This window comes from Saccopteryx leptura, chromosome 9 (assembly GCF_036850995.1).
Source record: "Saccopteryx leptura isolate mSacLep1 chromosome 9, mSacLep1_pri_phased_curated, whole genome shotgun sequence".
In the NCBI taxonomy this organism is placed as follows: domain Eukaryota; kingdom Metazoa; phylum Chordata; class Mammalia; order Chiroptera; family Emballonuridae; genus Saccopteryx; species Saccopteryx leptura.
In genome coordinates this window covers 70,662,738-70,734,014 of record NC_089511.1, presented here as the reverse complement: position 1 = coordinate 70,734,014, position 71,277 = coordinate 70,662,738, and the positions used below count along the sequence as shown (strand labels likewise).

At 48.8% G+C, this 71,277-nt stretch overlaps 1 protein-coding gene, 1 long non-coding RNA gene and 1 pseudogene across 2 annotated transcripts; 1 reads left to right on the top strand and 2 right to left on the bottom strand.

The window, feature by feature from the left end:
- The window catches only part of LOC136381081 (spliceosome-associated protein CWC15 homolog), a 9,969-nt pseudogene extending 8,299 nt beyond the window's left edge, over nucleotides 1–1,670 (top strand).
- Nucleotides 1,671–22,313: 20,643 nt separating this feature from the next.
- On the bottom strand, nucleotides 22,314–48,986 carry LOC136380831 (uncharacterized). The gene is made up of 3 exons (XR_010746994.1): nucleotides 48,913–48,986; nucleotides 46,710–47,128; nucleotides 22,314–22,760 (listed from the first exon to the last, which is right to left on the bottom strand). It is a non-coding gene; the product is annotated as an uncharacterized lncRNA (long non-coding RNA).
- Nucleotides 48,987–51,513: 2,527 nt separating this feature from the next.
- Nucleotides 51,514–54,273, bottom strand: FAM241B (family with sequence similarity 241 member B). The gene is made up of 3 exons (XM_066348795.1): nucleotides 54,227–54,273; nucleotides 52,868–53,015; nucleotides 51,514–52,162 (listed from the first exon to the last, which is right to left on the bottom strand). The coding sequence occupies exons 2-3, from the start codon at nucleotides 52,958–52,960 to the stop codon at nucleotides 51,893–51,895; spliced, it is 363 nt and encodes a 120-aa protein (XP_066204892.1). The 5' UTR covers nucleotides 52,961–53,015; nucleotides 54,227–54,273; the 3' UTR covers nucleotides 51,514–51,892.
- Between the last annotated feature and the right edge of the window lie 17,004 nt (nucleotides 54,274–71,277).

The window sequence follows — 71,277 nt, the reverse complement described above, 5'->3', positions numbered from 1 at the left end:
GAGGCTTGAAGGACCAGTGGGATTAGGAACTGTGGAGACTGGGAAAGAGGGAGCATCTGGCTCTGCAGGGGATGACAGGCAACAGGGGCAGAGGCAGGTCAGAGGGCAGGCCACTGGCCAGAGGGCTGGAAGTGCCCCTCCCTCTTCGTGCTGGACGAGGATGATGAAGAGGCAAGGGTGTTCGGGAAGGGAGAGACCCTGTCAGGAATCAGCTTCAGGAACCTGGAATCGTGCACAATCAACAGAAGCAAGGAGGCAGCGAGCCTGGAAGCAGGAACAGCATGTGCGCTCGGGGTTCTGGCAGGAGACAGTGCAACTCCCGGAGCTCAGTCAATGGATGAATGAACAAGCCCATTGCCAGTGGAGGGGAGAATGGGGCCAGTGAGAGATGGGAAGGCCCCAGTAATGGGAGCAGTGGGAAGCCTTTATCATCATTGACCTGCCAGGCGAGGGCAGGCAGTTCCATCATTAGACCCTGTGAGATCAGGACATGCAGACCTTTGGGGATTACCAACAGGACATGGCCCAGATGGGGCAAGAAGAATCCCCATTACATCTCCTGGGGCTTTCCATGGGCAGTAGGCAGAGCTTCCGGCAGGAAAGTCCGCATGGAAGAGACTGCGGAGGTCAGTTTCTAGTGACATGGAGCAGGACAGAGAAGGATGGAGAGAGGATGGGGTGGGAATGAGGAGATGAAGAGAGAAGGCTCGCCAGCCCAGACCAGATGTAGAAGTTGTGTGATAATTTTGGAAAGAAACATTGAGAGACTGACCCAGAGCAACTGCAGAGGAAAAGGAAGTGTTGGAGGCAGACGTGGGGAGCTTAGGAAAGTAAGGCTGGCAGATTTGGCAGGGAGTCATCTGCAAGGGCAAAGGAGAGTTTGCATACCTGCTGAGTTCCAGGTGACCGTGTAGCAGACCTTCCGTGCTAATTTAAAAAAATTTTTTTAAACCCGAGAGTTGTAATGGTGTCTGTGTGCTCTCCCGAGGCTGCTGAATCAGACCCAGGCCAGCCATAAAAGGTGACAACAGCAGCTCAGCCAGCTTCTGAACCTGTGAGAGGCGGGAGAGCAAAAGGAGGGGACTTGAGCCAACTCTCAAAGCAAGATCCTGGAGGAGAGCTACCCTCTCGTTTAAGGACAAAATAGAGCCCACTCGCAATGTCCTTGGAGAATTTCCCAACTGGGAAACAGCTCTTCAGGAGAGAGTTGGAAGAAAGAGAGCTGCCGCAGCAGAAAAGAATAGAAATCGTCCCACCCAAGAACACGCCACCTCTTCAGGGTCAGGGGAGCCTCGTTAGACCCGATTCTGGCCGCCAACCTTGATGTAGATAGTCCTCCAGCGGGTGAGGGAGGTGAAGATTTTGCAGCTCTTCCTGCAGAACAGGGAAAATTTTTAAAAGAAAGAGCCAAAGAGCAGGCCAGAAAGGAACAAAATCAGAAGCTGAAGAAGAAAGGCTTCATATGGAAAACACTGTGAGTGGAAGCCCTATGCTTAGCCTCACTGGCCCATCCCAGCCTCGGGCCAACTACTTCAAAGTTTAAAAGGTGAGAAGATGATGCTGTTTTCAAGAACTGTGCAAAAGAGGACCAGAAGAATGACAAAAGATTTGTCAATGATACTCTGCAATCTGAATTTCACAAAACGGCAATGGAAAAATATATTAAATAGTACAGTGTTGTATGCTTAAAGACTGTAAAATGTGAATGATCTTCTGACTTTATTTTGTTTAGTCACACCCCCCCCCCCCATCGGGCCCCCATTTAAATTATGTTTAGGCTACTTTAATTTTAAGTTCCAAATTATCTTTTCCTTGATTGGTCCCTTACTTGATAAGGACTTAGGAATTGATTTAATCCACTTTCAGCCTCTGTTTCCAGTCATGTTTTCTTTTTAATGTGGGAAAAGGAATCTGCTCGTAGTAACTATTTTTAATAATCTAAATAACCAAATCAGTGTCCCCCAGCTTTGTTATTGAAATGTATGCAGTTTATAAAATATTGAATATTAAAACACACACACACACACACTCACACACACACACACACGCACTCACACACACACGCACTCACACACATGCACTCACACACACACACGCACTCACACACATGCACACACACACACGCACTCACACACATGCACACACACACACACACTCACACACACACACGCACTCACACACACACGCACTCACACACACACACACACACACGCACACGCACTCACACACACAAGGATCTGTTCTGGCATGTTTTTCATGAAAAACTTGAGCTTGACCTCTGTGGTGAATGCCGTGCTGGTGGTTGTCACGGAAGGGCCAGGGCAGCAAGCTCCCTCCCTGTTGTGGTCACCAGTGCCCCAGCACATTCCCCTGTGCCTGGCTGTCTGGGAGGAATTGCTTTCCCCTTTCTACAGAAGGAACAGAGGCCCAAGGAGTTCCAGTGGTTTTAAGGAAGGTCACAAAGCAAAACGGTAGCAGAGCCAAAACCAGAAGCCACCCTCATCCCCCTGCTGGCACAGCTGGTGTGTTATGAAAGGCGGCAGCCCGGCCCAGTCCAGCTGGGGTCCCAGGGGACTCACCTCCTCCCCCCTGCCTGGGACGGGCCTTATCCCCTTCACACTCACCCTTTCCTTCTCCAGTGCCTGTTCTGCCAGCACCTCAAGATGAATTTATCTTCGCCTTGGAAAGGACGCAGGAATGAACCAGGGATGGTGCCTCGCCAGGCAACCCCGAAGGAAGCCCCGCTGAGCTTCCGCAGCCAGGTCCGTCTGAGGTGACCGGGGCAGTTGATTGCAGCGACGGATTGTGAGAGAAATGATACCAGTCAAGGCCTTGTAGAGCAGTTCCATTATCCTGCCACAGATTTTTGGCAATTCCTCAAGTCTGGCTTGTTTTATGTCTAATTACATATCGCCGTACATATTCCTCGTATGTTATGTTTCACATAATAAATACATGGAAAATCTTTCTCTTTTTCCATTAGCCCCTGCCCAGAAATGAACCGCTTTCTGAAGTGTGCTTACGCAATAAAGAAGCAGTTGTTACAGACACCGTGACACTTCATAACTGAACTTTATGGGCCCCCATTGCTCTGATTCCAGGGGCTTGAAAGAGGGACCTGGGTTTCCTGCATGTTGTTTCTTACTCTGAGAGCAAAGGGTGCTTGTCAGGAGCAACGTCCTGAGTGGCTGCAAAGCTAGCCAGCTCCTCGGTCTGGGAGACAAAGGGGCTGTCGGGCTGGTGGAGGTGACATGCTGACTCCTGCGGGTGAGGGCTGGCTGCAAAAGCTTGCCTGTAGCGGTGGTGCTAACAGAATGCCAGGGTCCTGTGAGCATTGACCATTTGTATGTGCCTCATCCAGCAATCAATCTGTGCATGTTCATGAAGCACATCTACGTGCCCAGATCTATTTCAGATGCCGAGTAGGGAAGGAAACAGGTAGATGTAGGAGAGGAGAATACCAAAGAGTAGTAGAGGTGCCGAGATAGCTCCTAATGGAGTTATGAGAGCAGGATTTGGAACTGGATGGCCTGTGTTCAAGGCCAGGCTCTGCTACTTACCAGCTGTGGAATGTTTGACATCACTGAGAACCTCTCTGAACCTGTTTACATATCCATCAAGTGAGAATGCCATGCTACAGGCTCATGGGATTGTTGTGAAAATTAAATGAGATAATCCAAGTCAAGAAGTTCTGTGTGCCCTGGCTCAGAGTGTGTGCTCAGATATTGCTCATTATCAGTATTAGCATTATTCCCACACCATCTACTATGGGGCTGGGCACTGGCAGGTTGGGAATACAAAGGATATATAAGACATGGCCCCGAAATTCAGTTCTAAGGGATCAGGACCCAGACCCAGAAAACTACAGTACTGTCATGTACCACACTGCAACATTTCGGTCAATGACAGACTTCACTTATGACAGTGGTCCCATAAGGTTATACTGGAGCTTAAAAATTCCTATTGCCTTATAGACCTTATAAGCTTGTAGTCCAATGCATTACTCACAGCTATTAACATAGAATAAGGATATAAAGAAATATTTTTTACAGCTGTACAATGTGTTTTTATTTTAATTTAAATATTATCACAAAAGAGTCAAAAAGTTAAAAGCAATGTAAGAGTTTAAAAAGTAAAAAGTTTACAGTAAACTAAGGTTAAATTAGTACTGAAGAAAGAAAAATAATAAATATATTTAGTGTAGCCTATGTGCGCAGTGTATACAGTCCACAGTGTGCACAGCTATGTCCTCCGCCTTCCCATTCGCTCACTGCTCACTCGCTGGCCTGCCTGGAGCGGCCTCCAGTCCTGCAAGCTCCATTTATGGTAAGTGTCCTATACAGCTGTACAGTTTTTTATCTTTTATACCATGTTTTTACTGTACCTTTTCTATGTTTACATATACAAATTCTTACCCTTGTGTTACAATTGCCTGTAGTATTCAATACAGCTACAAGCTATATAGGCCCAGGAGCAGCAGGCTATATCCCCAAGCCCAGGCGTGTAGGAGGCTATCCCATCTTGGTTTGTGCAGGTGCACTCTGATGTTTGCACAGTGATGAAGTCACTTAACCACTCAGAATACACCCTCGTCCTTAAGGGTGGCACGACTTTCTCAACTAAAGCTTCCCAGTGCAGAGGAGCAGGCTGCTACGTGGTCAGGGACAGGAAAAGGGGCAGACGTGTGGCCACCTTCGGACCTAGCCCACTTGACCATGTGATGAGAATGTGCACTGGAGGCAGAGGGAGGTCAGGCTGGGAAGACACTCCAAACTGAACAGCCATTCCTACTTAGGGCCCAATAGCCCTGATGTCACACCTGATACTATGACCCAATGAATGTTCCATGTTCCAAGAGGACAAGGACCTTGTCTGCCATGTTCAAACATTAGCAGGCACATCACAGATGTTCAAAAATTATGTAATGAGTGCAGGAATTAGTGGCAATCAGATCGTGTACTGACCGGTGCCTTCTGCCCCCCCTCATGTCCACTCATCTCCTGGCTCCGTCTTACTCTCTGCCCAGGAGGCTAGTGGACATGAACCCCTGAAGGGGCTCCCCATCCCTTTGGTTGTCCTTAGGTTTTGTAAAAAAAATATAGATAGATAGATAGATAGATAGATAGATAGATAGATAGATAGATGATAGACAGATAGATACACACACACACATACATACGTACTGTATATGGAGTCAGCGCTGCCATCCCAGAAGAACTGCCTTGCACGTCTTATGCCTCAAACCTTTGGAATGTTAAAACAGGGCAAAATAACCTTTGGGCTAGTCCTAAAGCAACACTGTGTCTCAAAAATAGTTTGCAAGGATAACGATAAAACTGACATTATGACTACAGAACTGATTACTAGACTGAAAATTTAAAAAACATTCTCTCTTGAGAAATATAGATTGGTAGTTACAAAATAGTCATGGGATGTAAAGTATAGCATAGAAAATACAGTCAATAATAACCTAATAACTATGTATCAGTTATTACAGGTGGTGCCAGGTGGGTACTGAAAATATTGGGGGAACACTTTGTAAAGTATATGATTATCTAACCATTATGCTGTACACCTGTAACTAATATAAAATAATATTAAATGTACAGTGTAATTGAAAAACATTTTAAAGCATTCTTTAGAATTAGCATCAGTATATTAGCTTTTCTGCATCAATAAAAATGCCTTCTTTCTACTGATGTAATTTGTTCCCTGTCTCTTTCTCATGAAGACCCTTTGCCTTTGTCTCTTAATTGGAACAAACACTATTTGTGTTTCTACCAGGAATGAGCACTTCCTGAATAGCTGTTTTTTAAATCTCAGATAAATGCTTGTTTCCGCCCACTTTGAAAGGCCTTTATTTTTGGGTTAACGGTTTGGACATGGGAAACCCAGGAAGGAAACTGGAAAGAGGGAGGAGAATGAGATCCAGGACCTGGCTCTCTCCCTACAGAATCTCCTCTGCTGGCCAGGACCCCACACAGAAGTCCCTCTGGGGGCAGGATCCATTGCGTACACGCGACCTCTCCTGGGAGTTGGCTGCCTCTCCCTCCTGGAAAACCAGTCTGGGGATGGTAACCCCAGTTACTACCCCAGGTTTCTGTACCACCCATTATGGACCCCTCCACCCTAGCCACTCTCTGTAAACATCCCTTTGGAAATTAAGCCTCAAATTATCCTAATAATTTATCCTAATTATCCTAATTTGAGTGTGCTGTTTGTTGCTTTTTTGAGACTCTAGTTGACACATTCTCCAATTTCAAATTTCTTGTGACCAAATTCTAACAGTACTGTCCCTTTCATCTCAATTCTGGGAGTCCGGTAGAAGACGTAGACGTCTGATGGACACTTTGACCAGTCAGAACCTCCCTGTTTCAACCTTTTTCCCTACTCCACAAATACTGTAGAAAAGGAGAGGACTCCAAGCAAATGTAGAACCTGCAAGAGAATTCAAAAGAGCAAAAGCACTCAGCAAGGCTAATTGTGAATCTCTTCTTCCTTTCTCCTTTGTTTCACTGGTCGCCTCGTCGGCAGCCCCTTCCCCCACGTGGCAGCAGAAATCAACGGGCACAAAACAATAGATCTGAAAGGAACCTAGTGACCATCTAGACCCATACCTCCTTCACCACCGCCTCTCCTGACATCTCCACCGCACAACCTCTACCGTCCACCACAACCACCATCACCATACTCAACACTGCACCACCTCCACCGCAACCATTATGCCCAAACTAATACCACCACCATCCTTACCAGCACCATCACCAGCACCACCAGCTGAACACCAAACACCACCATTGTGTAAAAAGAAAGAACGACAGCCAGAAAGACGATATTTGCAAGATAGAACACGTCAGGGGCTTAAATGGAACCAGAGCTCAACTCTTAACTTGCGTTCAGTCTCAAGTAACAGTGATTTCAACCACAGTTTGTGAAATGTCAAAGACAAGAAGGTCTGCAGAAGGACAACATGATGTTGAAAGATAACAGTTGTCTCACACTGATTTTTTTAGAGCAGTTTAAGGTTCAAAGCAGAACTGAGCATAAGAGATAGAGAGCTCCCATATACCTCTGCCCCCACATGAGCACACCACCCCCACTTATCAACATCCTGACCCACAGTCATACATTTGTTATGACTGATAAACCTACTGACACGTCGTTATAGCCCAGAGCCCACAGTTTACGTGAGGGTTCCCTGATGGCGTGGTATACTCTATGGGTTTTGACAGATGTATAATGACATGCATCACCATTATGTATACAAAATAGTTAGTTCACTGCCTTAAAAATCTGTGCTTCACCATTCACGGTCCCCCCCCCCCCCCAACCACTGAAAACTACTGACCTTCTTACTGTCTCCATAGTTTTGCCTTTTCCAGAATGTCTTATAGTTGAAATTATATAGTATAGTTGCCTTTTCAGATTGGTTTCTTTCACTAGAAATTTGCATTTAAGTTTTCTCCATGTCTTTTCACAGGCTGACAATGCATTTCTTTTTAGTGCTGAATAACATTCCACTTGGTGGATGTGTCCAGGTGAATCCCTGTGCCAGTGGTGGCCGAATCTTAATCTCAGACAGCCCAAATTTCACACCTTTTCCCAGAGGACACCTGAGTTCTCATGGGTAGGAGTGGGGTTGTCATTAGACACAAGGGTTCAAGTGAGACCTCACTGTCATAAGTCCACTTGGTCACCATGAAGGTTTCCTGTGGTCCTGTCTGCATGATCCCTTCAAGGTGGCCCCAGTCCCCTTCCACTTACTTCTTCTGGACTGCAGTTGCGCCAAGGACCCGTCTGCTGCCTCCACAGCCTAACGGAGCAGGAGAACTCACAGTGGGGCTACTTAAGGCTGTGACCTTGTCATGCTGCAAACCCTTTTATTTCTCTGGGCCTTGCTGCCTTCCCAAGGTCCTCCCCAGCAGGGAGGTACGAGTTCCCTCTGCTCCCGGGTCCCAGATCTCAAGGAGCACATGGCCTTTTTCCAGGACCTGGCTGTGACTTCCAGGACCTGGCTGTGTCTTCTCCTGGACCCTCTTACGACCTCTTCCTCCCTCCAGGGAGACTTTTCCAGTTGGGGTGGTGTTCTTTTTCCAGGACCTGGCTGTATCTTCCAGGACCTGGCTGTGTCTTCCAGGACCTGGCTGTGTCTTCTCCTGGACCCTCTTACAACCTCTTCCTCCCTCCAGGGAGACTTTTCCCATTGGGGTGGTGTTCTTACTCAGCATGCTTTTCCTCCTAACTCTGCTGCCTTTGCGTTCCCCTACAGTCAAGACTTCACACACCAAAGTCAGGAAGAGACGCCCCCTTTTTCCCTTTGCCCATTCTGTCAGTCACATCCTCCCCGAGGCGGTGAGCACAGTGGAGCCTTGCCCCTGGAATGGCAGCAGGGTGAGAAAGGAAGGAAATACAGTAGAGAAAATAGTAATTGATTTTTTTAAAAATGTTACGTGGTAGATGATATCTCATTCACCCATACCACGACGCTGTGGCATAAATACTGTCATTATGCTCACTCTACAGATGAGGAAACCAAGTTCAGAAAGTGTAAACAATGTGTGCAAGGTCTGAGTAAGGGGCAGTGTTGTCCTTTGAACCTTTGCACTTGACCTAGCCAGTGCCCCTAACCCTGATGCTGCACTTCCTGCCTGCCCTCTCTCACCAGCCTCCGCTGAGCTTCCTGGGCAGTGTGTGGGCAGGAGGAACAGGGTCCATTGGATGTCAGGGTCTCCCCAACTCTTGCTGACTCTTGCAGGTCCTGGAGAGGCCCCAGGGTCATGCCATGTTCAGAGCCCCTCCTGCAGGCATAGACATACCATTTTTCTTCAAGAGCAGATATCTGACCTGACTGAGACTCCCTGCCTCATATATTGGCCAGTAATCAATAAAACAAATATTACTATGAGCCCCCTAACAACCTAGTGAGAAAGCTCTTCCGAGGTTTCCTCTGACGGAGGTTAAGTTCTGTGCCAGAGGTCGCAGGCAGGCGGGCTCCCGGTAGGAGTTCTGTTCACTACCCCAGCAGAGCCCGCAGCCAGAGTCCAGGGTGCTCTGTCTTCCACTGTGAGCACAGGGCCATCAGGATATCAACGCCAGGCCTGGCCACGTACTAGAAAGGCCTCCCTGAGGCTGGGGGATTAGATAAGGAGTCACCATGCAGAAGTGGGGGGTAAGAATCCCACCCAGCCCCCATGACACAGAATTTTTTCCATCCCGGCTAGGCTTGGTGACCTGCCCTGCCACAGCTCCAAGCTCACGATCTTCACCCCAGCCTGCATTCTGGCTGGGCAGGCAGATAAACAGTAGAGGGCACAAACACAGACCACTGGATCCACTTACCTGAGGCCCCAGCAGAGCCTCATGTGGAAGGAATGGGGTTCTGGTACAAAGAACATTTGTCTATGTCCAGGCAGCCTGGCAGCTCAGGTGTGACATGTGCACACACAGCAGGGCTCTGCAGGTCTTTATATAAACCAAACACTGCAGACTGGGAGCTGGTGTTCTTTCGGAGAGAGCAGGACTGAAGCTTGTCTCTGATAAGCGAGGACTTTCTGCTGAGATCCCAGATGCTTATAAACAGGTTCAAAGGAAGACACTTCCAGACACCGATGAGAACAAAGAGATTTTAAACACTCTGACCCAATAATAAAAAAAAAAAGCTCAGTTTACTTCTGCTGATATTTTGAAGATGCTGCTGACAGCCATTCTCTATTCTTGATGGCAGGTTCTTCAAAGACTCTCCAGGGTCTGGTTTGAATATAGCATTCAATACATTTTCTTTCTGCAGGACAATCCCTAATTCAGATTAGCCTTTTCTTCTGTTAGTCAATCAATAAATATTCCTGGAATCCCTCCAAATGGCCAAGCAGGCTAGCCCGCTTGGCAGAGGTGTGCTGTCCTACACACCCCCACGCAGTGCCCAGGGGCCCACTTCTCAGAGGCAGGCTAGCCCGCTTGGCAGAGGTGTGCTGTCCTACACACCCCCACGCAGTGCCCAGGGGCCCACTTCTCAGAGGCAGGCTAGCCCGCTTGGCAGAGGTGTGTCGTCCTACACACCCCCACGCAGTGCCCCAGGGGCCCACTTCTCAGAGGGTTCCCACCAGTCACTGCTGAAAATTCACATGTGTTTACTGAAGCCTACAGCTTCTACCTTCTACAGACCCCATCAAGCTCCAGAATCCCAACCCTCCAGCCAAGAGAGGCAGCTAGGAGAGCTGGCTAAGGGGTTCTTGAAAGCAGGATGTGCATGGGGGGCTGACATCGAGGTGGCAGTGCACCCCTCGGTCCTGGGCCGAGCCCCTGACGAGGCCCAGGTCACCACCTCCCCTGGGCCTTTGGACAACCTTCCACCCATCCCTCTCCCTTGACCAGCCCACTCCTTTGCCGTGGCCACTCTCTCATCTAAAGTACCCCCGCACTGCCCAGCTCCAGCACTGTCAGCCATCTGGCAAGGCCAGAGGCAAGCTGGAGTTGTCTTCCTCAAGGGCCGGCCTCCACTCCCCAAGGCTCTCTGTGGGCCTTCAGACCCAGCTTTGGGCATCTGGAAGAGCTGGCCTCAGGGTGGGGCCACGTTCATTTGAGGAATTAGGGGGATCCACAGGAGTGGACTCAGGGACTGTGGTCAGGGAAGTGGCTGACTGCTACCCAAGACCCTAGAACAGCTGCTGCCAAGTCCCCTGGCCTGAAGCATGCTGGGGTCTCTCCGAGCCTTAGCTTCCTGGCCCATAAATGAGATGAAGTCTGAACAGCGGGGCAGACCAGGTGGTAGAGCTACACACGCCTGGATTTAAACCCCAGCTCTGAGCTGTGAATTTGGGTAAGTACCTTAACCTATCAGAACTGCAGATGCATCATCTGTAGAGGGAAAGAGATAATAGTACTCACTTTCTGTGGCTGTTGACAGGGCTGCAGGAAATGTACATAAAGTACCTGGCATGGAGCAGGGCTTAGCAAAGGAGACTCCTCACCATTACCTCAAGGCCTGTTCTGAGGTTTACACCCAGCGAGATCGTGTGAACGTGTGCGCAGCGGCCTGCTGAAATACAGTGTGCGAGTGGTAGCAATTACCACTTACCGCTGTGTCCCCTCCCTGGGCCTCCTCCCTTCCTTCTCTCTGTCTAGTTTATTTTTTCTTCTCTGCCTTAACTTCCTCCAGCCCTCTCTTCCTCCAGTCTCTTCCACCTCCTTTCCCATCTCCTCCCCTCCCCAGAGCCTTCAGAGCCAACATCCGACCCCAGCTGCGTCTTCTCTCATCTCCCCTCACTCAGAGCCCAAGGTGGCTCACGTTGTCCCTCGTGTCCAAACTCAGCAGCAGCACCGCCTCTAGTTCTCTGTTTGACCTCACATCGCTCTTTCGCTCTTCAAGGAGAGCCCTCCCCGGTGAGCAGCTCTCCTCTCCACCCGCTCCTCCCCACAGTCTCCTTCCCATCTTCACTCACACCACCACCCCCAGCTCCTGGCTGCTAGTTGTTTCTCTCAACAGATACAATCCCGCCCATCTTTCATGACCCAACTCAATTCAATTTCTGAGACAACAAATATGTTGCTCCACAGCTTCTCTGTGGCAGGGGCTTTTAAAAGGGTTCTCTCCTTGGAAACAACAATTTTCTAAGCTGTGTGACCTTAGGAAACTTACCTACCTTCTATGAGCTTACCTCATAAGGTGGTTGTGAAGATTAATTTAAAATAGCAGTTTGTAAGTTTTCAAGTGCATAGAAATGATCAGTAAACAGTAACAGCTTTTGTTACCCTGGTTCTTAGGTACGTGAGAGGGAGCCGTGCAGACAGCTGGGAGTGTCCGGCTTTCCCTGGGCATTCATTCAGTGACCCTTGTTAAAGTCAGTATCCTCTCACTCTCCAAGTGCCTGGCCAGGTTTCCAAAGCTTCGCGTCACAGTATGCTTGGAGATCTGGTCATTCATCACTCATTTATAATCATCCCACTGGGCAGGAAGTTGTGCTAGGCATGGGGCAGGGGTGACAGGTGAGACGGGTACAGCCAAAACAGGTTCACTGGAGGAGTGGAAAGCAGGTGATAAGGACCCAGGTCTCCATGCTGGCCTGGAACACAGGGGCACCCCTGGTGGACGGGGCACCACCCCAGATTTATCGACCAGGCCTCCCCTGTCCACCCCAGGCCCTTTCTCTTCTCCAGCTCCTTCTCTCTCCCCTGGCTTCCCTGCCACCCTGGCCTCCCTCTATCTGGCTAACAAGGACAGCTCGGTCCTGGCTCAGTCTTTGCACAAGACCTTGTGTGCTTCCCCCTTCTGTCCAGGACACACTCGCCGGCCCACACCTCTCTGAGAGTGGGAGAACTCCTCCGAGAGCAGCCTCTGTCTGTCCTTGGTGGATGCGCTACTTTCTTTTAGGATGTTACAAAACAAGCTCAGGCTGGATTAGAATCCAGCTCTCTTATCTCTCAGCTAACCATGAGCAAGCGGCAGCCCCTCGGGACGCCATATCTGGCCTGCACCAAGAAGCACCACGGCCCTGACCGGTTGGCTCAGCGGTAGAGCGTCGGCCTAGCGTGCGGAGGACCCGGGTTCGATTCCCGGCCAGGGCACACAGGAGAAGCGCCCATTTGCTTCTCCACCCCTCCGCCGCGCTTTCCTCTCTGTCTCTCTCTTCCCCTCCCGCAGCCAAGGCTCCATTGGAGCAAAGATGGCCTGGGCGCTGGGGATGGCTCTGTGGCCTCTGCCCCAGGCGCTAGAGTGGCTCTGGTCGCAACATGGCGACGCCCAGGATGGGCAGAGCATCGCCCCCTGGTGGGCAGAGCGTCGCCTCATGGTGGGCGTGCGGGGTGGATCCCGGTCAGGCGCATGCGGGAGTCTGTCTGACTATCTCTCCCTGTTTCCAGCTTCAGAAAAATGCAAAAAAAAAAAAAAAGAAGCACCACGACTGCACCCAGCACATGCCTGAGGCCTGAACACCGTGGCTGCCAGCAAGAGGCAGGAGCACACGCCTCCCAGAGGCCAGGAAGGTAGGTGGAAGCCAAACAGCTTCAGGCACCTGGCAGGAGCTCCCCAGCATCTCCGACTCTCCCGCCCCACACCCCTCCTGTTAAAAGGATAATCCTGCTCCCTGCAGGCCGCCCCTCTGCTCCCCTCAATTAAATTACTCTGGTAAAGCCCCTTGGAGCTAAGTGCTCTATAAACAGAAGGCACTTCTATTAGATCCAGGCTGGGGGAGCTGCGAGAGGCTGGACGGGGGACGCGGGTTCCGGGGGAGCTGCGAGAGGCTGGACAGGGGACGCGGGTTCCGGGGGAGCTGCGCCAGCTGAACCTGAACGAGGCTCCTTGTGGCCCAGGTGCTATTAGTCACAACTGCTGGCTGCTGCCAGCTGCTCGGAGTTACGAGGAACCAGGGAGGGCAGCGCTGGTGGGTTTCAAGCTTGTCAAGTGCTTTGGACTATTTGTCTGGTATTTGTGGTTGGAATAAGCCCAGGGCACGTTCACCGGAGCCACTTTTAAAATTTATTTTTCTCCTCATGTGAATTTAAGGGTTGGGGGGTCTGGTGTTTCTCACTTAGTTGCACTTGTTTGCAGTCTGTTCTCAGAGATCCTCGCTGTTGACCTTGAGGAGGAACTGAGATGTGTCGGACTCAACTAAAAGGCTCCACGTGGTGGAGCTGGACCCTAGTGCCAGGCACTGACTGCTCTCAGGACCACCCCTTTCCCCGCCTCTCTGGGATAGCCTCTCTCTGGGACACAGCCCTGGGGCCCTGGGAGAAGGACGGAAGCTAGTCATTTGACCCACCTCGTGTTCAGTTCAGGTAAACACCCACACCAGGAGACCCTGCCAGCTGATCGTGACCCACTGGTAGATCTGTCTGCCCCAGCGGATCTCTCTGTTTTTCCTCTAGCTGATCACCACCACTGCAGCCACACCCCACCCCAGGCCACCTCATCACTGCTGTCGACCTCTCCCCACTCCACACCCCCCACCACCCCCTCCAGCTCCGACTCTCACCTCCCTCCCCCGCCACCCCCTCCAGCTCCGACCCTCACCTCCCTCCTCCATCACTCCCTCCAGCTCCGACTCTCACCTCCCTCCCCCGCCACCCCCTCCAGCTCCGACCCTCACCTCCCTCCCCCACCACCCCCTCCAGCTCCGACCCTCACCTCCCTCCTCCATCACTCCCTCCAGCTCCAACCCTCACCTCCCTCCCCCACCACCCCCTCCAGCTCCGACCCTCACCTCCCTCCCCCACCACCCCTCCAGCTCCGACCCTCACCTCCCTCCTCCATCACTCCAGCTCCGACCCTCACCTCCCTCCCCCACCACCCCCTCCAGCTCCGACCCTCACCTCCCTCCCCCGCCACCCCCTCCAGCTCCGACTCTCACCTCCCTCCCCCACCACCCCCTCCAGCTCCGACCCTCACCTCCCTCCCCCACCACCCCCTCCAGCTCCGACCCTCACCTCCCTCCTCCATCACCCCCTCCAGCTCCGACCCTCACCTCCCTCCCCCACCACCCCCTCCAGCTCCGACCCTCACCTCCCTCCCCCACCACCCCCTCCAGCTCCGACCCTCACCTCCCTCCCCCACCACCCCCTCCAGCTCCGACCCTCACCTCCCTCCCCCGCCACCCCCTCCAGCTCCGACCCTCACCTCCCTCCCCCGCCACCCCCTCCAGCTCCGACCCTCACCTCCCTCCCCCGCCACCCCCTCCAGCTCCGACCCTCACCTCCCTCCCCCGCCACCCCCTCCAGCTCCGACCCTCACCTCCCTCCCCCGCCACCCCCTCCAGCTCCGACCCTCACCTCCCTCCCCCACCACCCCCTCCAGCTCCGACCCTCACCTCCCTCCTCCATCACCCCCTCCAGCTCCGACCCTCACCTCCCTCCCCCGCCACCCCTCCACAGGAACACTGAGATGAAGATGCGGTCCAAAGGAGCCCCTTGCCAGGAAATCTTCAAGGAAGAGTGAAACCAGGGATTACAACCTATGAGCAGAGACTCTCTAAGAAACTGAGTCTGAATAGGCTCTGCGCAGGGCGCTAGGGTGTAACAGGCTGTGGAGGAGATGGATTCTGCGTCTTCTACTTCACGTCTCCCACAGCCCGAAGGCTGGCAACGCTGGCCTGATTGATCTCTGAACACTCACTCTAAATGCATCTGGCTTTCAGGTAGCCCTTTGCCGTCCAAGAGGAAGAGCTGTGGAATTATTTATGGTAGCCCAGAAGGACGTTCCCTGTCTGCAAGAAGTTCATAGTATCTTGGAAGAGACAGTAAAAAATAACCACAGGAATAAGTATAAAATTGAATGAAAGAAAAGTCAGAGGAGCAGTGGGAGGCAGGGAGGAGGGGGAGGTCTGACCTCACTGGACGTCTGAGAGGCGTTTCTGGGGAAGTGACGGAACCACTTGTCAGAGGCCTGTCAATAACATGCCACAAGGAAGAAGGCTCCTGCACAGCCTCCAGACATCACACTCATCAGGTTTCTTATGATTAACCCACTTAGCCTTCCTATGCCTCAATTTCTTCATCTGTAAAATGGGCCTGCCTGAAGCAAGGCAGTGAAGTCCTTTGTGAGCAGGGAGCGCAGGGGAGGAAAGGTTTCTGGGGTCTGAAGGCAGCAGATAAAGGCCAGGATGAGTTTCTTTCAGAAAATCCACCCCCAGACCTGCCAATCTCACTCAGTGACATCTGTGACTGAGAAGTGACCTAAGTCAAGGGGTAAGGCAATGCCTGGAGGATCTGGGGAGGGAGGGAAGAAGGGGTTTGTTCCTGTCTTGGGAGGGACTTGTCCAACTCTCCTCCAGGGTGCAGATGACTGGCCACTGCATGGTGGGTGTGCCTGGGAGACCGAGGGGCCCAGACAGAGGGCAGGAAGGCGAGAGCTAGGATCGGCAGCAGAGGAGCCGGCCAGGTGGTATGGCCCGTGGGCCCCTGGACCTGGCCCCAAGTTAAATATAACCAGGTCCATTGTTTCCTCAGTAATTGTATTTTGCAGTTTTCCCTCTTGAGAGACAGCCTAAATGAGGAACTGGCCAAGTCAGGGGCCGCCTGGAAGTTCTAAGAACACAATTGTTTTTGTGATGAAAATTAAATTGTATATTTTTTAAGTTTAAAAAAGCAAACAGTCCAAGGTCATACATTGGCCCCGTGCCTGCTGGAATCCAGGCTTGTTTGCTATTATTTTTCCTCAAGGTGCCTGAGTCTGGGGGCCCAGAAGCCAGGGTCAGCTGGGGGCCACGGCTGAGAAACACACCCAGTGGGACATTCAGATCCTTAAGCAACAGCTCACCCTGGCCAGCCAATGCCCTGACAGCTTGCAGGACCAAGGCAAGCTCAGAGGACAACCTCCGTGGCTGTGTCCAGCTCAGAGGTCCGATGCAGGGACACCGTCTCACTGCCTCGCCTCAAGGGAAGCCACCTGGCCCAGAAACAAGGCTTGCTGGCCCGGGGTGACCTGGCCTTGGTGGAGGGGAGGGGCCGCCCCTCAGGGTGCAGGTTCCAGAGCTCCCCTCCCCCTCAGTGGCAGTGCCGTGGGATAGACCCCTCCGCGCATGAGCACGTGCCCTGGGCTCCTCCTGCTGCGTTTCTTTCTCTGCAACCCTGACTCTCTGTTCTTCCTCTTTTTGTTTCTGTAGCTTTCTCGTCTCCCTCGTACTCTCTGTTCCTGTTTCTGTTTTATTCTTGCTCTCTCTCTCTCTGTTTCTATCTCTCCTATTTTTGCTCCTCAGAAAATCTCTGTTAAATTAAAGAGGCTTAATCCCATTTGACAGATGGGTATTGCTAAGAGCTTGGGGTCATGCGGTGGCAGAGTCAGGCCAAGAATCCAGACCTTGGGTGTCCTGAGAGTTGAGTGCTCCACCTCCCCTCCAAAGTGGATTGGCTTGAAAGCGGCTGCAGAGACCCCCTCCTGGGTCCCCATGCCCACTCCACCCCTCCCCTAGATCTCCATGGCCCCCTTCCATTCTCACTGTCCTGGGGGTGGGGGGAAGGACCCACTCTCCCTCTGCTCCCAACACCCTCTGTCGCTCCTCAGCAGGAGGGGGTGCCGCTGATGTGCTTATCCTCTCACCTCCCTCCGACAGTCCTGGCGGCCTCCCCCACCTCAGCACCCAGGGGAGAATAGCTTAGTGGTCAGACCCGCAGGCTTACGAGGCTGAGTTCCCAGCAACCACAGGTATGTGCTTTTGGCAGAAATGGCTCCACCAGCCCCCGCTCACCCAGGCCTACTTTCACAGGGAGAGAAGGAGAGAGGACACTGGGTGGGAGGGTCCCAGACACCCATTCAGGCTTATAACGGGGCAGTCCTCTTTGTGTCAGCTGAGCAACTAGAGCCTAGAGGGGGTGGTTGGGGAGGCCCTGCTGTTAGCCAGGAAGCTGAAGACAAATTCTCTGCGTAGAGGAATAGGCATGTAAATAACAGTGGCAAACCCTTCTAAGCAATTTACCTATCAGTTATTTCATCCCCACAATGAGCCTATTATTATCCCCATTTTACAGATGAGGAAACCAAAGAGGTTAAACGATTTGCCAGGATCCCAGGATGCAGCCCAGGCTGGCTCTGGAGGCTGTGCTCCTGGACACTCCCTCAAGCCAGCTCCTCAACAGTCTGAGGACTAGACCAAGGACTTTCCAGTGCCGGGACAGCACGGACAGGGGTGGCTTTCCAGGTGTGCAACGGCAGTCACACTGGGTCCCGCGCTAGCTTTAATGCTCTGAAATTGCACTCTTGAAACGGTGAATAATATTTTCTTTTAAAGGGCCCTGCCTTTCATTTTGCAATGGGCTCCGCCAATCATGTAGCAGGTCCTGGGATTGGCAGCCATGCCAGTCAAGGTCATTCTCTCAGGGAAAGCTGGTTGCTTAGCTCTGTCTGCCCCTCCTCTTCTCCCTGTTCACTTTGCTTGTCTTTCTCTAGCTCCCTCTGTGTGTCTACTGGGGGCCGCTTGAGCGCTCTAAGCCTGTGTCTTTCTTGGAACAATGCCAATATAAGAAACCCCAAACTCCCCATTCCCCTGCCCAGCCAGAAGCTGATCCTTGAATGAATCACTGTGGACAGAGGGAAGAAATGTCCTGATTGACTGGAGCTGGCCCCACGTGAACGGCCGGGAGTGAGAGTTGGCAGTGAGGGAGGAACTGCTCTCAAAGGACAGTCAGGGGGGAAGAGCACACGCTGGTCAGGCCATCATGACGGCCAGCGTCACCCTCTGAGCCTCACTGACTCTGCAGAGGGACCGCCCCCGCCTCAAAGGACAGTCAGGGGGGAAGAGCACACGCTGGTCAGGCCATCATGACGGCCAGCGTCACCCTCTGAGCCTCACTGACTCTGCAGGGGGACCGCCCCCGCCTCTCCGGGCACAAAGCTCTTCCCACATACCTCTACTGCAGCATGGCATATGCACCCATCTGGACCCCATACGGGCATGAGCTTTGCCGAGGGGACCACATCTCATTCGCTTGCGTGTCCCAGCATGCCATCAGGGACCCGGAACGGTCACCGCTTAGCATTCATTTGCTGGATTAAGGTTTAAATCAGATGGCTCCAGAAAAAACACTTTGGATCATTCTGGATCACATGCTTTAAGATCCATATCAAGTGTCAACTGCTCTGGGAGCAAGGGCCTATGTCATTTAGGACTCCGTGTTGGAAGTGACAACAACAAAAGCCGTCTTAAATGGATTAAATGAAAAAAGAATGTACTGTTCACATAGGTGTTAAGTTCAGAAGTAGACTGTGTCTCAGGGCTAGTTTGACCCAGTGGCTCAAATATGTCACCAAGGACCTAGTTTTTTTGTATCATGTCTCTGCCTTTCACACTATCCTTATTCTAAGACCAACTTCCTTGCAGTCTCAAGCTGGCTTCTAGAACCTCCCCCAACTACATACTTATCTTTCCTATCCAGAAAGGGAGTAAGCAAGCATCTCAGCAATCCAAGTAAAATCCCAACACCTGCTCAGGTGGACCACATGTCTACCCACCAATGAATGGCTGTGGCCAGGGGACAGAACAGCTGATTGGCTTAAGCACAACAGGGTCCATTTCTGTCTAAAGTTAGAGTGGAGTCAGTCCATGATGTCCATAGCATAAGGTTCTCTGTGCAGGAGCAGTGAGTGACCAATTGAAGACAGGGTCCCATCAGAAAAGCAGAAAGGCAGGCAGAGGCAATCCTTAAAAGCCCACGACACCTTCCCCAAGTCTGGTCAACAAGATTCTGAGCTCCCAAGAACCTGTCTCCTCCTTTATCTGAACAGTAGTGCCCCCTTATCTGTAGTGGATACAATCCCAGCAGCCCTCCCCTCAGTGGACATCTGAAACTGCGAATATGCCAAACCCTGCATATACAATGGTTTTTCCTATACGTACATACCTTTTTCCTGAATGGAAACACTTTACAGCTTCTCTTTGGTATATCTGAATGGCCACCATCACTACTCTTGTGCTTTGAGGCCATTATTAAGTAAAAGAAGGGTTACTTGAACACAAGCACTGCGATACAGAGACAGGCAATCTGATAACCAAGAAGGCTACTAAGTGACTAACAGGCAGTTGTGTATACAGCCTGGAGACGCTGGACAAAGTGATGACTCATGTCCCAAGCAGGACAGAACGGATGGCGTGAACAGCATGAGATTTTATCACATTGCTCACAACGACACACAATTGAAAACAACTTGTTTATTTCTGGAACATTTCATTTAACATTTTCAGACCACAGTTTCCACAGGTAATGGAAACCTCAAAAAGAAAAACCATGGATAAAGAGGGACTGCTGTAGCATTGTGGCACGAGCTTGTAATACGGGTGTTTCTCTGTTTGTCTACCGCGTTAGACTGGGTACGTGTTGAAAACAGGGACTACAGCTTATCTATTCCTGTGTCCATGTGTCTCAGGACCTCACCTAGGGTGGGGCACTCAACATAAACAGTTTATTTCTGTTAAATGTCAATGCCCAGAGCAAGACTCTCATGAAGTAGATATCTCTCTGCCCAAAGAAGCCATAACAACTTCCTGTTTGTTTAAAGTAAGTGTGTGTAGACTTTTCCTCGCATGATTTCTTAACTTGATCTTTTCCGTCTGGAAGGACAGTGCCCACGGCTCCAGGAAGCACGCTGTGTGTGTGTGCGGAGCTGCCCGTGCTTCCTGCTCAGGCAGAGATGGGGTGGGGCGCACACAGGGCCTCCAGGCACCCCTTTCCTCCTCGGGGTGGACATAAAATTGTGGCCACCCCGGCCCCAGTCACGACATCCTCGCACCAGAGGCACTGGAATGTCACAGGAAACCTGACAGCCCAGACAGAGCTCTGCACGTTCAAGCCTGGACGGGGGCTGAAGACGGCGTCAGGAAAACCAGCCATAGTGGATCAAAGCGTTCTTCCTGCTTTAGAGGAAACCCCAGAGCAGGAGCTCATCACACGCTGCTGCTAAGAGGATTCCACAGTCCAGATGGGAGGCAGGCCGCCTGGCCAGGCCACCCTGTCTCCTTAGTTATGTTCTTTATCTAATCCAGGGGTCAGAAACCTTTTTGGCTGAGAGAGCCAGGAACGCTACATATTTTAAAATGTAATTTCGTGAGAACCATACAATCTGTTTAACACTAAATACAAGTAAATGTGTGCATTTTATGTAAGATCAACACTTTTAAAGTACAATAAGTCTCTGAATTCTTTTTAATAACGTTGTTATGCTGTTGCTAACCAATGATGAATAAAGTACTTCTTACCATTAATGCGACTTCTGGTGCTGCATGGTTTTGCTGATGGCTTTGTAGTCTGGTTGATACGTGGTGATGTTAAGCTTCATGCAGGCATTGAGACTTCCATCCGTTAAACGTGATTGTAGGTTGGTCTTAACATTCTTTAGATGTGAGAAAGATTGTTCACATGCATATGTAGAGCCAAACATTGTCAATACAGCAATACTCACACACTGCAGTGTGTGGTATGTAATGGGAAGCCCGTTCCAAGTTTTGACAATAAGCTGGTCCACGTGTTGAAGTTTTTTCATTTCTCCCCACTTGTGTTTGCTCGCCAACTCTGCTTGCTGTTGTGCAAGTCTTTCCAAATCTTCATTCAGTGACTTGAACTTATTCACCCACATGTCTGAGGCCTTCAGGTCAGCAGCTTGTAGCTCAAACTCTCTGACGGAGACACCGGGGATGTAACCAGGTCGGCGCTGTCCACTGCACACTCGTGTGCATGGGTGATGAACTTAAAAAGATGACTGCGCTCACAAAATTCTCCAAAGAGCACTTTGAATGACTGCAGGAGATTAGATGTGAAGCCCGCTAGCTGCTAGAGATCAAGATGTTGAGCAGGGTCACTTGCTGTGCATGCATCTTTAAACTCTCCCAGTTTTTCAAAGTGTAGTAAACGACCTGTTTCAATGTCAGCGATGAAGAGTTCCAGCTTGTTTTCAAATGCAAACACTGCTTGTTGAAGGGATAAGACTGTATTTCCAACGCCTTGCATTTTCACATTGAGCTGGTTCAGATGTTCAGTCATGTCTATGAGATAGTAGAACTTCAGGAGCCACTCAGTGTTAGCTAACTCAGGATGCTCGATGTTTTTCATTTCAAGAAAGTCCCAATTTCGCTCAGACAAGCCGTGAAACGGCTGAGCACCTTCCCTCTTGACAACCAACGCACATTGCTGTGCAGAAGCAGACCAGGATAATTATTCCCAACTTCATCCAGCAGTGTTTTAAACTGGCGATCATTTAAAGCTCGGGCAACAATAAAGTTGACCACTTGAATGACCAGTGACATCACCTCACCAAGCTGCTCACCACACATCTGAGCACAGAGTGCCTCCTCATGTAGGATGCAGTGAAAACTTAGGATGGGTCTCTTTTTATGTTCACGAAGAAGCACTACAAATCCTCTGTTTTTCCCCACCATGAACGGAGCACCATCAGTACACACTGAAATAAGTTTATCCATCGGTAGATTTTTTCTTTAGCGAACTCAGTGAAAGACATGAATAAATCTTCCCCTCTTGTTGTCTCTTTCATAGGCAAAACAGCAAGACTTTCCTCACTAGTGTGTCCCCGACAGCATACCTTGCGATCACGCTGAACTGGGATAAATGGCTTACATCTGTTGACTCATCCAAAGCGTGAGAAAAGAATGGTGCTGCATTTATGTTCTTCACTTGTGTTACCTCAATTTGATTTGCCATCATGATATTACGATCGTGAACAGTTCTTGCTGACAGAGCCATGTCTTTTTATTTGTTTGATTATCTTGTCTTTATCCGAAAAGTCATCAAAAAGTTCATTGGCAACATCAAGCATGAATATTTTGGCATCTGTGAATGGCTTTCCATTTCTCACGATTGCTAAAGCACCAGCAAAGCTAGCCAAATTCCAGTTACCTTGTTGGGTCCAAACATGGAGTTGCTGCTGACTAGCTTACACTCTGCACAGTAGGTTTGACATGCTTTCTTCCTGCTGTCCCCCACTGGATATTTCGATGCAAATGTAGTATGGTGTGTGTTGAAGTGCCGCTTTATATTTGACCGTTTCATTGATGCAATTTTATCATTGCATATTAGACACACTGCAGAACCTGCTCTCTCCACAAAGGCAAATTCCTCTGTCCATTCCTGCTGAAAAGTACAATACTCCTCATCTTTTTTTCTTTTAGCCATCTTCTTCATCAAAAGGGTTTCTGCAATTAGCTAGCTGACTACTTAATTAAAAGGAGGAAAGTTTACTTCTTGACCTCACAACAACCCATGTATGTTATGCATTATCCAATAAAAATTTGGTGTTGTCCCGGAGGACAGCTGTGATTGGCTCCAGCCACCTGCAACCATGAACATGAGCGGTAGGAAATGAATGGACTGTAATACATGAGAATGTTTTATATTTTTAACATTATTTTTTTTATTAAAGATTTGTCTGCGAGCCAGATGCAGCCATCAAAAGAGCCACATCTGGCTCGCGAGCCATATGTTCCTGACCCCTGATCTAATCCCTGACATTCCAGTCATGACAGGAGAACTGCAGGTTCGCCCCCACCCCGCTGGCCTTGCCAGGCCTGTCTCGGGGCCCAGGAAGGTGGAAAGGACCAGTGTCCAGCTCCCAGTCTCCGCCAGCCCATCAAGCAAGGCCTCAAAATACAAGTGAGCACACTCAGTCACGTGTCCAAAGGAACCTGGAGCTTGTGACAGGCGACTTCCCAGACCTGGCTTGCCCATGTGACCCAGCTGTATAAATCTGCCCTCTGGGGCCGGTGGTGGGAACTGGGTCAGAGCACAACAAACAGTAGAAATGGAGCAGCCTGCAGCCCCGAGAAACACACCTGGTCTTCCTGAAGGAGACTGAGGGCTCCACCTAATGTTCAACAGATTTCTGTTTTGCTGCTTGAAGTATAGACCAGGAGGGACATGCAGTGTGAACCCCAAGGGGAGAAGCAAGCGCTGGGTCCACAGGAGCCCCACTGGTGTCTGAGAGCTTCAGAGGCCTGGCTGGTAGCCTAGCTCTAACTCACCCTCTAGGTCTTCCTGAGGGCAGGAAGAGTAGGAGCTGGCCGGAAGGAGAGGAAAGCTCGCTGGGGTTCAGGGCAAAGTCCCGGGGAGGCGGAGGAAGGTCCGTGTTCCAGTCCTGACTCTGAGAGACAGTAGAGGCAGAGAGGTGAAGCTCCAGACCCCCTCACACCATAAAGACCTGATAAGCCACAGCACCTACCCCTGGACAAAGGGGTCTGCCGGGGGTCAGTAGCACTTGCAAACTCCCTTAATAAGCATCTCTGGGGACCCCGCTGGCTCTAACGCTGCAGGACTCTAATCTTGGTTGAGGCAGAGCTCCAGGCTTGAGGGGGCCCATTGAGGGGTAAAGGGTACAGCTAGGTACAACCTCCAGAACGGCAGAGGACAGCCCCTCCCACAAGCCACAACAGGGGACAGCTGGGCCCTGGGTAACAGCAGAGGCTGGTGAGGGACTCCGGCCAGACTTCATGTGGCTGAGAGAAGCAGGCTGTGTCCAACCCTACTTTTTTGTTGTTTTTACTTTATTTGTTTAGATGTAATTAACATATGACATTATATTAGTTTCAGTTATATAATTTCATGAGTCAATATTTGTATATATTGCAAAATGATCACAAGTCTAGTTACTATTCATCACCACACAAAATTTTTTTTTCTTGTGATGAAAATTTTTAAGATCTAGTCTCTTAACAACTTTCAAATAGACAATGCAGTACCGTTGACTATAGTCAAACCTAACTTTCCAAAGCCAGTTTTAGTTCTGGGCTTTGACCTGTGGGGTCAGGGTACATCAGGGCTTTGGCCTGAGAGGAGCCCCCAAGTCTGAGCAGGCCGCTGCCCCACAGATCCCACCTCTGGAAACCCCCAAAGCCAGGGCTTGTTGGAGTGTACATTTTTTGTAGGAAAGTTCTTTAGGTTACTTTGCATTTATCCCCACAGGCTACTACTCACCCTCAACACACACAGACGCACTCTCACAAAACACAGCCATAAAACATACACACAAGCCCTTTATATCTTTCTATACCTCAGTGGGTTCCTGCCATCCTTCTTAGAGTACACATTCCTTTTAGACCATTCTATGTATTATATATAAAAATTATATATGTATTTCGATTCTTCCCTGTTCATCTAATATATTGCTTACAGGTTTTTGTGTATAAATATTGTTTGATAGCACCAGCTATTTTAAAAGAGAACAAGTAGAGAAGGTAATGCCTTAGTTCCAAATGATTCTTAGATGGCATAGTTCCAGGCATTGTGGCCTGAGGGTAGGGGGTGGAGGGGGAGAGAGAGAAGCCAGGAAGGGCCAGTTCTGCAAAGCTGTAGGCATGGACCCCACACACAGGGTGCACCCAGGGGCCACGGAGCAGCTGCGGGCCCTGGTCTTGTACACACCTGCTGTCTGCATCCCTGCCCCGTTTCTCCTCGGCTGAGGAGACGCCCAAGGACAAACCTGGAAGTTCCTCCTCTCTGCCATGGAGGAGGAGATACCCATCTCCTCAGATGGGGCCAGAGCCCAGAGATACCCCTGGCTGGCAGAGGGTCTTCAAAAAAAGAAGGCAGAAATCCAAAACCAAAATTAGATAGAAAAGTTAAAACTTATTTAGAGTGAGAAAAATCGAAACAAATTATAAGTTTTAAAAAGCTGACAAATTTCAAAAACATCACAAAATCTGGAACAGTATTTCAGACCAGCTTCTCCCTCTGAACTCCACCTGCCGTATGGCCGCTCACATGGACACGGGTGCTGCAACTTTGCCTGGCATGGGTCGGGAGGGATGCACCTAGGAGCCATTCCACTCCAGGTCAGCCAGCTGAACCGTGACCATATGCGAAATCACATAAACACATTTCCTTAAACCCTAACAGACTCTCCCCAACTCAGAGTCCCTTTGGCCATATTCTAGCAATGCCCTGGCCGGCCACTCTGAGCGCCTAGTGAAGTAGAGGGAGTAGAAATCAGTGGTCATAACAGATTGCAGTCTAGTATTTTATATATACAATTTTTACAAACACAGGCGATGGGGACACATTTCCAGGGTCCCTCCGGCATCTTTGGAAGGCTCTGGTGCACCAAGAGGCCCTGGGACTGAAGCTTCACCAGCGACTGGTGACACCACCTCTGCTGGGGACCTTCACCCTTCACCCTTCACTTTGTCTGGCTGACTTCATCACAATGTAAATGTCACCTCCTCCTGACCCCCAGCCTAAAATAGGGCCTTGCTATTCACTCTCATAGCATCCTGCCTTCCCCCTGCTTAGTCATTCACAATTTGCAGTTATATTTTTGTGTCTGTCTCTCCGAGAAGACTCGTTGCCTAGAAGGCAGGGACCACGTTTTCTCATCTACTATGTGTCCCCAAAGTCTAATACCACTTGGCCCATTTCCCTAATGACAGGTGGTTAAAGGTATGCGTGTTTCATTTTTATAGGTATCAAAATATAAATTAACAGGTGCTTATGAGCTTCCCATCATCTCTCACGTCTGCTGAGTTATCTCCTCTCAGTGGGAGGAGCTACCCTCCTGCCCAGTCCACACAGCACATACAGACAGACAAAACCTACACTAAAACGATGGAAAGGGGGAAAAATACCAGGAAAGGTGATGTGGAGGTCCACCCTCCTATCATTTATATCAAAAATATAAAATGTATCAGTCAAGATATGAAAATATAAAAGCAATGTTTTTGAATAAGTCAAAGTTCTGGAAGGCTCAAAATTGAGCAAGACAGAAACAAGGGATGGGCTGGATTAAATCTATTATGTCAAACATGCAACACACTGCATTATATGAGTATTTCTCAGAAATAGAAAATTAGGCTGGAAAAGAGATTGGCCAAAAGAGTAAGAAAGGGTTGGGGAGGAAATGAGAGAAGAAAGGAATCCTTAAGATGTCAGAATGGCTTTTTTTGGTTTTGGTTTTGGTTTTTTGTGGGGTTTTTTTGTGTGTGTGTGACAGAGACAGAGAGAGAGTCAGAGAGAGGGACAGACAGACAGGAAGGGAGAGAGATGAGATGCATCAATTCTTTGTTGTGGCACCTTAAGTTGTTCATTGATTGCTTTCTCATATGTGCCTTGACTGGGGGGCTCCAACGGAGTGAGTGGCCCCTTGCTCAAGCCAGTGACCTTAGGCTTCAAGCCAGCAACCTTCGGGCTCAAGCGAGTGACCATGGGGTCATGTCTATGATCCCACACTCAAGCCAGTGACCCTATGCTCAAGCCAAATGAGCCCGGGCTCAAGCCAGTGACCTTGGGGTTTCGAACCTGGGTCCTCTGCATCTCAGTCCGACACTCCATCCACTGTACCACCGCCTGGTCAGGCAAGATGTCAGAATGTTTACAGAATGAGAAAAGTTTCCTAAAAGACTGTGACAATCTTCAGCTGAGCCAAAACAGGCCTGCCACACCTGCAGTGTGGCACACCTGATGAACAGAGCTTTCAAGCTGGGTCACCAATAAGCAGGTCGTGTGGAAAGCTGGTTTTACATTGGGGGCCTGGAGCCGGCTGCCAGCACTCAAACCACCCCATAAAAAGGTCTTCTGACTGTACTTACCTGGGCTGAAGGCACTCTGGCTGTAACATTCACAGAGGACAAGCCAGGAGCAGAGGGCCGATACTCCTTCATGTCCCCAGGCCTGTTACCATGGTGAAAGAGCCCTTGTCCTAGCTAAACCAGGAGGGCAGCTATCATAGCAGTTTCTGGAAGCAGAGGGAGCTCTTTTCCTCCCAGGGCCCCCGGCCCTTCTGTCCCTCCAGTAATGTTTTCTGTCCCCAGCTGTGGCTCTAAGTGCCTCTCCGCCCCCAGTCACCTCTCTAGCCCCTCTTCTTCTGTCTGTAGTACATGTTCCCCACTCCCTAAATGATCTATTTGGGGAGAATGGGGGAAAACAACTCTTGAATTAATCTCCTGCCTTAATTATTGTAATGGCTTAATATGTTTTCATGCCCAGAGACACATCCCGGCTTGGCAGAGAAAAAAAGAGGCCAGTGTGGGCGCTGGGGCTATGGGGCTTTATAACTCCGGAGAGACTCTGTGCCTACGGATTCATGGGTGGGCTTCTGGGGCTACTTGAACTCTCACCCTCACCTCTTCCTCTCCCCTTAAGACCCCCAGTCTCCTCTGTGAGTCTCCTCACCTCACTCTCCCCATTCCTTCTCCCTCTTTAATCTGCCTCTTCCCCCTGTGGTCACATCCCTCCTTTCCATGCCAGGCCCCTTTCACTGCCTCCAAAGCCACAAGGGTTCTTAGGGAAAGTGTGTGCTGAGATGCTCACAGGGCTGGCATTCATCAGCCACGCAGAAGAAGGCAAGGGGCCTCGGAGGGTATTGTGGGCAGTCAAGGTGGGCACCTGAGTCAGCTTTGGTTCTCTGTGGGGACCCCAGCAGCCTTCGGGATGCCTTGCTCGCTTGTGAGAGTGGGAGAAGGTTCCTGGAGATTGTATGAATTTAGTGATCTCCAAGGGGAAGTTCTTGGGAGAGGCTTCCTGGTCTGTAGTCAGAGGGGAAAAGGCCATGTGGGCTGGCAGAATTTCTGGAAAGAAGGAAGAAGATGAAGCTTAGAAGAAAAACAGTCCCACAAATCACTCTTCAATGAAGTGTCTCCATGGCAACCTGCCCAGGGCTGAAAACCACAGAAGCAGGAGATACCCTGTTGCCATGGAAACCACATCCTAGAAAGCCACTGGTATTGGTCCTTGTTTGCTTTTGCAGATGAGGCGCTCAGGGTGGGGGCCAGACCTGCAAGGTCCCTTGGGGAACAAGGGTGGGAAGAAGAGAGGAAGGAGAGAGTGGAGGGGACATAGAGAGAAGGAGACAGAGGGAGATGGAAGGAACCAGACAGCCTCTCACAGGCATCTTGAGTCTCTGGACTTTGCCCGGCAGAGAAGGAAGTACCCCATGCTCTGATTGTGACCATATGAAGCAAGTTGAGTGAAGGAAAAAACTGGAGCTCAGGCCAAGCCTCATGCCAGAAGGAGCTGCAGCACCCACAGATCCCCGTTGCTTTTATTCCATCATACTGAAGACGAGAAAATGGAGCACACCCTGGGACCACAGGACAACCCAGCAGGGGTCTGGAACCAGAGGAACCCAACCTGCAGCCTCCAGCCCCTCCTGCCCAGGAACCCGAGCACAGGCTTCCAGAAGGAGCGTGACTGCAGGTGGGCCTCACCGCCCGCCTCTGCCCTAATTACTCCCAAACACAGGCCTTCGGTTCACCTTTTTGGGGAGCAAAGTGGCCTCTGGGTGCCTAGTGCCACCTGCTGGTGACCACTGGAAGCAAAGCAACAGTGACCAGAATGGGCCAGTCCTCGAGTAGCCTCCACCGCAGACCCTTGGACCCCTCTAAGCCAGGTTTTGAGCTGGTAGCCTCCTCCAGACTCCATTCTGATGAGCTCTTCAGTCCGGTGAACCACGAAAACACACTCAGCATGTGATCTTGCGAAGTCGGCTCCCCCTCTGGGCTTCCATGTTCCAACCGTTCAAGTGAAGGTTCGGATTAAATTACTGCTCAGCCACTTTGAAGCGTAGATAGTCCATGATTCCTTGACTCCAGCCAGAATTTTGTTCCTACTTGCAGTTCTTCTTTGAGCTTGAAGGGAGAGACCAGAAACCCTCCCCTAATGTCTCTCACTACAGTTCCTTGGCCTGGGGGCCCTATAAGCCCCATGTGTTTCAAGGTCAGCGCATCCCAGGAGGGTACCACAGGGTCCCCATCACCTTCTCTTTACCAAGTGAGCCTACTGAGAGGGAGGCAGAAGCTCATGCACCAGCACAAACAGCACCCACCGCAAGGCACGGCCCCGGCCCCTGCAGCCCCACCTGCCCCTCTGTAGTCTGAGAAGCTCCTGGGTCCACAAAGGGTCCCTGAAATCTGTTATAGAGGAAAGTTGGGAAACCAGCATTCTCTCAATCAACAGTGGTGCTCACTGCCTTTAAACACAGGAGTCTCCTCCATCTTCCACAGAGCAGATGCCACTTTGGGACATGGTGCCAAGTGCAGAAGGCTTTCTGAGCATGTGCAAATGCATCTGTGACTGCTGAGCTATCTGCCAGCAATCAAGAGAGCCGAGGCTATAAGAGGTGATTATGGGCACCCCACTGGCCCCCAAAGGCAAGAAATAAGTGAAGAGGCTTCAAGTCTGGAGAGCCAAGTTCAAATCACAGTTTTCCCACTTAGCAGTTCTGTGGCCTTGTGCTATTTCCTCATTTGCTATTTAGAGATAATAGCAGTATCTACCTCTCAGGGTTCTGGCGAGGATGAAATGAGATGATGTACGTAGAGCCCTTAGAATAGGGACTGGCCCACAGCAACTCTTATCATCACAGACTCAATTTAGAAAACTCTAGATTTGGGCCAGGCCACCTCTGATTCATCATAATGTCAAGAACATATATAGTGTTCCTCCCATCAATAACTATTCATAGAGCACCTACTATGTGCCAGGCATTGTGTTGGACAGCAGGGCCAGAGAAACAAAAGGACAGGTATGATGCCAGACTTTGTGGAGCTTCTAGACTGGTAAGAGGCAAGAGAGAGTGGTGGATGGGCCTCGAACAAACAATGACACAGAGAATGAATTATTCTCCATTTTGAATAGAAAGCTAAGGTGCCTCTTTCTCCTTCATGCTGACTGGAATGAGAGCATGATGGCTGGAGCATAGCAGTTATCCTGGACTATGAGGCAGAGCTGACAGATAGAAGAGGGGCCTGCGTACCTGATAACTTTGTGAGGGCGCCCAACCCCCATTGTATACATCTGGCTTCTTTTTCATTTTCTTGAGGGAACATAATTTTTTTTTTTTTAAGAATAGTATCATTTCATTTGACCTGTGGTGGTGCAGGGATAAAGCGTAAACCTGAATCACTAAGGTCGCCGGTTCAAAACCCCAGGCTTGCCTGGTCAAGGCACATATGGGAGTTGCTGCTTCCTACTCCTCCCCCTTCTCTCTCTCTCTCCCTCTCCTCTCTAAAAACTGAATAAATAAAGTCTTTTAAAAAAAGAATAATATCATTTCAGTTTTTCTGCCTTGTCCTCAAACCCTCTGAGCCACTGGCCTGGAGTTTGTAATAAACGGGCTGTCTCCTCACAAGGCTGTAAGAACCTCGAGGGCAGAGGAGTGTAGTGCCCAGCTGAGGGCTTTCCTCTCGGTAGCTATTTGCAAATTATTTAGTTGCATGGGAAGCAGTTGACAAGAAACATAAAAATCCCTGAGCAGATGAAGTGAGGTTGATGTAAACATGGGCAAGTGACCATTTCAAAGGCTGTCTGAGGACAGAGCTAGAGGGTGGGACAGAGAAACTCAGCAGCCACAGATAGGACCTAGCAGAACAAGAGCGGAGGGACTCGGACCCAGGAAAGGCATGGCCTCCAGAATAAGTACTTCTGGGGTATCAGGGGCTCCTCTGGGGTAACTTCAACTCGACTCTGACCTCGAGTGCAACGTCAGGGAAGCGTCTCGGGGAGCAGGGCGCCCTGGGTTTAAACCCTGTGCACCGTACTGCTTACTAGCCGGGTGAGCTTAGGTAAGTTGCCATAAAACAAATCATATAGATGAACTAATATGCATGAAATCCTCCACACACTGCCTGCCACAGGCTAGGCAGCCAATCGGTTGTAATAATGGCCCACAGTCCATCGGGCTCTGTGGTGGATGGCCCCGGGATTCCAGCCTCCTGGTAGTCATGCTCGTCTCTTCCCTCTGAGTATGGGTGGGACCTGTGACTGGCTTCTAACAAACAGAATGTGGCAAAGATGACAAGATGCCACTCCCATGATTATATTATGTTATCTAAGACTCATTCTTGTTACTGGCCTTGCACTAGACTCTCTCCATTGCTGGCTTTAAAGAGAGAGAAGCCATGCGTCCTATAGATGCAAGGAAGTGAATTTGGCTAACAAACAGCCCGGGGGCTTGGCAGTGGACCATTCCCGGTTGAGCCTCTAGATGAGAAGCCAGACCTGGGGTTCCTGTTTGTAGCCTTGCAAAGGACCTGGCTAAGCTATGCCCAGAAACTGAGATAATAAATGTGTTGTTTTAAGGACGCAGTTTTTGGTAATTTGTTACATAGCATAGAAAATGAGTATTTTGTACACTATTTAAGGAATATGTCACTGATTTTATTCTGTACATCAACCTTAAGAGAGGGTGTTATTACCCCAACTTATAGAGAGGAAGCAGGCTTGGGGGAGGGCTCGACTGCTGGCAGCCACACAGTGACTGGGGGGGGGAGGGCTCGACTGTCAGCAGCCACACAGTGACTGGGGGTGGGGAGGGCTCGACTGCCGGCAGCCACACAGTGACTGGGGGGGGGGGGGGGGGGCTCGACTGCCGGCAGCCACACAGTGACTGGGGGTGGGGAGGGCTCGACTGCCGGCAGCCACACAGTGACTGGGGGGGGGGGGAGGGCTCGACTGCCGGCAGCCACACAGTGACTGGGGGGGGGGGGGAGGGCTCGACTGCCGGCAGCCACACAGTGACTGGGGGGGGGGGGAGGGCTCGACTGCCGGCAGCCACACAGTGACTGGGGGGGGGGGGAGGGCTCGACTGCCGGCAGCCACACAGTGACTGGGGGGGGGGGAGGGCTCGACTGCCGGCAGCCACACAGTGACTGGGGGGGGGGGGGGCTCGACTGCCGGCAGCCACACAGTGACTGGGGGTGGGGAGGGCTCGACTGCCGGCAGCCACACAGTGACTGGGGGGGGGGGAGGGCTCGACTGCCGGCAGCCACACAGTGACTGGGGGGGGGGAGGGCTCGACTGCCGGCAGCCACACAGTGACTGGGGGGGGGGGGGGAGGGCTCGACTGCCGGCAGCCACACAGTGACTGGGGGGAGCCCCCGAGGAGAGCCTGGAGGCTGGCCCGCTGCAGCGCTGGCCTCGGCCCCCGTGCTGCTCTGTAGCCACACAGTGACTGGGGGGGAGCCCATGAGGAGAGGGGGGAAGCCCATGAGGAGAGGGGGGAAGCCCATGAGGAGAGCCCCGAGGCTGGCCTGCTGCAGCGCTGGCCTTGGCCCCCGTGCTGCTCTGTAGCCACACAGTGACTGGGGGGAGCCCCTGAGGAGAGGGGGGGAGCCCATGAGGAGAGCCCCGAGGCTGGCCTGCTGCAGCGCTGGCCTTGGTCCCCATGCTGCTCTGCAGCCACACAGTGACTGGGGGGAGCCCATGAGGAGAGCCCCGAGGCTGGCCCGCTGCAGCCTGGCCTTTACCCCCGTGCTGCTCTGCAGCCACTCAGTGACTGGGGGGAGCCCCTGAGGAGAGCCCCGAGGCTGGCCTGCTGCAGCGCTGGCCTTGGTCCCCGTGCTGCTCTGTAGCACAGAAAGGTCTTCAGGAGAGTGTGCCCTGCCCAGGTCTCCACAAGCCCTGCCCCTCCCTACTGCTTGGTACCCAGCTGCTTCTCACGGTTCTCTCAGCCACCTGTGGGGCTCCTGAGGACGTCTGAGTTTCCAACCCCACACACCTAAGGCATTGGGAATTAGGGGCACTAGTGGAACAGGCCCTGTTCCCCCAAGGCCGTGGGGACAAAGGGCAAGAGCCTAAGTCCCCTGGGGACAAAGCAGAGGAACCAGTGCTGCACTCCCTTCCTAAGCTGTGAGGCCACAATGCGTCACAATGTGTCACCCACCGTTTGCACCCCAGGGCTGGGCCTGGTCTAATGACCCCACCCCAAGGAGAGGACCAGGAACATATGGAGACTGCAGCCTTAGAGGGGACCCTTCAGCTGCTGGAGCAGGAGCAACAGGACAGGGGGAAAGGAGACTGTCATCTGGTGGTTTCCATAGGAGGGGTGCTGCTTCCTTTAAGTGGTCACTCTTAAATGACGTCACCTTGAGTCCTAGGAGCCCTTACAAGGGGCTGCATTTACACTGTTAACCATTCTTTCATCCCTTCCTTCTTCCCTCCTTCCCTCCTTTCCTTGTGCCTTCCTCCTCTTTTCCACCACCCGTGCTGGAGGGGCAGGTGAGGGAAGCAGGACTATCTGCACTTACCACTTGAGAATTAAGCCTGAGAGCACAGGTAACATTTCCCTCAACCCCACTGGAAGTACAGGATCCAACCCAGACAAGGCAGGAAGGGTGAGCTCTGGCCTGGGGTTCTCCTTTCTCCTTTCATTTGGGCTGGTCCCTTGTCCCTTCTTGTACAATTCACTCAACAGTTCCTAAGCTCTGACTGTGCGCCAGGCCTTCGTCAGGGACTGGAAGTACAGAACAGGGCCTAGTCCAATCCCTGTCTCAGACTCCGTATCTGCGTGAGGCCGAGCACCAGACACACTCCCCGCAAGAGCAGCTCTGGCCTGCAGAACAGCTGGCCCCGGTGCTGGGCGGGCTCCTGCACGCAGGTTTCAAAGCTGCCCATCCAACATAAAAACGAGACTAAGAGACATGGACAAGAGTGTGGTGGTTACGGGGGGGCGGGGGGAGGAGAAGGAGGGAGAGGGGAAGGGGAGGGGGAGGGGCACCAAGAAAACCAGATAGAAGGTGATGGAAGACTATATGACTTTGGGTGATGGGTATGCAACATAATTGAATGACAAGATAACCTGGACATGTTTCTTTGAACATATACACCCTGATTTATTGATGTCACCCCATTAAAATTAATAAAAATTTATATATACATAAAAAAAAATCTGCCCGCCCATCCAGGCCAAGCATCCTGTAGCTGGAGTTGAGAACCATCGTCCCAGGGAAAGAAACACTTTGTCCAAGGCACCTGTGGCTGTCTCATCCCTTCCCTTGCTAATAGCATCTGGGTTTTAGTCCCTTTATCAGAAGACGTCAGTTTCTCAGGATTAGTTGAGCTCAAAGTTGCGAAAGAAACACCCTCCCTTGAGCAGCTGAGGGTAGAGGCCAGGGCCTCAGAGGCACCTGTCTTCACTGCCGCACTCTGGTAAGTAGCCATACTGGAAACTTTTTCTGTTTTATTTTTCTCCTGATACTCCAAAAGCAAGTTGCATTTTGAATATTCTTGGCTTAGGACAGCCAATTTTCACCACGATGCGTGTAAGAAGCAATCTGATAAAAACCGTCACTCATGACATGCTGCTCTGCTCCGGGCACTGTATGCTCATCTGCCAGTTCGACCTCACAATCACCCTAAATGGTACCTTAGCCCCATTGCACAGATGAGGAAACTGAGGCATGGTAAGCAACTTGCCCCAAAACACACAACTAGCAAGTGAGAGATCTGTCTGACTCCCCTACTTTTTGCTTCCTATGAAAAGGACGAAGGGCACTGTGTCCTGAATAACACGAGGTCACAATATCACATTTATCAAAGGAAACTGGGCCAAGTGAAGACAGGCGAATGTGAAGGTGCTGGTGGGCACGGCACTGGGCGGGCTGAGCTAGGCGAAGCCACCCCAGTCTAGAGAGAGCCCAGCCTCAGCTGAGCAGGCCCCTCCCACGGAGGCTGCCTCTCACGACGACAGTGAGCCTGGACTACAAACAAGCAAGCGCACGCCGTCACAGTCTGTCTCCTACGCCGGAAGCTCAAGTGCCAGGGCATCTGCCGCAAAGGGGCCCTAACGACCTTGGTGACAGAACCTCTTCTCCGCAGTGCTCGAATCCAAGGGCTCCCAGCCCAGGTCTGCCAGCCACCGTGAGTTGTTTTAAACTCTCTCAAGTCTCAGGCTGGCCATCTGCGAAAAGGAAGAGACATTTATCTTTCTTGGGAGGAGGATGAAATGAGAAGAGGCTCCTAGACTAGCTTAGCCCAAGACAAGACCATAGTAAATTAATTCCAACGGAGTTGCATGTATTCTCCACTAGAAACCTGAGGTCTGCTATCACCGAAATATAAGGTCATCGTAAGCCTGAGCTGGTTGAGGTGAGCACTCCCCTGGGGCAGGAGGCCGGTTGGTTTAAGAAACCAGGTTTGTGGACCATGGTCGTGCTCCTGCAAAGACAGTCCACCAGGTGGCGCCATGGTACAATGTTCATGCCCTTCAGGCCATCGCACCAAGATCACTGGGGTCTCCAGGGTCTTCCTGCAGACAGGGAAAGGGATTTCATTAGCCAATTCAGAGTGAAAGAAAGCCTGAGGTCCTGTCAGTCTTTATGGCTTCCCTCAATCTCCTTAATCCAGATCTTTATCAAAAACATGGTGGGGGAGGGGGGAGGACAGTGACACTACCAATACCAAGTTACAGCAAAGTCCATCAAGCACCTATTATGGACAAGGCCCTATGGCAGGTATCATCCAGTTTTAGAGCTGAAAGGGGCCTTGCAGAAACCCAGTCTTGCCCCTTTGTTTTCCAGCAGGGAAGGACTGCTCGCTTTGGGGTGCAGCCTGAGTCAGGACAGGTTTCAGTTGAGGCCACCATCCCTCCTCACTGAGCCAGAGAGCCAGGGCAAGGCAGGGGCTGCACCCTATTCAGCTGCACGGAGGACCGAGACAATCACTTGAGTGTGACTTCCAAGGCTAGTTCTGCCTCCGCCTCTCCTGGCACACAGGAGACACTCCCTGAATGTTTGCTGACCTGACTTAGGACCCAGGACGAAGCCTAAGCCATCCAACAGGCTTCTGCCTCGGCAGTGGGGGAAGGAAGATGTGTTTGCCAGCATCCCCCATTTCAGAGGACCAGAGTGTTTCCGGGTCAGAGCTGCATAGTCCCGGGGGCGGGGGGTCCTACTGTGGTCAGATGGATCCATTAAGGGCAAAAAAGAATCAACAGCTCATCCCAATATCAAAACAGTGTAGTCTGAGGAAGCTCTCTCTGTACTAATGTTAAATGTGTCTAGGAGAGGGGTCCCCAAACTTTTTACACAGGGGGCCAGTTCACTGTCCCTCAGACCACTAGAGGGCCAGACTATAAAAAAATACTATGAGATGACGTCAGAGTAATGGCGGGGTAGGAAGCGATACCGATAAATCTCCCCCAAAACTCAACAAGATCTTCAACCAGAAACAGAAAAACCTATACTTGGAGCCTCCAGATGCTTCGCAATACACTCAAAGGTATGGTCGAGTGAAAAATTGGCTAAATATATAACCAAACCCCGAAGGAAATAGGGAGTAAGAAATGCTCCGCCTTCCTCACTAACCTAAACAGGGCGGCTTTCTCTGGTAACGGTGAATATAGAAACTAAGGCGGGCAAAGGGGGTGGATAGATCCAGGCCATGGCACAAACGGCCGAACCAGGCTGTGGCACGGAGATCCAAGCCGAGGAAAAACTGATCTTGTGGCAACCCGGGCAATACAAGCTAACACTTGCACCAAACCCAAACAAAGAAAGACAAGCGGGGCAGCCATTTTACCCGTTCTCCTGGTCGGCGTGCGCGCAGTTAGTGGGTGAGAGATTTCTTCCTAAGCCCCGGAAGTGGGTGCCCGTGTTACCCCACAGAGAGGCAGAGTCAGAGGCCTTTCTGTGGGCCGAAAGCAGAATCTCTGGGCAGCCCCAGCGCCCTGGGAAAGCCATGCACGGGAGGGAGCGAGAACTAATTCCAACGGTGGAAATTATCCGTGCTGGTGGGGGATTCACTCAGAGGGAAACGCGGCCGGCCTCATATCCTGGTTTGCGCGCGCAGATAGTGAATGAGAGATTCCTCCGAGTGCCTCGGCAGTGCGCGCCCGTGTTATAGCACAGAGGGGCAGAGTCAGGGGCCTTTGTGTGGGCCAAAGCAGAATCTCGGGCCGCCCCAGCGCCTTGCAAAAGCCGCGCACGGGGACAGAGTGAGACTCAATTCCAACGCTGCAACTTTTCCATGCGGTTGGGGGTATCACTCAGAGCGTGAGACAGCTGGCTGGATATCCTGGTCTGTGCACGCAGATAGTGAATGAGAGTTTCCTCCAAGTGCCCCGGAAGTGGGTGCCTGCTTGTGTTACCGGACAGAGTGGCAGAGCCAGAGGTCTTTGAGTGGGCAGAAAGCCTGCCTGATTATGCTAGCAGCTCTGACTGACTGAGCCTTACCCAGAGCCCTGTGCTGAGTGGAAATAGAGTGGGGAGTTGCCAGCTCTTTGAGCCTCTTACTATCCAGGCAGAGGCAGCAGCAACCCCATAGCTGGATTATCAGGCTACTAATTGAGGAAGGAAAGACTAGGAGAAAGGCTCCAGGAACACGGACTCTCTCACTGTCGGAGCCTATAAATGCTAATGAGCCTCGACTGCCAACGAGACTAAAGCACAATACATGACATTGCCATAGAGACTTATCAACTGCAAACCTCTACCTGAGCGTGCCAAAGGGGCAGAACCCGGGGTACAGAGTCACCGACCAGGAAGAGGGAGAGAAAAGAAAAAGCAAGAAGATAACCTCTCAAAATCAAGAATAATCTGCAGACTTTATAACCTATCCCATTTTATTATATTTGTTCGTTTGTTTCTCTTATCTTCATTCTTGATACTTTTTTTCCTCCTCCAATTTGGCCGATTAACTCTCTGCCGGTCTTACTCTCTCCTCTCCTTGAACTACACTACCCATAAGTGTTACATCTCCCATTATCTTTTCTCTTCTCTTCCTTTCTCTCTATGAGGGTTGCACTCCAAAACCCTTAACTCTCTCTCTCTCTCTCTCCTTTCTTTTTTCTCCTTTTAGTGGTTCCCTCTTTTTTTCTCTCTCTCTCTTTCTTTTCTCCCTCTATATTAGTTTCTTCCTTTCTCCTTTACATCTCCTCTCATTCAAACCTCAATAACAAACAAATTATATTATCTGGGACTCAAACTTATGTTTGTGGCATTTTGGGGGTTTTTTACTTCACCTTTTTAACTCACTAGCAGTGCTCCCATTCCTGGCTCTCCATTTTATCTAGTTCTTGTTCCACTAAATACAATAGTAATTTTTTAATTTGTCCCCCCATTTTTCTGTTTTCCTCTTATTCCTCTCATCATAACTCTTAGTCAACCAACACCTAAAAGCAAATCATTTTATACTTGACCCAAATTTTTTCCTTATTTGCTTTTTGTGGGTCCATACCCTCTTTTTTTTCTTTTTTCTTTTTTTTTTTCTTTTTTCTTTTGCCCCTTTATTACTTTTCCCCAATTCAGGCCCTACATCACAGGCATTGTTTGTTATAATTCACAGTTCACCACAAGATTTTCTCAAGAAAGAGGGAAGAGGAGAGGAGAGGAAAAAAGGAGGGGGAGAATAATTTCCTTTTTTAAAAATTTTTATTTTATTTTATTTTTCTTTATTTCATTATTAATTTTTTTTAAAAAAAACAACTCTTCGATTTTTTATTTTTTTTATTTTTTATTTTTTTTTACTTTTTATTCTTTATTAAATCTCATTAATACTATCAACAAAACCACCCTCAGATGCCATTAAGGAAGAGAAAATTGAATATCATGGATACAAAAGAAAGAGAGGTAACACAGCTAGATGAGGAAAAATCTATGGAGAAAAAATTTAATATATTGGAAACCTTGGAGCTAAATGACAGAGAATTCAAGATAGAAATCCTAAAAATCCTCCGAGATATACAAGAAAACACAGAAAGGCAATTTAGGGAGCTCAGAAAACAACTCAATGAGCACAAAGAATATATGTCCAAGGAAATTGAAACTATAAAAACAAATCAAACAGAGATGAAAAACTCAATTCACGAGCTGAAAAACGAAGTAACAAGCTTAGCTAATAGAACAGGTCAGATAGAAGAGAGGATTAGTGAAATAGAAGACAAGCAACTTGAGGCACAACAGAGAGAAGAAGAAAGAGACTCAAAAATTTAAAAAAATGAGATAGCCCTACAAGAATTATCTGACTCCATCAAAAAGAATAACATAAGACTAATAGGTATATCAGAGGGAGAAGAGAGAGAAAATGGAATGGAGAACATACTCAAACAAATAATAGATGAGAACTTCCCAAGCCTGTGGAAAGAACTAAAGCCTCAAGTTCAAGAAGCAAACAGAACTCCGAGTTTTCTTAACCCCAACAAACCTACTCCAAGGCATATCATAATGAAATTGACACAAACCAACAGCAAAGAAAAAATTCTCAAGGCAGCCAGGGAAAAGAAGAATACAACATATAAAGGAAGGCCCATTAGATTATCATCAGATTTCTCAGCAGAAACCCTACAAGCTAGAAGAGAGTGGACCCCAATATTTAAAGTCCTGAAAGAGAGGAACTTTCAGCCACGAATACTCTACCCATCAAAGCTATCCTTCAAATATGAAGGAGAAATAAAAACATTCACAGATACAGAAAAGATGAGGGAATTTATCATCAGAAAACACCCACTCCAGGAATTACTAAAGGGGGTTCTCCAATCAGATACAAAGAACAAAAAAAAACAAAAAAAAACAGAGCCACAAGTAAAAGCTCCAAGAAGAACACAATAAAACCAAATTTAAACTGTGACAACAACAAAAAGAAAGAGGGGGAGAAGATGGAGATTAACAGTAGCAAAGGACGATGGAGTGCAAAAGTACTCACAAAATAGTTCGCTACAATGAACAGGGTAGGGACCCTTTTCATTACTCAAAGGTAACCACCATTGAAAAAACCACCACAGAAGCACATGAGATAAAAAAGATAGCAACAGAGGAAAGATGTATGGAATACAACCAAATAAAAACAAAAGATAGAAAAACAAAAGAGAAGGATCAAACAAGACACAAAACTAACAGAAAGCAAGATATAAAATGGCAATAGGGAACTCAAAAGTATCAATAATTACACTAAATGTAAACGGATTAAACTCACCAATAAAAAGGCACAGAGTAGCAGAATGGATTAAAAAAGAAAATCCAACTATATGCTGCCTACAGGAAACTCATCTAAGTAACAAGGATAAAAACAAATTCAAAGTGAAAGGCTGGAAAACAATACTCCAAGCAAATAACATCCAAAAAAAAGCAGGTGTAGCAATACTCATATTGGATAATGCTGACTACAAGACAGGAAAAGTACTCAGAGACAAAAATGGCCATTTCATAATGGCTAAGGGGACACTGAATCAAGAAGACATAACAATTCTTAATATATATGCACCAAACCAAGGAGCACCAAAATATATAAGACAGCTACTTATTGATCTTAAAACAAAAACTGACAAAAATACAATCATACTTGGAGACCTCAATACACCGCTGACGGCTCTAGATCGGTCATCCAAACAGAGAATCAACAAAGACATAGTGGCCTTAAACAAAACACTAAAGCACCTGGATATGATAGACATCTACAGGACATTTCATCCCAAAGTAACTGAGTATACATTCTTCTCCAGTGTACATGGATCATTCTGAAGAATTGACCATATGTTGGGCCACAAAAACAACATCAGCAAATTCAGAAAAATTGAAGTTGTACCAAGCATATTTTCTGATCATAAAGCCTTGAAACTAGAATTCAACTGCAAAAAAGAGAAAAAAAATCCCACAAAAATGTGGAAACTAAACAACATACTTTTAAAAAATGAATGGGTCAAAGAAGAAATAAGTGCAGAGATCAAAAGATATATACAGACTAATGAAAATGACAATACGACATATCAGAATCTATGGGATGCAGCAAAAGCAGTGATAAGAGGGAAGTTCATATCACTTCAGGCATATATGAACAAACAAGACAGAGCCCAAGTGAACCACTTAACTTCCCACCTTAAGGAACTAGAAAAAGAAGAACAAAGAAAACCCAAAAACAGCCGAAGAAAGGAGATAATAAAAATCAGAGCAGAAATAAATGAATTAGAGAACAGAAAAACTATAGAAAAAATTAATAGAACAAGGAGCTGGTTCTTTGAAAAGATCAACAAAATTGACAAACCCTTGGCAAGACTTACCAAGGAAAAAAGAGAAAGAACTCATATAAACAAAATCCAAAATGAAAGAGGAGAAATCACCACGGACACGGTAGATATACAAAGAATTATTGTAGAATACTATGAAAAACTTTATGCCACTAAATTCAACAACCTAGAAGAAATGGATAAATTCCTAGAACAATACAACCTTCCTAGACTGAGTCGAGAAGAAGCAGAAAGCTAAACAGACCTATCAGTAGAGAAGAAATAGAAAAAACCATTAAAAACCTCCCCCAAAATAAAAGTCCAGGCCCTGACGGCTATACCAGCGAATTTTATCAAACATTCAAAGAAGACTTGGTTCCTATTCTACTCAAAGTCTTCCAAAAAATTGAAGAAGAAGCAATACTTCCAAACACATTTTATGAGGCCAACATAACCCTCATACCAAAACCAGGCAAGGATGGCACAAAAAAGAAAACTACAGACCAATATCTCTAATGAATACAGATGCTAAAATACTAAACAAAATACTAGCAAATCGAATACAACAACATATTAAAAAAATAATACATCATGATCAAGTGGGATTCATCCCAGAATCTCAAGGATGGTTCAACATACGTAAAACGGTTAACGTAATACACCATATCAACAAAACAAAGAACAAAAACCACATGATCTTATCAATAGACGCAGAAAAGGCTTTCGATAAAATACAACACAATTTTATGTTTAAGACTCTCAACAAAATGGGTATAGAAGGAAAATATCTCAACATGATAAAGGCCATATATGATAAACCATCAGCTAACATCATATTAAATGGCACTAAACTGAAGGCTTTCCCCCTTAAATCAGGAACAAGACAGGGTTGTCCATTCTCTCCACTCTTATTTAATGTGGTACTAGAGGTTCTAGCCAGAGCAATCAGACAAGACAAAGAAATAAAAGGCATCCATATCGGAAAAGAAGAAGTAAAGGTATCACTTTTTGCAGATGATATGATCCTATACATCGAAAACCCCAAAGAATCCACAAAAAGACTACTAGAAACAATAAGCCAATACAGTAAGGTCGCAGGATACAAAATTAACATACAGAAGTCAATAGCCTTTCTATATGCCAACAATGAAACAATTGAGAACGAACTCAAAAGAATAATCCCCTTCACGATTGCAACAAAAAAAATAAAATACTTAGGAATAAACATAACAAAGAATGTAAAGGACTTATATAATGAAAACTATAAACCATTGTTAAGGGAAATCGAAAAAGATATAATGAGATGGAAGAATATACCTTGTTCTTGGCTAGGAAGAATAAATATAATCAAGATGGCCATATTACCCAAAGCAATATACAAATTTAATGCAATTCCCATCAAACTTCCAATGACTTTTTTAAAGAAATAGAGCAAAAAATCATCAGATTTATATGGAACTATAAAAAACCCCGAATAGCCAAAGCAATCCTAAAGAAAAAGAATGAAGCTGGGGGCATTACAATACCTGACTTCAAACTATATTATTGGGCCACGACAATCAAAACAGCATGGTATTGGCAGAAAAATAGACACTCAGACCAATGGAACAGAATAGAAAACCCAGAAATAAAACCACATATATATAGTCAAATAATTTTTGATAAAGGGGCCAACAACACACAATGGAGAAAAGAAAGCCTCTTCAATAAATGGTGCTGGGAAAACTGGAAAGCCACATGCAAAAGAATGAAACTAGACTACAGTCTCTCCCCCTGTATAAAAATTAACTCAAAATGGATCAAAGATCTAAACATAAGACCTGAAACAATTAAGTACATAGAAGAAGACATAGGTACTCAACTCATGGACCTGGGTTTTAAAGAGCATTTTATGAATTTGACTCCACAGGCAAGAGAAGTGAAGGCAAAAATTAATGAATGGGACTACATCAGACTAAGAAGTTTTTGCTCAGCAAGAGAAACTGATAACAAAATAAACAGAAAGCCAACTAAATGGGAAATGATATTTTCAAACAACAGCTCAGATAAGGGCCTAATATCCAAAATATACAAAGAACTCATAAAACTCAACAACAAACAAACAAACAATCCAATAAAAAAATGGGAAGAGGATATGAATAGACACTTCTCCCAGGAAGAAATACAAATGGCCAACAGATATATGAAAAGATGCTCATCTTCTTTAGCTATTAGAGAAATGCAAATCAAAACGGCAATGAGATACCACCTCACACCTGTTCGATTAGCTATTATTAGCAAGACAGGTAATAGCAAATGTTGGAGAGGCTGTGGAGAAAAAGGAACCCTCATACACTGTTGGTGGGAATGTAAAGTAGTACAACCATTATGGAAGAAAGTATGGTGGTTCCTCAAAAAACTGAAAATAGAACTACCTTATGACCCAGCAATTCCTCTACTGGGTATATATCCCAAAAACTCAGAAACATTGATACATAAAGACACATGCAGCCCCATGTTTATTGCAGCATTGTTCACAGTAGCCAGGACATGGAAACAACCAAAAATCCCACCAATAGATGACTGGATAAAGAAGATGTGGCACATATACACTATGGAATACTACTCAGCCATAAGAAATGATGACATCGAAACATTTACAGCAAAATGGTGGGATCTTGATAACATGATACGAAGCGAAATAAGTAAATCAGAAAAAAACAGGAACTGCATTATTCCATACGTAGGTGGGACATAAAGGTGAAACTAAGAGTCATTGATAAGAGAGTGGTGGTTGCGGGGGGGAAGGGGGAATGGGAGAGGGAAAGGGGGTGGGGAGGGGCACAAAGAAAACAAGATAGAAGGTGACAGAGGACAATCTGACTTTGGGTGGTGGGTATGCAACATAATTGAACGACAAGATAACCTGGACTTGTTATCTTTGAATATATGTATCCTGATTTATTGATGTCACCCCATTAAAAAAATAAAATTATTAAAAAAAAAATACTATGAACAAATCCCTATGCACACTGCACAGATCTTATTTTAAAGTAAAAAAAAACAAAACGGGAACAAATACAATATTTAAAATAAAGAACAAGTAAATTTAAATCAACCAACTGACCAGTATTTCAATGGGAACTATGCTCCTCTCACTGACCACCAATGAAAGAGGTGCCCCTTCCGGAAGTGCGGCGGGGGCTGGATAAATGGCCTCAGGGGGCCGCATGTGGCCCGCGGGGGCCGTAGTTTGGGAACCCCTGGTCTAGGATATACTGTTAAGGAAAAATCAAGGCATTAAATTATCAAATTCTCCAACATTTGAATAAGAAAAGGACAAAAGTAGCATATTCATGTTGGCCCACATTTGCATAAATGAACTCTGGAAAGACTTAAAGGACACTAAGGATGGCAGTCACAGGGCGGAGAGGGGATGGATGGATGGGACAGGAAAGGAAGAGAGACTTTTCTCTGTGTACATCGCACACTGCTTGATCCTTGAACCATGCACATTTACTCCCTTTCAAAGTCTGAATTTTAAAAACACATCTGCCCAACATGATACATTTCCCACAGTTGTGAGATGCTTTACCTGGGGGGATGTGAAATGCTTTGGGGTGGAGTGCAAGCGATTGTAAACTTACAAACACAGCACTGAATCATATGGTGAAGGGTCACTCCCTTTTCATTTCTCTTTCACCTTCTGAATCCATCAAGGAGAATGCCTCAGTGAGATGCTAGTGGGTCTTCAACACCTCCCTAACTGCCGGCAAACAAAGACAGCAGGCATCAGGCTTAGAGCCGCGGCCAACAGCAGTGGCTAGCTAAAATGAATTGTTGTTTTCTCTACATTGAATTTACTTGTATTAATATCTACTGTGAATGGTTAATAACACTCACTTTTTATTTATAATAGTTACATGTGGCTTCCTTTTCAAAATACCGTAGTAAATTTAAGTAAAATGTCAGTTGCTCTAAAAAAAAATATGTAAACCTTAATGCCATTGCTTTGTGAATATGGTATTATCAGGTGCTAACCTTGTGCCAGAAACTACTAAGGGCTTCCCATGACTTAATAGCCTTGATCCTCCTGCCCCCGTGAGGTGCAGATGAGAACACAGGAGAGTGTGGACTGCGCCCGAGGTCACTGGTTAACCAGAGGTGGACCTGGGACTCGGCCTCCTCCAGCACCCCAACACATACACACACCGGAGGGACTAGAGCTGGTGGCCCAGTGAACGCAGTGAACGCAGTGAATGACCAGCCTTCGGGCCTCCACCACGTGCTCAGCCTCCCCTAGCCCTTGAGGCCCTTGACCTCATTTTGGACAGCTTCCTCTTCTTCCTCCCAAGCTCTGGGTCTCTAAAGCCACATGGTTTCAGCACGTCCCCCACCCCCAAACCAGAGGGTCAGACACACACATGCACACACCTCTCTGCAATTCACTGAAGCTCGATCTCCTGGAACTTTCTCTCGCTGTTCTCTGGGGTCCTCGGCGGCAGCACAAGGAGGGCTGAGCTTTGCTTCTCCCACCATTAGGCCCTGCTGGACAGGCTGCAGGCTAATCTCTCCGCCCTGTTGTGGCAGCAAAACTCTGCTGCCCCGCACCACCCCTACACAGCCCTTTAGGGACCCCGTGTGAGGTAAAGGAACTCTCCCCGGGTCGGTTTGCAGTAGAAACATCATGCACCCAGGAATGCAGGGGAGAGGGCTGCACCCCTACTCAGTAACTGCAGTCCAGAGCTGGGAAGCTACAGAGACCACCTAGCTGGAAAGCTGCAGTCAGCATCCTCACGCCCACCCTGTGACCTCTGCCCTCACAGAGGTGATCTGAGGGTCACAGTAGGTCCCTGCTGGAAGTGAGGCCTGTTCCCTCCCCATCTCCTATTCTCTGAGTGAACTTCGGTGACGCCCTTCTTCTCTGTGGGCCATCAGCACTCTGCATAGTCAGTGTCTATGCCATCTCACCCTCACAGGGCCATCGGTGTCACCTGGGGGACTTAGTAAGAGGCAGGTCTTGGGCCACATCCCTCAGCACCTCTGAGAATCCACCCTGAGGCCTGAGGGTCTGCATCTGTATCAAGTCTGCAGGTGACTCTGACAAACAGCCAAAGGAAATAGAGGAGCAGGTGTGAATGTGGGCTTTGGCCTCACTGTGAATCTTAGCTCCAACCTCAGCCTGCTCAGGGCCCTGGAGCAAGTTATAATGCTCAGCAATGTGCTCAACAGGGAAATAAATATGACAGTCATAGTATCTAAGTCATAAAGTTCTGGTGACAATTGAATGACGTCAAGTGCTTACTTAGCACAGTGTCAGGCACACAACACAGTCTCAGTAAATTCATCATGTCCTGACACTTGAGACCGACACAAGCTCCTCAGCTTCCAGGAGCACAAAGAAGCAGCCACATTTCTTCTCTAGCTGGGAGGGGCAGCCCAGGTCTTGAGAGCATAGCCAGGGGCCCTAGGTGCCTGGGACACTGTGGCCACTCTGGGCTGAAGCCCACAGCATGGGAGCTGTGGTCCAAGGCGCAGCCTCGGTGCAGGAGCAGTGAGGGCTGCAGTCCCTCCTTCCCGTGCCTTCTGTCCATCTCTCACTCACCATGCCAACGGTGATTCCCGAGGCTCCAAGAAGCGGGTGGGATGCAGACCGTCATCCTTTCTTAAAGATGAGAAACAGGCTCAAGTGGCCAATGTCATGGACTCACAGAGCAGAGCGGGGCCTGTAAATAGGCAGGCTTCCCTCGGGGCCCAGCCGGCCAGGGTGAGGCTAACGCCAGGCCAGGTGTCTGAAGGCAGGGGCTCTGCCTCCCAGACCAAGGCTTCTTCCTCAACTCACAGAGCGAGAGTGCCCAGTGAGCCCAAGCCCCTGCCTCTGCCACAAGGCAGGGTTCTGGTCCCAGTTTCAGAGAAGGGGGAGCCCAGAGAAGCCTCCTTACGGAGCTGGCAAAGCTCAGCCTGACCGTAGGCTTGGTCTCTTCCAGGAAGATGGAAACACTGACGACCCCACTGGCAGGCTATCTGGAGGACAGGGAGAGAGGTAGCGCTCAGAGCAACGGGGAGGACAGGGAGAGAGGCAGAGCTCAGAGCAACGGGGAGGACAGGGAGAGAGGCAGAGCTCAGAGCAACGGGGAGGACAGGGAGAGAGGCAGCGCTCAGAGCAACAGGGAGGACAGGGAGAGAGGCAGAGCTCAGAGCAACGGGGAGGACAGGGAGAGAGGCAGAGCTCAGAGCAACGGGGAGGACAGGGAGAGAGACAGAGCTCAGAGCAACGGGGAGGACAGGGAGAGAGGTAGCGCTCAGAGCAGCGGGGAGGACAGGGAGAGAGATAGCGCTCAGAGCAACGGGGAGGACAGGGAGAGAGATAGTGCTCAGAGCAACGGGGAGGACAGGGAGAGAGGGAGAGCTCAGAGCAACGGGGAGGACAGGGAAAGAGGCAGCGCTCAGAGCAACGGGGAGGACAGGGAGAGAGGCAGCGCTCAGAGCAACGGGGAGGACAGGGAGAGAGGGAGCGCTCAGAGCAATGGGGAGGACAGGGAGAGAGGCAGCGCTCAGAGCAACGGGGAGGACAGGGAGAGAGGCAGCGCTCAGAGCAACGGGGAGGACAGGGAGAGAGGCAGAGCTCAGAGCAACGGGGAGGACAGGGAGAGAGGCAGAGCTCAGAGCAACGGGGAGGACAGGGAGAGAGGCAGCGCTCAGAGCAACGGGGAGGACAGGGAGAGAGGGAGCGCTCAGAGCAACGGGGAGGACAGGGAGAGAGGGAGCGCTCAGAGCAACGGGGAGGACAGGGAGAGAGGCAGCGCTCAGAGCAACGGGGAGGACAGGGAGAGAGGGAGCGCTCAGAGCAACCGGGAGGACAGGGAGAGAGGGAGCGCTCAGAGCAACGGGGAGGACAGGGAGAGAGGCAGCGCTCAGAGCAACAGGGAGGACAGGGAGAGAGGGAGCGCTCAGAGCAACGGGGAGGACAGGGAGAGAGGCAGCGCTCAGAGCAACGGGGAGGACAGGGAGAGAGGGAGCGCTCAGAGCAACCGGGAGGACAGGGAGAGAGGGAGTGCTCAGAGCAACGGGGAGGACAGGGAGAGAGGCAGCGCTCAGAGCAACGGGGAGGACAGGGAGAGAGGGAGCACTCAGAGCAACGGGGAGGACAGGGAGAGAGGGAGTGCTCAGAGCAACGGGGAGGACAGGGAGAGAGACAGAGCTCAGAGCAACGGGGAGGACAGGGAGAGAGGGAGCGCTCAGAGCAACGGGGAGGACAGGGAGAGAGGGAGTGCTCAGAGCAACGGGGAGGACAGGGAGAGAGGGAGTGCTCAGAGCAACGGGGAGGACAGGGAGAGAGACAGAGCTCAGAGCAACGGGGAGGACAGGGAAAGAGGCAGCGCTCAGAGCAACGGGGAGGACAGGGAGAGAGGCAGCGCTCAGAGCAACGGGGAGGACAGGGAAAGAGGCAGCGCTCAGAGCAACGGGGAGGACAGGGAGAGAGGGAGCGCTCAGAGCAACAGGGAGGACAGGGAGAGAGGCAGAGCTCAGAGCAACGGGGAGGACAGGGAGAGAGGGAGCGCTCAGAGCAACGGGGAGGACAGGGAGAGAGGCAGAGCTCAGAGCAACGGGGAGGACAGGGAGAGAGGCAGAGCTCAGAGCAACGGGGAGGACAGGGAGAGAGGCAGCGCTCAGAGCAACGGGGCTGGAACTTGTGGAAAAAAGGGCCCGAGGGAGATAGAGCTGGAACAGTCAAACGGCAGCTCTGCTCACCAGGCAGCCCAGCCAGCAAGTCCAAACCCCTCCTAGAGGGGAGGGGCTCCCCTTACCATCCTGAGAGGCAGCAGAGGCCCAGTGGGGTCCCGCCGTGGTTCACAGGGGGCGGGGGAGTGGGTAGCACATCTCTCCCAGGGGCAGCCAGGCTGCAAATCCAACCTGACACTGAGACACAGAGCTTCCAGGATTAGCCCTGGAGATTAGCAGAAACCTCCCCAGAAGTCTGCCCTGGAGCAGGCCCAGGCTGGGGGGTCCTGTCACACAGTGGAAGGGGTGCAGCAGAGGGTGGGCATTAGAGGAGAGCTCACCCTCCTCAGACGAATGAGACACCCGCTGGACCCAGGTGGCCCTTGGCCATGGAGTCCATCCAGGTCTGCATTCAGCCGCCAGAGTCAAGAGCCTCTCTACCTGCTCAGAACACGTTTGCACCAGGATTTCTGTGCATGCAGGTGAGAGCCGCACGGAGAGGAGTTCAAACAGGAGGCAGATACGCTTACAGCGCACACAGGCTGCACGAGACGGACGCCCCCCCCCCCCAACGCTGCCTCTGCCTCCAGGGCAGGCAGGCCCAGCAAGCTTTCAGACCCTGGGCTTCAAAGTGGGGCAGAGCAGGGGCTAGCTAACTCTGCCAGAGCCCAAGGGGTACAGGGAAGGGGGCTAAAGAAAGAAAAGTCAAGAAGTGTTCCCTGGGTCCCCAGTCTGATTCAACCAGAGCATCTCTGCTGGAATCATGTCCTGTGTGTTGCAATTGAATCAACAAATGGAAAGACACCAAGCTTCTCCTTTCTCAGCAAAGCACTTCAAGCCCCAGCCCTTTCCCTTAGGCTGGCGGAGAAGTCTGAGGAGGTGCCTCTGCTCCCGTGTGGTCACCGCTGCCCGGCCCCCGCTGCTGCCCAGGCCCTGCCCAGAGGTGAGCCACAGGCCCCTGTCCTCTCCCCTCTCCCCTCTCCCCTCTCCCCTCTCCCAGGGTCCTAGTCGGGAGCAGAAGGAAAGCCCTGCCCTCCCTGCCTTCTCTCAGGGACCCTCAGTGCTCCTCAAAGGGCTTAGACTTCGGGAATGGAAACTGAATTCTAGAAAAAGATGCAGCCCTCAGCCGTGGACTTGTAGACTCAGATTCATATCCCTCAAAGGTATTTATATATACGGGGTCCACCTAAGATTGATTTCATCAGAGAGTCCCATAGCTTTGCAAGGAGGGGAAAAGAGGAAAACCCAGCCAGAGGCACAGCTGAGGAGGGAGTTTCAAGGGAAAGAGATGCTAGGCAGGAACATCCCTTCCTTGGCAGCTGCTGGGTGAGTGGAGCAGACAGGTGTGCCAGGGCCGGAGATATACAGGGAACAGCCAGACACCAGCCAGGACTGGGCTTTACCTCCCCTGCCCAGGCCCCAGAGTACAGGGAACAGCCAGACACCAGCCAGGACAGGGCTTCACCTCCCCTGCCCAGGCCCCAGAGTACAGGGAACAGCCAGACACCAGCCAGGACTGGGCTTCACCTCCCCTGCCCAGGCCCCAAGGAGCCACTGGGAGCCAGACTCTCCCTTCCTGTCTGCGATCCCCCAGCCAAGGGCCAGTGCCCTCCCTGCTGTGGCCATCAGAAAGGGAACACATGTCCCAACAGCCACTGGGACATAAAGACACAGAAGACACTGAGAAAGGAGTTTTGCTCCAACACCACAAAGCTCCCAGGAATGTCCGCGATGAAGGCCACCAGCCCCCTCCAGGCAGCAGTGGGCGCGAAGGAGAGAGCTCTGTCCTGGGCAGCGCAGCAGCTGTCAAAGGAAGAACTGATTCCGCCTCAATCTCTCATCCCTTTCCTCCCCCTCACATGTCCCACGATTGCTCTCTCAGTACTGGCCTCGGAGAATCACCCCCAAATCCTGCCTTCCCCCTCAAACTGCCAAACCCCAAAGGACCCTAAGAAGAGGGTGAGAGACCTGGTCCCAGGGCAGGGGAAGTCCAGTCTACCCAGCTTCTCTCTGACCTTTCACCCTCAGCCACCCACAGCCGTCCCCACCGCACCAAACACAGAGCCTGCATGCAGACCCAGAGCTCACCAGCCAGCACTCAAAGCCCCCCTCACAAGAAGGGGGCACTCTCACAGGCACTGGGCAGTCAGTGCCAAGGCCCCGCTTTCTGTGGAGACTGTGCCACGGTCCGAGGTTATGAGAGCCTCAGGAAGCTGCGAAGCCTCTGGTCAGAGCACATGGACAAGGGAGGCCTGCACTTTGGCTGCCTTGACCCCGCAGCTCAGCAGCATTCTGGCCAGCATTTCAGAGTGAGCCTAGAAGTCACCTGAGCATCAGACAAGAGGCCCAACCCAGGCTTTACTGGACCCCCTGCCCCAGGACCTGAAGCCTATGGGGGAAAGTTATAAACTATCCTCCAAGGTCAAATGCCCACTTCCACCCTGTTCCCCAATCCCAACCACGCCCAACCACCTTCCCCATGTCTTCCAGGTCTGTGTACAACTACACTGTTATTTATACTAATATTGTCTCTACAAGGACTCATATTTTTGCTTAAATTTATTTATTGAAAACACCACAATACATAGAATGTCAGTACCACTTGTCATAAATAAAAGGTAGCCAATAAAAATATACCGATAAAACAAAACAGGGCTATAAAAGTCTGGAAACTTTTCCCACCTGCCCTAAGCCCAAGGCCTATTGTTCCCTAGTAACAGGAGAAGTCAGCATTGCTCCAGAGGCACGAGAACATACTGGCACCAACTGAGACTGTCTTCTTGGCATAAAAGGACTGGAAGAGAATGGGAAGAGAACCCCTCTCTTGCTCTGACTTTGTGCTTAATACTGGCCCGCTACTTCTAAAACCATCGCAAGAGAATGAAGGTATCCATCCGATACTTTGGGAATGCCAGAGTGAGAAGTTCCCTCTGCATCATGCTTAACACCATGTGGAAACAACACCCTCTGAGTACACCTTCAAGGCACCACTAGACCCCTCCCCATGTGCCTGTTCCTCACTGAGGCCTAGCAACTCCCTCTCCCCTCGCCTGCCCCTGGCAGAGGTCACCGCTGGCTCAGGTGGGACACCAGGTAGACGAGGCCCACCAGCAGCAGTCCACGCACGCCCAGCATCATAAGCAGGAAGAGGAGCAGGATGGAGGTCACCGGCTCCACGGTGTGGTTGCCGAGATGCCACTGGGGGAAGCCCATGTTCACCAGCTGCCGGTTGAGGTCATTGAAGGGAGACTGAGCAGCGCCCAGCCTGGCCCCTCCCTGCTGCTGCCGGAGGCCAGGACCTCCTAGGGGGGCACCGTGGCCCCTACTGAGAAAGCTCTGGAAGGTGAAGACAGAGGAAAACAAATGAATCCAGAGAAACCTTTGCTGGAGGTAAGATGCCAGGCAGATGGGATCCCTGCGGGCTGGGCCCTGCCCTCCCCCACTGCCACCCAGGGCCACACCCTTTTTTCTCAGCAATCCCAGATGCCACCCACAGGAATCCCAGCTACGGAGTCACAAGCTCTCAGCACAAGAATGCCAGTCCGCATTCCCTATGAGGTGCCAGGAAGAAGGTGCCCAGAACAAAGGAGAGAGAGGGGGTCAAGGCAGGTTAGACTACTGGGCCAGCATCAGGCAGGCATTTTTAACACTCCTCACTCTTCCTTTCAAATCAACATTGTGTAGCCATGGGCTCATCTCCTCCTCTACTCTCCAGCTTCTCTCATTCAATAGACTCTTAAAAGAAAAACACTGGCCCTGGTGGAAGTTGCTAACCAGGTTAGCAAGAAGAGAGAGCTGTTGGGTTTGAAGTCTGGGAAGGCTGCTTGAAGGAGCAAGAGCTGGGGAGCCAGGGGCTGGGCAATAAATCCACTGTGGGTTTTCCCCAGGTTTTGACACCCTGCTACTCCCCAGCCCAGCTCTCTGCAAGGAAAACTTCAGGCTAGAGGTCAATGACCAGCAAAAGAGCTCTGGGAGCTAAGGAGTAAGTGGTGCAGAGTAAAGAGGACAGCTGCTCCCCTCTCCCGGGGGCTGGGCACCTACCTGTCGAGGGGTGCTACTGCGTGGCGGGGCAGTGGTCCTCGCACGGGGGTCATCGTCCTGAACGATTTCCCCGTTGGCCAAGATCCGCACCATCCTTCTGGGATCTGGATCCCTGCTAGGCCTCTCTTTTCCTCAGACCTCAAAAAGGCTGAAAAAAAAAAATTACCAGAGATAAAATGTGCTTGCTTTCAATGGGAAAAACCACAAGTCTAGGTGCTCATATTGGTGACCCATGCGAAGCAGGCACTATGTCTGATTAATAATAAGGAATGATATAAATGCAAGTTGTTTGCCAGGGAAAATCTTCCAGACATTGAGTCCACTGGGGAAACTATCAAAGGATGTTTGGAGAAGGAGGTTTCATTATTAAACACCACCAGCAACAATGGGAAGGAGAACGCTCGCTGTGGCCCAGGCACTGTGGAAACTCCACGAGGGCTCGTCTCACACCTTGGACACCCCTGAGCAGGCCCAGTAGAGGTGTAACTATTGCCCAGGACCATTCATCTATGGGCAACGGAGAAAGCACTTGAGACCTCTGGGTCCCAGGATCCCCACGTTCTCAATTTCATCTGTTAAAAAATTGGTCCATTGTGCTGTTGTTCCCTAATAAGTAAATTCCAAGGACCTGAGCCCCACCCCACCCCCACTCCCGCCCGAGGTCCAGGCTCATTTCAGAGCCACTTCAGATCCTCCGCCTGGCAGCAGAGGGCACTGGCGGCCTCACCGCCCAGAGCTGGGGGAGAGGACCAGCCCTTCCGCAGAGGGCACGCCCCTCACCTGTCCCACATCTCAGGGGGCACCAGTCCCTCCTCTGCTAACAAGAGGGCAGGGCTGGCCTTCCCAAAATATAGGCTGGGGTGCTCTCGTGACTCTGGAAGACCCTACTCCGCGGACCCCAAGGGTGTCCATGGGCTGGAGGTGGGGGTGGGGGACCTTCCATGCCTCTCCCCGAATCTGTGCAAAGGCCTTTTTTTTTCCCGCTGGAGTCGAGCCATAGTTTTCACTTAAATTCGCAAAAGCACTTATGACATACGCCAAAAAGGGTTGGGAGCCCCCATCTCTTGCCCCGTGGCCTGGAGCCTGAGACAGATCCCCTCTTTGAAGCCTGCTGGCCCCTGCGGCACGCCAAGCGCGCTGTGGTCCTCCGCAGCCCCCCTGTGCTTTGTCATCCCGACCCCCCGCGTGGGCTGTGGGCGCTGCCGGCCCTCGGTGCACCTGACCCTATCGATGCGGGAAGTGGGGTTCTCCCGGAGCACTAGGGGCCCCGCGTGGGCCGCCGAGCCCAGCTCTGAAACCAGACCCGCAGGAGGGCAAGGATGCGCCCCCACCGCCCCCGCCCCGTGCTCCGACACCCACCTGCAGACGCGGCTCTCCGCCCTCAGCGTCCACCCGCAGCGGCTGCCAGGCCGCTTCCTCCCACCTGACCTCACCAAGGAGCGCGCGCAGCGATGCGGCCCCGGGCGGCGGGGCAGCGCACTCTGCAGGCCTCCGGGGGAACTGCAGCCGCCAGGCCCGGAGGATGAGGCCGGGCGCGGGAGGAGGGCCAGAGGGGGCCAGAGAGGAGAGGAGGAGAGGTGCAAAGGGGAGGGAAGGAGGAGGAGAGAGAGTACGGAGAGGGGATGCAAGTTCGGAGAAAAAAGGAGAGGAAGGAAGAGGGAGAAGAGGAAGAAAAGGAAGTGGAGCCCACAGAAGGAAAACCCAAGAGATGGGGCTCCCCTGGCCTGGAGGAAGGGTGGGTACCGGCCCAGTTCGCAAGTATGTTTTCTGAGCTGTCTTCTTTTTTTTTTTTTTTTTTTTTTACAGAGGCAGAGATAGACAGGGACAGACAGACAGACAGCAGGAACCGAGAGAGATGAGAAGCATCAATCATCAGTTTCTCGTTGCGACTTCTTAGTTGTTCATTGATTGCTTTCTCACATGTGCCTTGACCGCGGGCCTTCAGCAGACCGAGTAACCCCCTGCTGGAGCCAGGGACCTTGGGTCCAAGCTGGTGAGCTCTTTGCTCAAGCCAGATGAGCCTGCGCTCAAGCTGGCGACCTCGGGGTCTCGAACCTGGGTCCTTCCACATCCCAGTCCGACGCTCTATCCACTGCGCCACCACCTGGTCAGGCATGACCTGTCTTCTTGGATGCCCCTTGAGTAGGACCTAGCCCTGCCTCCCAAGGAGCTCCAGCTCCAGTGGGGAAGATGAGAAATGAACCACAGAGCAGGAGCAACTAATTGCAGCGTGAGGGAAGACGGGCTTCCTAAAGGAGGCAGCTTTGAGTCGGCACCAGAAGGCTAGGTAGGACTTTGCTTATAAGGCAAATAGGGAAAGTCAGCCACCTGCAGAGGAGTGAAAAGTCAACCTGTGTCTCCCTTCTGATATTTTCAACTCCCCCCTCCAGACTTTCATTAAGTTGTTCCCTGTGGACCTGGCCACCAGTGGGAACCGCCAAGAGAATAAGCTCACAGCCCCCCCATTTGGGTTCAGGTTCTGGACTCTGGCAAACTACTAAGCTGCTCAGTGTCCTCATCAGCAAAATGGATATATTTATAGCACTTAAGTCCCTGGCACATAGCAAGTGTGGATAAACATTGGTGTTTTAAATTTTTTTAATTTTTCAATTACAGTTGACATTTAATATATTATATTTCAGGCGTACAGCATAGTAGCTAGACATTTATGAAATTTACAAAGTGATCCCCCCTACATGTCCAGTATCCCCCCATACCATACATAGTATATTATTGACTATATTTCTTATGCTGTACTTTACATCTCTGTGACTGTTTTGTATCTACCAACTTGTACTTTTTTTTTTTTGAGAGATAGACATAAGTTTGTTGTTCCACTTATTTATGCATTTATTGGTGATTCTTTTTTTTGTTTTTTGTTTTTGTTTTTTCATTTTTCTGAAGCTGGAAACAGGGAGAGACAGTCAGACAGACTCCCGCATGCGCCCGACCAGGATCCACCCGGCACGCGCACCATGGGGCGACGCTCTGCCCACCAGGGGGCGATGCTCTGCCCATCCTGGGCGTCGCCATGTTGCGACCAGAGCCACTCTAGCGCCTGGGGCAGAGGCCAAGGAGCCATCCCCAGCGCCCGGGCCATCTTTGCTCCAATGGAGCCTTGGCTGCGGGAGGGGAAGAGAGACAGAGAGGAAAGCGCGGCGGAGGGGTGGAGAAGCAAATGGGCGCTTCTCCTGTGTGCCCTGGCCGGGAATCGAACCCGGGTCCTCCGCACGCTAGGCCGACGCTCTACCGCTGAGCCAACCGGCCAGGGCTTGGTGATTCTTGTATATGCCCTGACTGGGGATTGAACCAGCAACCTTGGCATATCAGGGACAACACTCCAAACAACCAAGTTACCTGGCTGGGGTCTCAATTTGTACTTCCTAATCCCTTCATCTTTCTTACCCAGTCCTCCCTCCCACTTGGCAATCATTGATTTGTTCTTTGTATCTAGGAGTTTGTTTGAATTTATTTTGTTTTTTAGATTCCACATATAAGTGAAATCATGTGGCATTTGTCTTTCTCTATCTGACTTATTCCACTTAGAATAATACCCTCTAGGTCCATCCATGTTGCCATAAATTGTAAAATTCCATTTTTATGGCTGAGTAATATTCCATTGTATATATGCATCAATTAGTGGATATTTCTGGGAGTAGGCAGATATTTATTGAGCATATATTAGGACTCAGATGCCTGCTAGGTCCTAGGTGGAGAGAACAGAAAAAAGAGTGCAACTTAGACACTCAAGGACTCAACGTTTGCAACTATGGTTTAATTATTTGATTATGAAAACTTTTCTACAAAAAACGTTGAGCACGTCCTCCTGACATCTGTAACTTATTTGTGTATTATTTATTTATTTATAAGTTATACATCTGTACTGTGAGAGAAGATTGGCATTGTGAATGAAAGGGGGCTGCTAGAGTCAGCCTAGGCTTGAACCTTGGGATAGCTGCTCTCTAGTGGTATGGTGTTGGGCCCATTATTCAACCTCTCTGGTCTCAGTTTTTTCATATGTACAATGGAAATGACAACAGTACCCATTCCTCAAGCTTTTTTTTTTCTATCTTTCTGAAGTTAGAAGCAGAGAGGCAGTCAGACTCCCTCATGTGCCCGACCAGGATCCACCCAGCATGCCCACCAGGTGGCGATGCTTTGCCCTTCTGGGGAGTTGTTCTGCTGTAGCCGGAGCCATTCTAGCGCCTGAGGTGGAGGCCATGGAGCCATCTTCAGCACCTGGGCCAACTTTGCTCCAATGGAGCCTTGGCTGCAGGGGGGGAAGAAAGAGATAGAGAGGAAGGAGAGGGGGAAGGGTGGAGAAGCAGATGGGTGCTTCTCCTGTGTGCTCTGACCAGGAATCGAACCCAGGGCTTCCACATGCCGGGCCGACGCTCTACCACTGAGCCAACCGGCCAGGGCCAGGTTTTTCTTTTTAATCAGGTTTTTTGTGAAGCACTAAGCACTACTTTGTGCAAAGTGTTTAGAAAAGAGCCTGGCCACAGTAAGTGCCCCAGGGCTGCTAACTACTATCGTCATTACTATGGCTGCATCACATTAAGTTGATTTTAAAGTACGTACATTAAAAAAGAACGGGATTTCAAATAAATATAAACTGAAATTCTAGTGCTTTCTTCCTGCACTCTGGTACCTTCCAGGTATGCACAGTGCCTACATGGAAGCAGGAACCCCCAGGCAGGCAGGCCTGTTGTCAGAGGTGGTCTGTAGAGCTCTTAGCTGACTGCACATTGAAATTCCCTGGGACACTTAAAAACCAATCCTGGTGGCTGAGTTCCACCCAAGAGGTGACTATGCCGTTAATCTGGGCTATAACCTGGGCATGGAGACATTTCGAAAAACAATTTTCAGGTGATTCTAAAGAGCAGTCACGGTTGAAAACTGCTGCCTTCCCTGAACAGAGCCCCATAAATGTGGCTCACCACCTCTGTGGGATTAGGGAACCAGGGAGGAAATAAGGCATGTTTCCGAAAAGGTTTGAGCTGGTACAACGGTTGCCAAAGAGACAGTCCAGCTGGAGATAACCACGAGAGCCCAAAGACTGAAGTATGTCCTTACGAAGAAGGTCAAGAACAGCTTCAGGAGATAGTGGTGTGTGACTGGACTTGAAAAGGGCCTATCATTAATAATTAAAACAGCTTTAGAAGGTTGTGAATTACTGTTCCTATCTCCCCACTTCTTTCAGGCTTTCCCCTGCTCGAGAGCCTGCAATGGCTCCCTACTGTCTGTTCCAATAAGACCCAACCCACTGACAGGCTTTGACGATCTTCCAATTCTGGCCCCAGCACTCTTACCAACTCTCCCCCTCAGCTCCACCCACCCGCTCTCTTCACTGTCCCTGAAAGGACAAAAGTGTAGCACCTAAGGTCCCATTTTTCTTGGGCTTGTCTATGTATGCAAAGCCCTTCCCATCCAATCTAAATCTCCCCCCTACATCCCTAGACTTTAATGCGAACAGCACAAACTTCAGCTCTGATTGTTCCATGTAATAATAATAACTCCTATGTGTGCAGTCCTTGCCACTTCCAAAGTGCTTTTCCAGAGACCATGTCATTGTTTTTTGGATTATTAATTAAGGATAGATGTTATTGTTCTCTTTTTTGTGGATGAAGAAACTGAGACTCAGAGATACACCCATGACCAGCCTGAGGTCAGTGGCAGAGCCAGGATTCAAAGGAACACAGAATTCCTGCTCCACCCCCTCCCTTCTAGGCTCTTCGCGCCCACCAAACAGCTGCCCCATTTCCCTCATGTCTGCTGCCACTTTGCTGTGTGTTCCTCCCATGCAATGCTATCAGCATTAGACTGACCCCAGCGGATGCTCCAACTGTGCTTTTGGCCTTTCTGGTCATTACAAAGTTACTTACCTGTTAACCAGCTGACAGGTGTTCTGGCTCCTGCTCCACATTTGTGGATAAAAACAAATGATTTTGCTTTTAAATATATATATTGTCCTATAACAATGATAATAATGATGACAATGTAATTTTAAATGTATCCATTTGCTTTTCTCCTGGTGGTTTCCTCCTCCCTTATTCTCCCACACAAACATAATCTGAGGTGTTCGCTACTCAGAGAATGGTGTGCAAAAAAAGCAGAACTTCGATACCTCTAGAGGTCTGTTCACTAAGGAGAGTGTGTCTGGTGCCTCTTCAGAGAAACACTGGAAGAGAAGGAAATGATGGACACATGGGTGCCATGTTCCACAACTCAAAGATGGGCATGACACCCAGAGAGGCAATGGCCAGATAGTGAGTCCAGTCAAGAGGGGCCTTAGGTAGCGTTGCAGAGATCCCTGGAACTATTGTGGATTGGGTGTGATGGAAGGATTCTTATCTCTCAGAAAAGGTTGCTGGATGTGAAGGAGCCACACAGACAAGTGTAGTCACCTTCATCCATGGATAGGTGATGGAGGACAGTAATGATTGATAGAAGCTCCTATCAGTGAAGAGGTGGGGCCTTTGGGAGACAATCAGGTTGAGGTGAGGTCATGAAGGTGGGGCCCCCATACTGAGAATAATGCCTTTTTAAAGCAAGGAAGAGACACCAGAGCTTCCTCTGTCAACCATGTGAAGACACAACAAGAAGATAGCTATCTATAAACCAGAAAGGGAGCTCGCACCGGGGCCAGAATTGATTGGCACCTTGATCTTGAACTTCTCATCCTTCAGAACTGTGAGAAATAAATGTCTGTGGTTTAAGCCATCCAGTCTGTGGTATTTTGTTATAACAGTCCAGGCTGACTAACACGATTATGATAGCATAAGGGGAGAACCCCCTTCAAATAGATCATACCCTTTTCCCACTGAGGCCTGACCTAGACAGTTTCTCTACAATCACAACAAAATGCCAGAGTGTAGACAGGGGACTTGGGATCCTTTAGTCTCCCCATCACTCTAAGCTACTATAAATAAACATACACACTAAAAAGTAGCTCTTGCTGTGCACAGGACAAGCGCTCTAGAGCAAAGCTGCTAAGAGGACAGCATGGGAGTAAGTCAGCTTATCTTTTTTTTTTTTTTTGCTTGTTTTTACTTTTTATTATTTTTTTAAATTAATTTTAATGAGGTGACATTGATAAATCAGGGTACATATGTTCAGAGAAAACATCTCTAGGTTATTTTGACATTTGATTATGCTGCATTCCCATCACCCAAAGTCCAATCGTCTTCCGTCACCTTCTAACTGGTTTTCTTTGTAACCCTCCCCTCCCCTCCCCCTCCCTCTCCTACCCCCACCATGTAACCCCCACATGCTTGTCCATGTCTCTGAGTCTCATTTTTATATCCCATCTATGTATGGAATCATATAGTTCTTAGTTATTTCTGATTTACTTATTTCACTCAGTATAATGTTATCAAGGTCCATCCATGTTGTAAATGATCCGATGTCATCATTTCTCATGGCTGAGTATATATGTACCAAAGTTTTTTAATCCACTCGTCCACTGACAGAAACTTGGGCTGTTTCCAGATCTTCACTATTGTGAACAATGCTGCCATAAACATGGGGGTACATTTCTTCTTTTCAAACAGTGCTATGGTGTTCTTGGCATATATTCCTAAAAGTGGGATAGCTGGGTCAAAAAGCAGTTCAATTTTTAATTTTTTGAAGAATCTCTATACTGTTTTCCAAAGTGGCTGCACCAGTGTGCATTCCCACCAGCAGTGCAGGAGGGTTCCCTTTTCTCCACATACTCGCCAGCACTTATTCTGTGTTGTTTTGTTGATGAGCACCATTCTGACTGGTGTGAGATGATATCTCATTGTGGTTTTAATTTGCATTTCTCTAATGATTAGTGATGTTGAGCATTTTTTCATATGCCTACTGGCCATCTGTATGTCCTCTTTGGAGAAGTGTCTATTCATTTCTTTTGCCCAATTTTGGATTGGATTCTTTGTCTTCCTGATATTGAGTTTTACAAGTTCTTTATAAATTTTGGTTATTAACCCCTTATTAGACGCATTGTCAAATATATTCTCCCATTGTGTAGTTTGCCTTTTATTCTGTTCTTATTGTCTTTAGCTGTGCAGAAGCTTTTTTAGTTTGATATAGTCCCATTTGTTTATCCTCTCTTTTATTTCACTTGCCCATGGAGATAAATTGGCAAATATATTGCTGCGAGAGATGTCAGAGAGCTTACTGCCTATGTTTTCTTCTAAGATGCTTATGGTTTTATGGCTTACATTTAAGTCTTTTATCCATTTTGAGTTTATTTTTGTGAATGGTGTAAGTTGATGGTCTAGTTTTATTTTTTTGCAGGTAGCTGTCCAATTTTCCCAACACCATTTGTTGAAGAGGCTGTCTTTACTCCAATGTATGCTCTTACCTCCTTTGTCAAATATCAGTTGTCCATAAAAGTGTGGGTTTATTTCTGGGTTCTCGGTTCTGTTCCATTGATCTATATGTCTGTTCTTATGCCAGTACCAGGCTGTTTTGAGTACAATGGCCTTGTAGTATAACTTGATATCCGGAAGTGTGATACCTCCCACATTATTCTTCCTTTTCAAGATTGCTAAGGCTATTCGTGTTCTCTTTTGGTTCCATTTAAATTTTTGGAATATGTGTTCTATATCTTTGAAGTAAGTCATTGGTATTTTAATTGGTATTGCATTGAATTTATAAATTGTTTTGGGTAATATAGACATTTTAATGATGTTTATTCTTCCTAACCATGAGCATAGTATATGCTTCCACTTGTTTGTATCTTCCCTGATTTCTTTTATCAATGTTTTTTAATTTTCTGAGTACAAGTCTTTAATCTCCTTGGTTAAATTTATTCCTAGATACTTTATTTTTTTTGTTGCAACAGTGAAGGGGATTGCTTCCTTAATTTCTCTTTCTGACAGTTCATTGTTAGTGTATAAAAATGTCTCGGATTTCTGAGTATTAATTTTATATCCTGCCACCTTGCTGAATTCATTTATCAGGTCCAGTAGTTTTTTGACTGAGACTTTAAGGTTTTCTTTTCTTTATTTTTTTTTTGTACTTTTCTGAAGCTGGAAATGGGGAGACAGTCAGACAGACACCCGCATGCGCCCGACCAGGATCCACCCAGCACGCCCACCAGGGGGTGATGCTCTACCCATCCAGGGCGTCACTCTGTTGCGACCAGAGCCATTCTAGCGCCTGAGGCAGAGGCCACGGAGCCATCCCCAGTGCCCAGGCCATCTTTGCTCCAATGGAGCCTTGGCTGTGGGAGGAGGAGAGAGAGTCAGAGAGGAAGGAGAGGGGGAGGGGTGGAGAAGCAGATGGGCGCTTCTCCTGTGTGTCCTGGCCGGGAATTGAACCCAGGACTCCTGCACGCCAGGCCAACGCTCTGCTACTGAGACAACCGGCCAGGGCCGACTTTAAGGTTTTCTATATACAATATCATATCATCTGCAAATAATGATAGTTTTACTTCTTCTTTTCCAATTTGGATGCCTTTTATTTCTTTTTCTTGTCTGATTGCTGTGGCTAGGACTTCCAGAACTATGTTGAATAAGAGTGGTGAAAGGGGGCACCCCGGCCTTGTTCCTGATCTTAAGGGGATTGCTTTTAATTTTTGCCCATTGAGTATGATGTTGGTTGTGGGTTTGTCATAGATGGCCTTTATCATGTTGAGGTATGTTCCCTGTATTCCAACCTTGCTGAGAGTTTTGATCATGAATGGGTGCTGGATTTTATCAAATGCTTTTTCTGCATCTATTGAAATTATCATGTGGTTTTTCTCCTTCCTTTTGCTTATGTGATGAATCACATTGATTGATTTGCGACTATTGTACCAGCCTTGCCTCCCAAGAATAAATCCCATTTAATCATGGTGTATGATTTTTTTTATATATTGCTGGATCCGGTTTGCTAATATTTTGTTGAGGATTTTAGCATCTATATTCATCAGAGATATTGGCCTATAATTTTCTTTCTTTGTGTTGTCTTTGCCTGGTTTTGGAATCAGAATTATGCTTGCCTTATAAAAGGAGCTTGGAAGTCTTTCTTCCTCTTGAATTTTTTGAAATAGCTTAAGAAGGATAGGAGTTAGTTCTTCTTTGAATCTTTGGTAGAATTCACTTGTGAAGCCATCAGGCCCAGGACTTTTCTTTTTTGGGAGTTTTTGGATAACTGTTTTGATCTCATTTGTTGTAATTGGTCTGTTTAGGTTTTCTGATTCTTTCAGATTGATTTTTGGAAGATTATATGTTTCAAAGAATTTGTCTGTTTCATCTAGGTTGTCTAGTTTTTTTGGCGTACAGTTCTTTATAGTATTTTCTTACAATATTTTGTATTTCTGTTGTGTCAGTTGTTATTTCTCCACTCTCATTTCTAATTTTATTTATTTGAGTCCTCTCTCTTTTTTTCTTGGTGAGTCTGGTTAAAAGTTCATCGATCTTTTTTACCTTTTCAAAGAACCAGCTCCTGGTTTCATTGATACTCTGTATTGTTTCTTTAGCCTCTATGTCATTTATTTCTGCTCTGATCTTTATTATTTCCTACCTTCTACTAGCTCTTGGCTTTACTTGCTGTTCTTTTTCTAGTTCTTTTAGATGCAGGGTCAAGTTGTTTACTTGAGCTTTCTCTAGCTTCTTAAGGTATGCTTGTAATGCTATGAACTTCCCTCTCATGACTGCTTTTGCTGTGTCCCATAAATTCTGAGTTGATGTATGCTGGTTATCATTCATTTCTAGGAATTTTTTTTATTTCTTCTTTGATCTCACTGTTAACCCATTCGTTATTTAATAACATGCTATTTAGTTTCCAAGTGTTTGAGTATTTTTCAGTTTTTCTGTTATGGTTGATTTCTAGTTTCATGCCATTGTGGTCAGAGAAAGTGCTCAATATGATTTCAATCTTAAATTTGTTGAGACTGCTTTTGTGCCCTAACATATGGTCTATCCTAGAGAATGTACCATGAGCACTTGAAAAGAATGTATATTCTGCTGCTTTAGGGTGAAAGGTTCTGAAGATAACTATTAAATCGAGTTGATCTAGTATGTCCTTTAAGTCTGCTGTTTCTTTGTTAATTTTCCTTCTTGAGGATCTATCTAGTGATGTTAGTGGGGTATAAAAATCCCCTACTATTATAGTATTGCTGTTGATCTCGCCCTTTAAATCCATCAAAGTCTGCTTTATATATTTAGGTGCTCCTATATTAGGTGCGTAGATATTTATAACGGTTATATCTTCCTGTTGGATTGCTCCCTTTATCATTATGTAGTGACCTTCTTTATCTCTTACTATAGCCTTTGTTTTAAAGTCCATTTTTTCTGATATAAGTATTGCTACCCTAGCTTTTTTTCATTTCCATTTGCGTGAAATAATTTTTCCATCCTTTTATCTTCAATCTATATGCATCTTTTGTTTTAAGGTGTGTCTCTTGTAGACAGCATATGTATGGGTCCTGTTTTCTTATCCACGCAGCTACCCTATGTCTTTTGATTGGATCTTTTAATCCATTTACATTTAAGGTTATTATTGATATGTAGTTGTTTATTTCCATTTTATTCTTTAAAACTGTATTCCTCTTTTGCTATATTCTTTTTCTTCTTTGATCTGTTTACAACAGGCCCCTTAGCATTTCTTGCAGCTTTGCACAAATTCTTGTAGTGAATTTCTTGAGTTGTTGGTTTTTTTTTTGTCTGGAAAGCTTTTTATTTCTCCTTCAATTTTAAATGATAGCCTTGCTGGATAAAGTAGTGTTGGTTGTAGGCTCTTGTTCTGCATTACTTTGAATATTTCTTGCCACTCCCTTCTGGCCTCAAGTGTTTCTGTTGAGAAGTTGGAAGTCATCCTTATGGGGGCTCCTTTGTAAGTGATAGTCTTTTTTTCTCTAGCAGCTTTTAATATTTTCTCTTTATCACTTAGCTTTGGTATTTTAATTATGATGTGTCTTGGTGTAGATTTCTTTGGGTTTCTCTTTAATGGAATTCTCTGTGCTTCTTGAACTTGTGAGGTGTTTTCCTGACTTAATTGAGGGAAGTTTTCAGCTATGATATGTTTGAACAAAGTCTCTATCCCTTGTTCTTTCTCTTCTTCAGGAACCCCGATGATGTGGATGTTATTTCTCTTCATGTTGTTACAGAGCTCTCTTAGAGTTTCCTCAGACTTTTTGAGTCTCTTTTCTTTTTTCTGTTCCACTTCAGTGCCTTTATTTATCTTGTCCTCTAACTCACTGATTCAATTCTCAGCTTCATCCATCCTGCTTTTAATTCCTCCCACTGTGATCTTCATTTCTGATATTGTATTTGTCATTTCTGACTGATCGTTTTTTATTATTTCAATGTCCTTTTTTATATTTGCTATCTCTTTATTTAGGTGTTCATAATGACCATCTATTGTTGTCCTAATATCTTTGAGCATCCTAACAATCATTATTTTAAACTCCGCCTCTGGTAATTTGGTTATATCTGACTCATTCAGGTCCTTTTCTGGGGATTTCTCTTGATTCATTTGTGTTGCATTTCTCTGCCTTCTCATTTTGTCTGTGTAAAAGAAGGTTTTGGCCACTAGAGTCCACTGGATGTGGCCTCTGTGTTCCCTAGGTGTGGTCTGTCTGCAGGTCCACCACCTCCTCTGCTGTTGCTGCCTAGGGCATTCAGGTATGGGCATTGCTGGTGCCTTCTCACTGGGGCTGTTGCTGTGGTTTCTGCCTCTCCTTCATGGGAGTGGTTGTGATCATGTGCTCAGGTGTACAATCCTCTGTGGCCTTGGCCTTCGCCCCGCCCCTGCGGGTGGCATTATGCCGGCCCTGAGGGCAGGGGTAAGCACCTTTGCTCAGCTGTGGGTCTCCTCCTGATTCCAGGCTTTTGCCCCACTCTTGCAGGAGGAGCCCACTTGTGGGACGGCTGCAAGCCTTGGCTCCACAGGCTGGGTGGACTGTGTGCCCACACTCAGTAGCGGGACTCCGCCTGTTCTGGGCTTTTGGCTCCACCCCTGTGGGAGGAGCCGGCTCCCAAGTCAGGCCACAAGCCTCAGTTCCAGGGGTGGGGCAAGGCTGTGCTCCTGCCCCCTTGCTCAAGGGCGGTTCTCCACCCCTTCCGGGGCTCCCGCCCTTCCACCGCAGGCTGAATTGCAGGCGGTCTGCAGCTGGGCTTAACCACTTTTGCATGTCCCCTCCTCCCCAGCCGGGCAAGACTGAGCTCACACCTGGGCCTCAGTGGTAGCCAGCCAGCTTCCACCCTTGCCGACAGAACCACGCTTCTGCATCCCGCCACCGCCTGCCCTCGGGCGAGCCTTCAGCCGTGTGGGTGGTGGCGCTGCAGCTCAGACCCTAAGACTCACTACTGTAGTACTGAAAGCTCCCTTCTTCTAAGCGACTCTGCTCTGAGTGCCTTGGGAGAGCTTGCTTGGCTGGTGTCCTGCTTCCCTTTGCTGGTATTGCTGTTTCCAGGGGAGTGACTCATCCCAGGGGTTAGGGTGGCTGTCTCTCAAAATGTTTCTCCCTGTGCCTCCTAGATTACACTCTCTTCCTGCTACTTCAGTCCTCTCCTCTATCCTCATCCCCCGGAGTCCTGGGTGAGTGGTTGTGAGAGAGGTGTTCTGTGTGGTCCCTTTAAGAAGAATCCTGGATCTGAGAAATCAGTCCCTTTCTCACAAACAGTATCCTGTCTTGTTTCCAGCTAAATACTGTCCATATGCCTCTTCTAGGCTCTGGGGCTGCAGGCTGGGGCTTTGTTTCTGGGACTCAGGACCCTCTCCTCTCTGCTAAACTCACTTCCTGCCACGCGGGTCTCTCCCGGCTGTCATTCGGTCCGGGGAGCTGGGCAGCCCTCTCCGCGTTTCTGCTTTTCCTACCAGTCTCAGTGTGCCTTCTTCAGTGTTCCTTGGTTGAAAAGTCCTCTTAGTTTAGTCCAAAGTTGGTTTTTGCAGATGATGGTTCTTAAAATTAGTTTGTAATGCACTTTGGTTCTGGGAGGTGGAAGTTGGTACGTCTGCCTACTCCATTGCCATCTTGTCTTCTCCCAAGTCAGCTTATTTTTGATGCTTCCATAAAAATATTCACTTATGGTTGTGTACCAACTGACAATACTGGCATGACTGGGAGCTTGATGGAACTGCAGAATCTCAGGCCCTGGCACAGACCTACCCAATTAGAATCTGAGTTTGCAGCCCAAAATCCGTATTTTAACAAACTCCAGGTAATTCTTATACATGCTGAAGTTTGAGAAGCATTGCTTTAGACCAGTGGACTTTCAAACTCTTTGAAACAGAAATACAGCCTGACTAGGTGGTGGTGCAGTGGATAGAGTGTCAGACTGAAACGCAGAAGACCCAGGTTTGAAACCCCGAGGTCGTCAGCTTGAGCACGGGCTCTTTTGGTTTGAGCAAGTCTCACCAGCTTGAGCCCAAGGTCAGTGGCTTGAGCAAGGGGTCACTTGGTCTGCTGTAGCCCTCCAGTCAAGACACATATGAGAAAGCAATCAATGAGCAAATAAGGTGCCGCAAGAAGAACTGATGCTTCTCCTCTCTCTCCCTTCCTTCCTTTCTGTCTGTCCCTATCTGTCCCTCTCTTTGTCTCTATCACACAAAAAAAGAAACATAAATACATTTCACATCACACCCTAATAGCCACATACACGTACTTGTGCACACACACATAATATTTACAGATATTTTGAAACTATATCACCAACATATTTTTGTAAGAAAAAAATGCCAATCAAAACTTTACTTGACTTCACTATCAACTAATATTGTCATTTTCAAACCTAGTTGGACATTAAAATCACTAAAGGAAACTTTCATAAACTATTGGTGTCCAAAGCAATTGAATCGGAATCTCTACGAGGTGAAGCCTGGGATGTCTATTCCAGGCGATTTAATATGCACTCAAGCTGTGGACACTGATGTGTGCAATTTTTAAAACACCACATGGTATGCTCCTGCACCAAATGGCCTCCCATAAACTAAAAGCTCCTTAGGATACATAGCAGTGAGTTCCACTTTGCTAACAAAGATAAACTTGTATAATAAACCCCAATCTCCAAACAAGAACCACTGCTCAGACCATCACATAGCCCTCAATATGGCACCAATTCTCAGGGAGATCCTCTGGCTACGTGGTGGCAAATTGACTTCACTGGACCCCTTACATTCTGGGAGGGCCAGACATTCACTCTGGCAAGGATAGGCATGTGTCCCACGTATGTGTTTGCCTTTCCTGCCTGAAGGGCCAAAGCTAGCTCCACACATTTTATAGTGTTTAATCTACAGGCATGGATCCCACATAACATTACATTACACCTGGGGTCCTGTTTTACAGCAATGTGGGTGCAGCAGTGTGCACATGACCATGGGATCCACTGGTTGTTTTCAACTGCCATTCTACAAAAGAGTTAACAACCCTGGTGTTGAGTGAAGATTATATCTGGCGGACTGGCATCCATCCATGGACCGGCAGTTGAAAACCACTGGTGTTTCACATACTACACCAGCAAGAAGCTGGTGGACTAAGAGAACATGTGAGAACAGGCTACTGAAGGCACTCCAAGTGCCAGCTCAGAAGCAATAGTCTTCAAGAGCAAGGTGCCATCTTCTTGGTGGATTAACTATTTTATTACATACAATGTCCCTCTGTCTCTGGTAACATTGCTTGCTCTGAAGTCTACTTTATCCTTCTTTCTTTTCTTTAATGTTCGCATAACATATATTTTTCCACAAATTTATTTTCACTTTGCCTAATGTGAAGATCAATAGCATTTAAACAGTACAAGATCTTTGTTAGATAAGTAAAAAGTCATAAAGTCATTCAACAAAAAACTCCTTGAGCACTTGTGCTGGGTTGGGCCCTTCAACAAACCTTCATAGGCCAGGGGACTCGGGCTTAAGGAGGCACAGAACTCTCAGAACTGGGGATTCCCCTTAGGGTCCACGTGGCTACTTTCCACTAAAATCCAGATGAGATTGTGGGCCTGGGTCAGACTGAGCCCACAACTCTGCAGGGGGTCCCAGGTTGGGTATGCCCGCTTGGGGATTCCTGCAAGGGCAGGGAGCCAGAGAGGTCTCCTCTGGCTGCCTGTTCCCTCACCTGGCAGGGGGCTTAGGGAAATCTGGCACCAGAACCCAGGCGGCTTCTTCAGGGCTCAGAAGCCTGGAAGAAGGTCAGACTATGAGAAAAGAGGAGCAGAGAGAGTGGAGGAGTGGGGGTCTTGGATGCCTTTTATCCCTTAAACAGAGGGAGTAGAAACAGAAGTGTGGGGGTAGGGTGAACAAAAAAAGAACCAAAAGCAGAGAATGAGGCCAGTCCAGCCAAGTGCTTTTTGTACAGTCTTAATTAAGCCTGAGGCCCCATTGTTCCTTTCAGGGTGAAACATATGTTCAAGGCCTGGCTGGGGTTTGGGACTAAAATTTCAATGGTGCTGCGCCCTGTGGCCTGTTGTTGGAAGGGGGATGGTATCCGGGAGGCATAGCCCAGCAGGAATCTATAGCATCTCACAGAGTCTCCTCCACTGGAACAAGAAATAAAACAACTAAAAAGGGTAGCAAAACCCCTTCCGTACCCCAGTGTGGGAAAATGCCCGCGAGACAGGGCAGAGCTACCTTCACCTTAGCAGGCTGTGTGACCATCGGTGAGCCTGTTTCCCAAAGAAAGTTGGTAGGGATCATCGACAGTCACACATACCTGCTACCACGTGAGCAGGGGCACCCTAGCGGCCAGTGGCCCAACAACAGCGGGCTTGAGCTGGAGGGGAGTCAAACCTGGAATGTTTGCTGTGCTGCTCACCAGCTGTGTCACCCTGGGCAAGTGACTCAGCCTCTCTGAACCTGTTTCCTCGCCTGTAAAGCAGGGGTGATGATTTCTATCATCTGCATTTGCAATAGGAATTGGTGAGGATGAGCGCATGGAGCTCTCTGCAGGCAGTGTTTACTGTTACCAGCAGCCACAGTCATTACTGGTGAACCTTCCCCTCCTGGAGCCCTGGAGGTAAAAGGAAAGGACACAGCCCCTGGCATGCTCAGAGTAAAGTGAAGGAAAGAACCCAACACAGCTCATCCAGCTGCAGAAGCTCCAGATGAAGAGAGGACTCTGTAGATGAGAGGGTCAGAGGTTTTGCAAAACCCAAGTAAGTCAAGGGTGGGGTGGCCTCTGAGCAAAGGAATAGCATCTCAGAGGTGTGAGGCTGGGGCTCTAACCAGTGTGTGATAGAACAGAACAGGCTGGCCTGGCTAGAAGGCAATCCTGTAGGGGCATCCGGAGTGTTGTTTGAGTCAGAATGTGAAACATAAATGCAGACAAGCCAAGCCTCTGGGCATCTTTACTTAGCTATCCAAAGAAAGCTCCAGACTCAAGGATTTCAAAGACCATGGTTCCCTGTAAGGCACCGGGAGCCAGGGAATGTTTTGGAGCCTGCAGGCACTGGGGGACAGAGGGATTCTAGCCTGTTCAGATGAGAGAACCTAAGTGATAGAGATGGTCTCCAGAGGACCCACAAAGCTACTGCTAGAGTGAGGTGATCAGCGTTTAGAAAGAACCATATTCAGAGAGCACCAGAGCCACGTGACAACCATAGCAGTCAAAGAAGAGCCTTCCCAATTCTTCCCATTCTGGGGCACAAACCAGCAGCTAGACATGTGAGCAGAAGCATACCTGTCCTGTGGCAGGGGTCCCAATCTTCTGTAGGTCTGAGCTGACAGAGGCGAGAAGCTGAAAATAAAATTGGAGTTTTTATATCGCACTAGATAAACATTCTAATATTCAGAAAACGATGCTATTCATTTGTTACCTAGTAGTGCTTGGGAAAGCCCTCTCAGGCTTCCACCCAGGCCAGAGATTTCACCTAGGGACAATGAAGAGTAAAATGGGAGAGTCAGTTTGTAGGAACAATGGGAAGAAATGACAGAGCTGCTTTCTGTTGGCCTGCTGGCAATTCCAATTCATCCAAAATCTGGCTGCAGATACACAACTCCGGAGCGATGATAGCCAAGGGGGAAAAAACAAGGTAAGGACAATGTAGAGTATGGTGATTTTATTTCAGAAAGGGAGCATATCAGGGGAAGGAAACCAAAAACTAATAAAAATTACTTCTAACAAGATGGAAGGAACAAGATTGGAAATTAGACTTCTCTGAAAGTATCTTATTTCATGGTTGTGACTCTGAAGCCAAATAAATGTCTTACATAATTACAAAATGAAATTAAATTTAAAATTTTTAAATTAATATCTAAAAATAAAAAACAAAGCATATGAACTTAATTATATATCAAGGTTGTGGCTTAACCATAGGAAATTATTTCATAACAGTAATGATTTTTAACACAGTAATATATCACAAGGACAAACAGAACCTCAAAAATATCTTAAACTGTATTTAGTAACTAAATAATTATGAAATAACCTTATTTAAGTAGCCCCAGGAGGGTTTCCCACTCCAGTTAATTCACATTCAACTTCCAGCAATCAGTTAATACTATTA

Bases quoted from the DNA above. Each gene is read 5' to 3' on its own strand.
- FAM241B (XM_066348795.1), bottom strand. From the start codon at position 52,960: ATGGTGCGGATCTTGGCCAACGGGGAAATCGTTCAGGACGATGACCCC. The intron at 52,163-52,867 runs GTAGGTGCCCAG...TTCACCTTCCAG, and splicing joins GCAGTAGCACCCCTCGACAG to AGCTTTCTCAGTAGGGGCCA.